General features: G+C 35.8%; 6 protein-coding genes across 6 annotated transcripts; 4 read left to right on the top strand and 2 right to left on the bottom strand.

The window, feature by feature from the left end:
* The first annotated feature begins 536 nt into the window (after positions 1 to 536).
* On the top strand, positions 537 to 1,829 carry LOC137811783 (polygalacturonase inhibitor 1). Its single transcript, XM_068613614.1, has one exon. The coding sequence runs from the start codon at positions 677 to 679 to the stop codon at positions 1,703 to 1,705; it is 1,029 nt and encodes a 342-aa protein (XP_068469715.1). The 5' UTR covers positions 537 to 676; the 3' UTR covers positions 1,706 to 1,829.
* Positions 1,830 to 18,416: 16,587 nt separating this feature from the next.
* On the top strand, positions 18,417 to 19,824 carry LOC137811782 (polygalacturonase inhibitor 2). Its single transcript, XM_068613613.1, has one exon. The coding sequence runs from the start codon at positions 18,701 to 18,703 to the stop codon at positions 19,700 to 19,702; it is 1,002 nt and encodes a 333-aa protein (XP_068469714.1). The 5' UTR covers positions 18,417 to 18,700; the 3' UTR covers positions 19,703 to 19,824.
* A 16,748-nt stretch (positions 19,825 to 36,572) lies between these two features.
* Positions 36,573 to 37,782, top strand: LOC137811781 (polygalacturonase inhibitor 1-like). Its single transcript, XM_068613612.1, has one exon. The coding sequence runs from the start codon at positions 36,620 to 36,622 to the stop codon at positions 37,631 to 37,633; it is 1,014 nt and encodes a 337-aa protein (XP_068469713.1). The 5' UTR covers positions 36,573 to 36,619; the 3' UTR covers positions 37,634 to 37,782.
* A 7,614-nt stretch (positions 37,783 to 45,396) lies between these two features.
* LOC137811780 (polygalacturonase inhibitor 1-like) lies at positions 45,397 to 46,799 on the top strand. The gene has a single exon (XM_068613611.1). It carries the CDS (start codon positions 45,643 to 45,645, stop codon positions 46,648 to 46,650), a length of 1,008 nt encoding a protein of 335 aa, XP_068469712.1. The 5' UTR covers positions 45,397 to 45,642; the 3' UTR covers positions 46,651 to 46,799.
* Positions 46,800 to 49,282: 2,483 nt separating this feature from the next.
* Positions 49,283 to 58,993, bottom strand: LOC137811779 (alpha N-terminal protein methyltransferase 1). The gene is made up of 8 exons (XM_068613610.1): positions 58,642 to 58,993; positions 58,359 to 58,503; positions 58,018 to 58,076; positions 53,308 to 53,424; positions 52,329 to 52,430; positions 51,454 to 51,508; positions 49,908 to 50,005; positions 49,283 to 49,647 (listed from the first exon to the last, which is right to left on the bottom strand). Exons 1-8 carry the CDS (start codon positions 58,894 to 58,896, stop codon positions 49,522 to 49,524), a joined length of 957 nt encoding a protein of 318 aa, XP_068469711.1. The 5' UTR covers positions 58,897 to 58,993; the 3' UTR covers positions 49,283 to 49,521.
* A 1,238-nt stretch (positions 58,994 to 60,231) lies between these two features.
* On the bottom strand, positions 60,232 to 61,137 carry LOC137809444 (zinc finger BED domain-containing protein RICESLEEPER 3-like). The gene is made up of 2 exons (XM_068610553.1): positions 60,490 to 61,137; positions 60,232 to 60,390 (listed from the first exon to the last, which is right to left on the bottom strand). Exons 1-2 carry the CDS (start codon positions 61,135 to 61,137, stop codon positions 60,232 to 60,234), a joined length of 807 nt encoding a protein of 268 aa, XP_068466654.1.
* Positions 61,138 to 72,089: the final 10,952 nt, after the last annotated feature.

Genomic DNA, 72,089 nt, shown 5'->3' with positions numbered 1-72,089 from the left:
TTTTTTTAAAAAAAAAATGAATACAGACCCGTGCACAGACCTGCGAACAGAAAATCTAACCCACGTTGATTATGCAAGCGGCAAGCCTCGCTCGCTTTGCCATCCTACTTAATTTCACCAGTTTTCCCAAGTTTCACCTTGTCTGATGCACGCTGCATTCATTTCAGCTTCTATCATTACGTAACATTGGAGATGCTATCATTGACGCATGCAATAAGTCAATCTGTTCATTGAATAGGCATAAATATGTTCATTTCTTAGTTTTCATCTATACTATCTTTTGAATTCATTATATTTTCAAACGCTTTTAATTTAATTTCTCTTTACTTCTTCCAATTAACTACAAAATATGTCAACTTAGAAACATAAGAGTCAAACTTAGTTAAGATTAACTTATTTTTAAAACTAATTGTTTGCTTTTATTAATTTATTAAAAAGGATTTTGAAAAATAAATAAGTACTTTCTATTTGATTAATTATGCCGACACTTTATATATCAAAATTGTTCCTTCCTTGTTTTGGGTGGCGAAAATTGGTATAAAGTGTTATATTAGGAAAAGAAAAACCTCAATCCAATGACCTTCCTGAACACTTGCACTGGCTGAATTGACTCCTATAAGTCAAATATAGCAGCTTGAAGGATGTAATATAACATCTCACATTATCATCCATTTTTATGACTCAATTCAATATCCCAGTAACCATGTCTTCAAGCTTAAGCATAATTTTGGTCATTCTTGTATCTTTGAGAACTGCACTCTCAGAGCTATGCAACCCACAAGATAAGCAAGCCCTTCTCCAAATCAAGAAAGACCTTGGCAACCCAACCACTCTCTCTTCATGGCTTCCAACCACCGACTGTTGTAACAGAACCTGGCTAGGTGTTTTATGCGACACCGACACCCAAACATATCGCGTCAACAACCTCGACCTCTCCGGCCATAACCTCCCAAAACCCTACCCTATCCCTTCCTCCCTCGCCAACCTCCCCTACCTCAATTTTCTATACATTGGCGGCATCAATAACCTCGTCGGTCCAATCCCCCCCGCCATCGCTAAACTCACCCAACTCCACTATCTCTATATCACTCACACCAATGTCTCCGGCGCAATACCCGATTTCTTGTCACAGATCAAAACCCTCGTCACCCTCGACTTCTCCTACAACGCCCTCTCCGGCACCCTCCCTCCCTCCATCTCTTCTCTCCCCAACCTCGGAGGAATCACATTCGACGGCAACCGAATCTCCGGCGCCATCCCCGACTCCTACGGCTCGTTTTCGAAGCTGTTTACGGCGATGACCATCTCCCGCAACCGCCTCACCGGGAAGATTCCACCGACGTTTGCGAATCTGAACCTGGCGTTCGTTGACTTGTCTCGGAACATGCTGGAGGGTGACGCGTCGGTGTTGTTCGGGTCAGATAAGAACACGAAGAAGATACATCTGGCGAAGAACTCTCTTGCTTTTGATTTGGGGAAAGTGGGGTTGTCAAAGAACTTGAACGGGTTGGATCTGAGGAACAACCGTATCTATGGGACGCTACCTCAGGGACTAACGCAGCTAAAGTTTCTGCAAAGTTTAAATGTGAGCTTCAACAATCTGTGCGGTGAGATTCCTCAAGGTGGGAACTTGAAAAGGTTTGACGTTTCTTCTTATGCCAACAACAAGTGCTTGTGTGGTTCTCCTCTTCCTTCCTGCACTTAACCATTTCCAGATTCGGTAATTATGGATGCATCATGTTTGCCTTTCTATGAACATCAATAATGATACAAGTGTAAAAATAAAAATAAATTTATGATATAATAAACGTCTTGTATCATTATTTTTATCCTAAAGTGAATTATAATATTTGCTGATAAAAAAAAGCTCTCTCTCATAGGTAAGTATATTTTTTAATACATTTGTACTGAAATAACATATTCTCTGTATGTACGTCGTACTTATTTTATGCATTCATTTAATTATACTAAAATAGTTTTAAAAACAATTATTTAGTGAAAACAACTTAAAAAATTAACCTTGCGTTATGAGATAAATTAAAAATATCAAAACTTCATATAATTTGTAACAGGATTTTTAGAAAGTTTTCTCTCGCTCCAATAAATGTATGAAAAATGTTTTTCTTAACTTCCTTTATGCCACAAACACATACTTATACCGTTTTCGTGATATTAATTGACGCAGCAAACATGACATTTGGTGAGGATGTAACACTGACTTTATATTATAATATATGATCTGTAAAATTGGTTATCCGTGTGTCTTTAAGTAGTTACTTATGTGAGACACGCAAAACTGGTTACCCCTGTGTGTAAGTGGTTACTTATGTGACGCTTATGACCACCGACTCTTCATGAAAAAAATTCAATTTTTTTAATAAGAAGCATATATTACATCGGCTAGATGGCTTAACCGGTGTAATAACCCCTACCAGAACTGGTTACCTAGTCACAGGTTCCTCCACATATACTGACACACGCAAAACTGGTTACTCGGGTGTCTGTAAGTGGTTACTTATGTGACGTTTATGGCCACCCAGTATTCATGAAAAAAAATCATTTTTTTTAATAAAAATCATATACTACATCGATTAGATGACTTAACCAATGTAAAAATCATATATTACATCGGTTAGATGACTTAACCAATGTAAAAATCATATATTACATCAGTTAGATGACTTAACCGATGTAATAACTTTACTAGAACTGGCTACCCAGCCACAAGTTCCTCCACATATACTGGCACACGCAAAACTGGTTACCCGTGTGCTTCTAAGTGGTTACCTATGTGACGTTTATGACTTACCCACTCTTTATGAAAAAAATCATTTTTTTAATATGAGCCATATATTACATCAGTTAGATGACTTAACCAATGTAATATGGGTCATTTTGAGTAAAATAAAATAAAATAAAATATATATATATATATATATATATATATATATATTACACCGGTTGTTACTAAGAACCGATGTAGTATATTCTTTTTTTACTCTATTTTGAAGCTCGCGTTGCTCATTCGCACACAATCTCACTCTGTCACGTCATTGCCACGTTTGCAGCGTCAAATGTGTGTTACTGTCATGTATTGCACCGAACATTTTATTTTTAATATATTTGTAGATAAGAAAATAAAAACTCATAAAATAAATATTTATTTTATAGACAATGAATATATTTATATTATATATAATATTTAAATAATCACAATATCAAAGTACATATTTCATAGCAGAGGCAAACATTCCACTGATATCACTACGAGAAAAACATAAAATAGAAACCAATTTTAGAAAGAAAAAAAAATAGTTGATACACTAACTAAATTAGAAACCATTTTAGAAACTAAAAACAAAAATTGGTTTCTATTATTGTTAAATGATTTCTAAATTGGTATCTAATTAGCAACTAATGTTTTAAATACCAATTATTTAGTTTCTAAATTTGGTAGCAAAAACCTTAGTTGTTAATTAGATACCAATTTAGAAACCATTTAACAATAATAGAAACTAATTTAGAAACCAAAATTTTTTTAGTCTCTAAAATGGTCTATAATTTAGTCATTATAGCAACTAATTATTTTTTGTCACTAAAAATTAGTTTTTATTTCATGATTTTCTTGTAATTTATATACTCTAAATCTTATCTAGTTCTCTCACTCTCTTCTCCATGCATTCATTATTTATCTTATCTAACTCAAACAAATCTCATTTGAATCATATAACAAATTAAGATTTGAATTATATTAAGATTTGATGACTATTCAGACCAAATAGAATTATAGATCAAAATCTATATCTACAAATAATACAATATCTATTTCTATAAATAATACAAGGTTTTTTTGTCAAAAAATTAAAATATTTAATACCCAAAATAATAAAATGTGCACCAATCAACACATTACCTGTGGACCAATGAAAACATGCCACGTAACACTTTTTAAAGTTCCTATTCACTAAAAGAAAATCATGAAATAGAAACTAATTTTAGAGACAAAAAATACTTAGTTGCTATAGTGACTAAATTAGAAACCATTTTAAAGACTAAAAAAAATTTTGGTTTCTAAATTAGTTTTTATTATTGTTAAATGGTTTCTAAAATTAGTTTATATTTCATGATTTTCTTGTAGTAATTAGTTTAAAATTAGTTTATATTTTATTATTGTTTTGTTTATATTGATTTTGCATTAACCACTAGACCAGCCAAATTCTTTGGTCATATTATCATTTTTATTATACTTATTATTAATATAATTTATACATATTAATATAATTATTATTAATAATAATAAAATAAATTATACTCATATTATTAAATTATTATTAACATTATTATTAAATTATTATTAACATTATTATTAAATTATTATTAACATTATTATTAATATTATTATTAACATTATTATTAATATTACTAGCGGGAACACAGGCACTCATGTGCCTGTGTATCCGCATTTTTTATTTTTATATAATTATGTTTAATAGTAAAATTGAATAAACAATATTATTATTTACACATCACACTTATATTATTAGTAAAAGTGAAAAAAAAAATACAAAACAATATTAGTGTATAGTACTTGCTCTTATACCTTGAGAGCAAACATCATTTACCTTTCTCACTCTCTTTCCTTTAACATTACTTTGTTAATTTTATTACTTCCATTCTCATTGCTAACATGAATCAAAGTTTTATAATGGAGTTCCCTTAAACCAAAAGTTTAGTCTTCTCACATTCCCCATGTTTTCCAATGGAAAGATGCACACTCATCACCAGGTGATTACAAAATAATAATCTCAAAATATGTAGGAACACACAATTCTCCAAAGGAGACCAAAGGCATAACCCCTTTAATGATAAAAGAAATGCCCAAAAGAATCATGTTGATGCTTTGTTGAGTTTCTTTACACCACAGACTCCTAAAAGTATCGATCTTTTTGACCGTGTAACTCTTGCACCATGTGAAGGCAAATTGTGACGGTCCATTTTCAATGGCATCAATGACCCCAATTACCTTAATTAGAAGTTTTTTTGTCCTGACACCCGACCACCATGAAAAAACATAGTAATTGCTCTTTTTTGCTCTTCTTTTCTGCAAAATGGGAGCACTTCAATTCTGAAAACACAAACGTCCTCTTGTGGAGTAAAGTGTAACCATTCATTGGTTTATGGTTTTTCCACATTCCCATGAGTCTTTGACCTTGGTCTTTGTAACATGGATAGGAAAAGTTGACTATGAATTTTCAATTTCAGTTGGATGAATGACTTACCTTCTTTTGCATTTAGATGCTTCAGTGTCGTGCAAATCTTGTGCTTGTTCGTTTACTTTGTTTGATAGTTTGAGTTCTTTGACATTTTTATGAGGGATATGTTGGGAACATGAAATGATGGGATGAGGGTTTTTATGAACACGGGGTAGAAAAGTTTGAAAATCTCTTTCAATTCATTAAGCACGTTTTGGAAATTTATGAAAATCACAAAGTAAGTCATCTTGTTTAGCACAAAAACCTTGAGAAAGAATGAGATTTGGGTTGTTCATAGTGGTGGCTGGTGCAATGGTGCATCCCACAATAGCTTGCAAATCTCAAGCCATAACGCGGGCAAGTTCTTCATGCAAGTTCTTCCAATTGCAAATCGCATATATATAATAAAATTAAAAGAGATTAAGGAAGAAGAAAGATACAAAGAATAGAGAGAAAAGATAATGAGACCAAAAGATCAATTTGAGAGAGTTTCGATGAAACAAAAAATGGAGAATCGTTGTTAATGGAATGGATTTAGCAATTATTATAAGAAACAAAAAACAATAATTATACACATACTTACGAATTTGCGAGCGCCAACACTGTAGAAGCCATTGAAAAACATGGTTAATTTGATTTCGTAGTTCTTGAAATGAAACGACTTATGATATTTTGAATATGAAAATAGAAAAAAAAAAGGTTTGATTGGTTTATAAACCCTTCAATTATTTAGTTTTAAATTTAAAAACATTTGAAAATTTTGAAATTTCAAAATTTGAAACTTTAAAGAAATTTTCAAATTTCAAAATTTTTGAAAATTTAAAATTTAAAATTTTGAAAATTTAAAATTTGAAGTGTTTCGGAAAAAGCTTTAGGTTCAAAAATTTTAAAATTTTTGAAAATTTAAAATTTAAAAGTTTTTAAAATTTAATTTTTTTTAAAATTTAAAAATTTAAGAATTTTAAACATTTAAAATTTTTGAAGTGTTTAAAAAAGATTTTAGGGTTTGAAAATTTTGAAAATTTAAAATTTAAAAATTTAAAAAGTTTAAAAAAAAAAGAAATGACGCAATGTAAATATTAATGAAATAAAATAAATATTAATATAAGAATAAAATAGAAAAAAAAATTGAAAGTTAAAGAGTCCCATTTATATATAGAAGATATAGATATATAAAGAAATTTTTCTCCTTAAATGTTTTTAAGTATATGTAATTTTTTTTCCTAATTTACTCTCATATCAATATTTTATTTTGTTTTTTTTTTAGTTAATAGAGTAGTTATTAGTTTCTTAAGATTTTAATAAAATATTTATAAAAAATAATTGATAGAGTAGTTACATAACAATTTTTTTGAATTCAAATAAACTAATTGATAGGGTAGTTACAAAATAACTTTTTCGAATTTAAACAAAATAATTAAAAAATACAGTTAATAAATAATTATGAAACATTTTTTAAAATTTAAATAAAATAATTAAGAGTAGTTGATGGAGGAGTTGAGAGATAAAACAATTTTTTGAATCAGGATTGATTTTATAACTTTTTTTTTTATTTTTTGATTTTATCTTTATATTAATAGTATTTCATTTTATTTAAATTTTAAAATTTAAATTTAAAATTTAAAATTCTGAATTTAAAATTTAAAATTTTATATTTCAAATTTCAAATATCAAATTTTAAATTTCAAAAATTCAATTTTCAAATTTCACAATTTTAAATTTTAGTATAGATGAAAAAAAAGCGTATATAAAAAATATCTTTTGAAAATATTTTGAAAATGTGAAAATAAATATATAAAATATCATAATATTTTTTTAAAAATTTTTTATCTAGAGGACAAAAAAATTAAAATATCTTTCTATCAAAGACTTGAATAAAATCAGAATTAAAAGCATAATTAGATAAAATAAAATAAACAGAAACAGAGAAAATGGAAAGAGAGAAACGAAAACTAACATTTTGTATTCAAATAAGAAGAATAACAATGGAGTTTTTCAGTGTTCAGTATATCCTGTTGGGAAAAAACGGGTAATTTTTCCACTAAAACAAAACCCTAACAGAGCTACCCGACAAATAATATTGAATAAATAAAGCGGAATAATAAAAGAGATAAAGAGGAAAAAAAATTGTTAACGGAGTTCGGCCTATTTAGCCTAATCTCCGAGCACAGCAAAAACAACTCACTTTTATTATTATGAGAGAAGATATTACAAATTGGGATATTTAACAGTGAAGGAGGAGAGTTTAATTTATAACCCTCAAACCTCCTCCCAAACAATGAACTCACCGATGTGGGACTTGGGATTAAGCCAAAATCAACAAATCTCCACCTTGGCTTAATTTCAAGTTCCACCTAATACAAATCTTCTCAAAACATAACAAAACAAACTTTGCAGTGCTTCAGATTTGCGCCTCCGGGCGCCAACTTCAAATGTGCAAAATATTAACCAAGTCTAAACAATGTTCAAACTTGGCTCTTGTAACCACCTTGCCTTGTAGCGAACATCTTTATTAGAAAATTCTTCTTTCTTTGCAAATACCCATTTGCACCCAATTGCCTTCTTACCTTTTGGTAATTGTGTCAACTTCCACGTCTTGTTCTTCTTCAAAGACTGCATCTCCTCTTCCATCGCACCTGCCCAATTACCACTCTCTGAACTCAGAATGACTTCTGGGTAAGTGGATGGAATGTCATCAACAACTGGAAGTGCATAGGCAACCATATCCATGAAACGAGCAGGCTTCTGAATATCTCGTCTCTGTCTTCTAACTGCAATTGGCGTTGATTGTTGTTGAGATTCTTGGGTAGGAACCTCTTCCTCATCTGACTCTTCTTCTGCCATAGGAGAGTCACTTGTGGTATTTCGTGTTGGGATCACCACTGTCGGCTCAAACTCCACCTGCTTCCGGACACACTCCACCTGTTGTGGAGTACTATCAGCTCCTTCTGGATTTACCTTCTTTAACATGGCAGATTCATGAAAGGTAACATCCCTCCTGATAATCGTCTTCTTTTTCTCTAGACACCACAAACGGTATCCCTTCACTCCAGGACTAAAGCCCATGAAAAGAGCCTTCTTTGCCCGTGGATCTAACTTTGATTCAATCACATGATAATATGCAATAGAACCAAAAACATGCAAAGAATCATAATCAGTTGCAGGTTTTCCAGACCATACCTCTAACAGGGTTTTGCCATCTATAGCAGATGATGACAAACGATTGACGAGATGTTGAGCGTATGTCACAGCCTCAGCCCAAAACTCTCTGCCTAACTCAGCATTAGACAACATACAACAAACTTTCTCCACAAGTGTCTTGTTCATACGCTCTGACACCCCATTCTGTTGTGGTGTTTTTCTAACAGTGAAGTGCCGAACTATGCCACAATCTTGGCATACATTCAGGAACAGATCACTCTTGTATTCTCCTCCATTGTCTATTTGGAGAACCTTAATCTTCCTTCCTGTCTGGTTTTCAACTTCAGCTTTCCACTTAAGGAAAATTTCAAACACATCATTTTTGTTCTTCATAGTAAACACCCAAACTCTCCTGGAAAAATCATCCACAAAAGTGACAAAATAATGTCTACCTCCGATTGACGGAGTCTTGGCAGGTCCCCACACATCTGAATGCACATAATCCAGAATACCCTTGGTATTGTGAATTGCAGTGCCAAACTTCACTCTTCGTTGTTTTCCCAGAACACAATGCTCACAAAATTCAAGTTTGCAAGCCTTCGTACCTTTCAACAATCCCTGCTTGGTAAGAATTTGCAAGGATTTTTCTCCAGCATGTCCCAACCTCATATGCCACAACTTCGCTGCCTCAGCATCCTTCTTAGAGCTAGAAGTTGCTGTCGCTACTGTCCCCACCACTGTACTACCTTGATAGTAATACAAATTGTTCTTCATCACGCCTTTCAACATCACTAGTGCTCCTAAAGTTGCTTTAAGAATTCCATCTCACATTGTCACGACTAGGCCTTTAGATTCTAAAGCCCCCAATGAGATGAGATTCTTCTTCAACTTTGGCACGTACCGTACATCCCGCAAAATTCTGGTGGATCCATCATGATTCCGCAGCTTGATTGAACCTATTCCGACTGTCTTACATGGATTATCATTACCCATGTAAACAACTCCGCCATCGAGTTCTTGAAATTCAAAGAACCAATCTCGAACGGGACACATATGATAAGTACAACCTGAATCCAATATCCACTCATCTGGATACGATGATGCTGAAAGCGAGACAATTAAAGAGATATCTGATTCCACATCACTTTTGCATTCTGCAACATTTACATCTTGCGGAACCTTCTCTTCCTTCTGCAGTTTTGGACAGTCTTTCTTCCAGTGTCCTTTCTCATGACAGAAAGCACACTCATCTTTGGCAACGACTCAACCTTTAGACTTAGACATCCCTCTTCTCTCCTTTGTTTGGCTTTGCTGACGACCTCTTATCACCAATGCTTCTTCTGATGTCGTTGATTTGGTTCTCATCTTATCCTGCTTTCTTAATTCATGACTATATAAAGCAGAACAAACAGCATCTAATGACACATTCTCCTTCCCGTGAAGGAGCGTAGTCTCCAAATGTTCAAATTCATCAGAAAGAGATGATAACAACATCAAAGCCAAATCCTCATCCTCAAACTTCACATCTAAATTCAACAGGTATGCTACTAATTGATTAAACATAGTGATGTGTGCATTCATAGTAGTACCTTGTTGGTAGTCAAATTGGAACAACCTTTTTTTCATCAAGAGCTTGTTCTGACCACTCTTCTTCAGAAACTTGTCCTCCAATGCCTTCCACAGTTTGTGTGCAGAAGTCTCGTTTTTTACAGCGTACTTCTGCTCTCTGGACAGGTAGGATCGAATAGTTCCGCATGCTAACCGGTTGATGATACTCCAGTCTTTCTCCTCTACCTCTTTTGGTTTCTCTCCTTCAATAGCAAAATCAAGACCCTGCTGAAAAAGAGAGTCCAAGACCTCTCCTTGCCACATGCTAAAATGTCCAGTGCCATCAAATATTTCCACCGCCAATTTCAAAGTGGACACTGGGAACCTCGACCATGATGACGAGGAGCCTGACACTCTGGATACATTCTTCGCTTCTTCTTCTTGATTTGCCATTACAAACTCAAAATATAATATTCAATATTACAAATAATTTCAAACAACCCAAGGCGAACCTTCGGCTCTTGATACCACTTGTTGGAAAAAACGGGTAATTTTCCCACTAAAACAAAACCCTAACAGAGCTACCCGACAAATAATATTGAATAAATAAAGCGGAATAATAAAAGAGATAAAGAGGAAAAAACACACCCGAAAATTGTTAACGGAGTTCGGCCTGTTTAGCCTAATCTCTGAGCACAGCAAAAACAACTCACTTTTATTATTATGAGAGAAGATATTACAAATTTGGATATTTAACAGTGAAGGAGAAGAGTTTAATTTATAACCCTCAAACCTCCTCCCAAACAATGAACTCACCGATGTGGGACTTGGGATTAAGCCAAAATCAACATATCCATCTCCCGAAACTTTCTAATGCGCATCCCCTTTTCTTCCTAATCCTTCCTTTCTCATATACTAACCCTTTTCACTTCCACATACGTAGTTTTATCGGGTACGTTTTTTTTTATCTTTCAATTTTTTATTCAATGAACAAAATCCTACGATTTTTATTTGTTTGTTTTTCTTTAATAGTTCTATTTGTTTGTGTTTTGTGTGAGCACAATAATTACAATATTGTCATCATACAATGCCAAAGACATGCATAAATGAATAAAAAATAAAAGTAAAATCAGACATTGCATTTTCATCTTCTACTTTATATTTGAAAACCATACTTACGGAATGGTTTCGTGGTTCTGGAACGGAAGTGCGACTTCTTCTAGTAATTTGAATATGAAAATAGAAAGTTTGATGGGATAAAAGTGAAAATGATATGGAGAAAGTTTGATGTGATAAAAGTGAAGATGAACAGAAGAAAAAGATGCAATTGGACAATGCTCCTGAACAAATCTCACTTTACAAATATTTAGTTTTAAATTTAAACTCTTTGAGATATAAAATTTAAACTCTTCACAAAATAACAAATAAGATAAGATATAAAGATAAAAATAAAATTTAAATAAAATAATATGGTAGTTAAGAGGGGAATCTCCTTTATATATAGGTATAGATTATTAATATTATTATTAACATTATTATTAATATTATTATTAACATTATAATTAATATTATAATTAAAATTATAATTAATATTATAATTAACATTATAATTAACATTATTATTAACATTATTATTAACATTATAAGTAACATTATTATTAATATTATTATTAATATTATTAATATTATTATACATATTATTAATATTATTAGTATTAATATAATATTTAATAAATTTAATATTATTATCATCAATTTAATAAATTTAATTTAACTAATTTATATCATAATTTCAAAAATAAAATAGTTATGACAATATATAAATAAAATAAATTTAAAATAAATAATATTTAAAATAAACAAATATTTTATATAACATTTAAATATATATTTTATTTTACTCAATTAATTTTAAATCAAACGCTTATTTAATTTAATAAATCTAATTTAATTAATTTATATTTAAAAGTGATAAATTAAATAATTTATTATAACAGTAAAGAAATAATTCTAAAATAAATATAATAAAGAATTAAATATTAAAATATTTATTATACATTAAAAATATTTAAATTTTAAAATTCTAAACATGCGTGGGCTATAGCGGACGCATATGCGTGGGTTCTGTGGGCAACGCAAAACGGGCGCATATGCGTGGGCCGCGGTCGACGCAAAACCGACGCCTATGCGTGGCCGCGGCCAACGCAAAAAAAAATTAAAAAAAAAAATTAAATCAATATATGCGTCCGTTTTGCGTCTAATGTAAATCTTGCGTGGACTTTTACTCATTTTGGCCGATGAGAGTAGCGTCCGCAAATGGCCCACGCAAAAATTTGGAAGCTAAATCAAACTTTTCTTGTAGTGATTTAATGTGTTTTTTATTCCTCATTATTTTGCTTATATTGATTATGCCTCGTGTTGTGCTCGGGTAAGGATTAGTACAGTACATATTAGAATTTTGGAAAAAACTTGAAGTCATTCTCGATGTTACTTCATTTCTATCTCAAACAATATTTGTTTTTTTTTTATCAGTAAAGAATGAATAAAATAAAATGAGACATTTTAGGGATGTTCAACCTTATAAAAAAATACCCAAAACAAGTTTCCTATCACCCGGATCCAACAAACATTAGATTACAAACCAACCATAATAAATTTGTTCTAGGTATAGGAACCCAACAAATACTATTAAATTGCGCCAACTATTATGTCATAAGTTTTGAATAAATGAATTGGCTAACTCTTCTTTCTTGTAGCACCTTTCATTGGTCATTTCATTGTTATTGGCTCCTTGAGTGTGAACTTGACTCCTTTACTTCCATATTAATTATTGTACCGTACTAATTAGAGCCATTGCATCATCATTTCGGAATTACAGATTGCTTCTTTCATCATCATTACATATGACTAATTTTAGTAGCATTAATAATGGAAATCTTAGAAGGTTGTAAAGTTCTTGAAAAATTTAAGGAATGTGAGACCATGCGAAAACAAGATAACAATGCCGGAAGTACTGGTTTCCATGGTTAAAGCTTGCAATATGTTATAAACATGAAAGGATAATAAGAATAAGTTGTAAAATGAAATAGAAAATGAATTGAGACTCACCAATGCATAAGAACATGTTTTCTTTGTCATGAATTTCAACGTATAAGTGCAAAAAGTTCATCAGTGTTTAGAAGTTCTTCAAGATAAAAATGAAGTTAAGAGTATAAAACTCTTATAAGACTCTTAAAGTTGAACATACAAGAAAAATTTCATATTCAATTTTCAAAAGTGATTTTAGAAAAGAGAGTGACTCTGTTATCATGTGTTTTAGAATCCTAAGTTTACTTATAAATCATATGGTTAACACTCTTAATCACGCCTTTAAGCACATGGGTTGTTTCTTGATTTAAGGAAGAGAGAAAACAAATTCGTTAGAGACATTCTTAAAACTATGAGTTATGTATGTGAAACTCTTTATGTGTGAGCATCTCAAATGTCTATTGTAAAATACTTTAAGAGAATCAAGAAATATTATATAATTATAAAACTAATTTCTCTATTACTTTTTCTAATCTTCCTAGCATTCTTTGGGAATCTCCCTTATAATATATTTCTTTATTCTTTTCTTTTGTACTTTGATCTATTATTGAAGTTTCTTTTTTCCTTCTATTATATTTTCTTCAATCATATTTACATTGCTTATTGATCTATTGAGTCATGGTCCTCCACATAACATCTTAAAATAAGTATGATTCTAGTTTTAAATAAAATATTAATTATACTTTTTTGTTCATAACCTATTTTAATAATATTAATGAAAGACTACAAAAAATTATGAATAAATTAATAATAAGGTTAATTTCATAAACTTGTTATATTTTTTTACTGGTATTTCTTAACTTAGAAAAAAAATATTATAAAAAGAGTAAAACTATGTTTTTTTAAATATTTTTACTTGACAGGTTGCATAATAATGTCTAAATGAAAGTTTTTATAATAAAAATATATTTAAAAAAATATTATAGACGAAATTGTTTTTTTATTATTATTATTGATTGAGAATTGTAAGTATGAATATAATATGATTAAAAAAAAGGAAAAGTATCGATCACTAAACTAATATGGTTAAAATAAATTTATCTGATTAGTACAGTAAAGATTATTTTTATTTTAAAAAATAACATAGAAATCTAATATATTATGTCAACGTCTTTACTTGGATTTTTGACAAATCCAAGATTTAAATGATAACTATTTATCCTTTTTTTTATCTTGTTTTACTAGGTTCTTGGAGTCTATTTTATACTATATAAGTTCCTTTTCAACTAGTAAACATCCTCCCCTCTCCTGTCATTTTGAAACTCTTTAAATATCTCTACATAAATTTCTTCCTCAAGTTTTTTTACATATAAATGATAAATTTTATATCCTTCATATGAGAGTAAGGTATTCAACATTGTAATTATATCAAAACGTTAAATTGGAGTAAAACTTTTTTTTTATATAAAAGTTTGTATGTTAGGCATCACTATGCAACTTGACATCTCAGCTAGGCTGACACCTTAAGTAACAACAATCATCTGCCATTACAGGGAAAAAAAATTATTAAAAAAAAGAAAAAAAAAAGAAAATACAAAAATATGGGGGGACTAGACCAAAACCCACATGTTAACAAAAACGATACATAGGTAGACTATACCTATTCATAAAGAATTTTGAGAACAGACTAGATGAAAGTCTATTATACCAATGAAATGATTCTCTATGAATGAACCCTAAATTAGTCAACTTATAAGCACATGCATTCCCCTCACGAAAAATATGAGTAACCCTAAACTTGATTGTCTCACAGAAATTAAGACAAGTATTTCATCGATTACGAAGCATCCACGGAACATTAGTCCTAATAGTAAACACAGCACAAACCAAGGCAGAATCACATTCAAGCCAAACATTAGTAAGTCTCATCTTTTGAGCTTCCTTCATAGCATGTATAATTCCATAAAACTCAACAACCAAAGTAGTCTGAACTTCAAGAAACGTTGAAAAAGCACCAATAAATTCTCCCATACTCCCACGAAAAATACCTCCACAAGTAAGAAGACCAGGATACCCCCTAGCAGCCTCATCAGTGTTAATTTTAACCCTGCCTGATGAAGAAAATTTACATCTAACAGGAAGAGGACGAAAAACTTTCCCACTATGAGTCTTAATACCAAAAAACTTAATCACGTTGAAATCCAACATATCATTCTTCATTGAAGCTTTAGACGAATTTCCCACTAGACAAGTTAAATCTTTAATTATCAAAATAGCCTTAGAAACCTCAATCTTATCCTGAAATCTAGCATAATTTCTCATATGCCATATCATCCATATAGAAAAGATTGTCAGAACAAGCTTAATCAATTTAACCAAAGGACTACCGTCACTCTTAATAAAAGAAAGAAGATCATCCTTACTAGAGAAATGAGAAATAAAAAAAATCTGTCGAACCTAATGGAGTAAATACTTTTTAAAAATACACAGGATATCTTTTTGCATCCTTGTATTTATTTATAGAATTGTGTAAATTAAGTTTGTTCTATGACTCATTTAACTCCTATAAGTTTCTTCTATTATAAGGTATCTGCACTAGTTTTCATGTGATATTTTTTTTTTCAATCATCTTTAGCTCTTCCTTTAGAGCATTTATCCACTTGTCATCTTTCTTACTTTATTCAAATTATGTGGGTTTTTTGAAAATTGCTTGCTTATGGGTTTCTCCCAACTTCATTGTTAATTTTTCATGAATTTTACATTTTTTTCACTAGAATTTTTCATTTTATGGTTGAAAATTTTTCTAAGCTTTGAAAGTGTTGTCGTGTCCAATTAAAACTTTAGGTTCAATCTTCTTGTCAAGTTTTTCCCTTTTAACCTTTGAAACATAACATAAATAAACATAACAAATTTTGTAAATTTAATCTATACCCAACTTCAAATGAAGTTTTTTTTCGAACCTGATTGACAACCAATTCAACAACAAAAGTACAATAATGCTCCATAACTTGTTTCACAAATCTTTCTCATATAGCATACACCTTTCATGATACTTCTATTTTTTTTTTCTCTCACCATTTTGTTGTAGACTGAAAATCATCGTAAGTTAATGTTTGGTTTCAACTTCTTTCCAAAATTTATCAAAAACATCATTTGTGTATTTCTTTTCACTCTTAGATCTTATTATTTACAACTTGTAACTACTTTGAGTCTCCACCAATGTTTTATCTTTCCAAAAATATACTAACAACCACAATATTTGATTTAAATAAATAAATCCGACAATATCTTGTATATTTGATTGTTGTCATTTTCATAATAAAAATAAAATGATTTTAATGTAGACTATCTTACATAGTGTTAGATGGTCTAACACTAAAGAGATGATAGTATGAATGAGGTCAGATGATCCCAAATCATCTCTCAACGAATCTAATAGTAAATCCAGTCAATCAATATTCAAAACTTATTTTGCAATCAATAAAGCTTAGAAATAATAGTAAAGATAGAAGAAGGTTGAGATCATTATATATGAAGTCAATCAATATATGATTTTAAAACAGTAAAGAAGGTAGGTTAACTCTCAAGATCATTCATTTGTGAATTCATTATTGATTATCTTAAGATTTTAGTTCTTTCAATTCTCAGACAAATGTCGAACTTAATCAAATAAGCGTTAATCAAATTTAATATAATCTTATCAATAGAACAAATGTTTACTAAGTTGTTCAGTATCTCACTCGTCTCCAAGTATTTACTCGTGAAATGTTTATCTTCTACCTCTTGAATTAAGCAAACAAGAGATTGATTATAATTTAGAAAACTAACCAAGAAATTCAATTAAAGAAAAAAATTTGAACTCTTAAGAAGCATTTAAAACAATTTCTTAACAAAACCAAAATTCAAAAATATCATATTTTTTAACACAAATCGCTACAGAGAATTTAAGAATAAAACTTTATTAAAAAAAACCTTAGATTTTTTTGCAAATCACAAAAGAATCAATCCAAAGGAGTTTAATCTTCCATGCGGAGGTGAAACGAAAAGATTACAAATAAGAAAATAAAAAACTAATAAAACACTAATGCTTTGTTTCTCAAACGGATGATATCTCATTGAAGCTTGCATCTTTTTATAGGTATCTCCAAGGATATTGAAATAATTTTTCGGTTCATATATTGTTAAAAGTTTCTCAATTTTCAACTCATCAGAATTCTTGGATTTTGTTTCCAATTTTATCTCAAACTCAGTTTCTTCATATTTTTGCAGAAGAGTTGCTTCCAAATTTGTTTTTAAAATATTATAGATTTTATTCTCTAATTCTTCTACTCAAATTTCATTTCTTGTTTTGATTTAGATAAACAACTTGAACTTTCGCTTGATTAGACCCACTCCTAGCGGCAAACATTTCCTTCAAATCGTCTACCAAAATGTTTACTCTAACTAAAACACATGAGTGGGATAAATAATAGTTAAAATCCAAATAAATCTAGTTACATGAATCCTATTTAAAACAATGAATTTATACATGATTTTAATCCAAGACAAATATGATTAAATGTTACAAGAGAGAGTAAAATTATGCTCATCAAATATTCTCACACTTATCATTTTGCACTCTTGGACAAAACACTTTATAAACTAACCATGGATAAAAAATACAATGCAAACGACAGAAAAATAAAATTACAGCTGATACTAAGAACGCTTAATAAAAATTATGATATAATTTCAAAAAATCAAAAGAATAAAAAAATTGTGAGTCGAAATTTCTATATTTTAACACAAGTAAGTAAAATCAAAGAGGAAATAAAAAATGACAAACTCTCTCCCCAACTCGTTTACGTTGGTATTTACACCTAAACGGCATTTCAACCAAATTTCACCTTGCCTGATGCACGCTGCATTCATTTCAGTTTCTATCATTACTTATTGTGTCATCTCAGACCTAACATTGGAGATGTTATCATTGACGCTCACAATGACGCATTCAATAAGTCAATCTGTTGACATTTAGAATTAAAATTAACAAGATGAAATGAATATTAATTAAATACATTGAATATACATAAATATTTCTATTTCTTAGTTTTCATCTATATTATGTTTTGAATTCATTATATTTTCAAACGCTATTAATTTCACTTTACTTCTTCGAATTAACTACAAAATATGTCTAAGTTAGAAACATAAGAGTTAAACTTAGTTAACATTAACTTAATTTTAAAAATAATTGTTTGCTTTTATTAATTTATTAAAAAGGATTTTGAAAAATAAATATGTACTTTCTATTTGGTTAATTATGCCGACACTTTATATATCAAGATTGGTCCTTCCTTGTTTAGGGTGACGAAAATTGTTATATTAGGAAAAAAAAGTAATTGGATAAATAAAAAAATTTATAAAATCATATAACCACCCCCAACTTCCAATTATTTTAATATTTTTTATATTATTTAATTAAAATTCACATTTTATTATATATATTTATTTTTAAATCCATCGGTATAAAAAGCTTTTGTATACAAATAGATTTTGTATACAAGGAGTTTTCAACCTATCAATTTAAAGAAAAAAACCTCAATCCAATGGTGCGTACATGCGTGAGCGTGACCTTCCTGAACACTTGCACTGGCTTTATTGACTCCTATAAGTCAAATATAGCAGCTTGAAGGATATAACATCTCACATTATCATCCATTTTTATCACTCAATTCAATATCCCAGCAACCATGTCCTCAAGCTTAAGCATAATTTTGGTCATTCTTGTATCTTTGAGCACTGCACACTCAGAGCTATGCAACCCACAAGACAAGCAAGCCCTTCTCCAAATCAAGAAAGACCTTGGCAACCCAACCACTCTCTCCTCATGGCTTCCAACCACCGACTGTTGCAACAGAACCTGGCTAGGTGTTTTATGCGACACCGACACCCAAACATATCGCGTCAACAACCTCGACCTCTCCGGCCTTAACCTCCCAAAACCCTACCCTATCCCTTCCTCCCTCGCCAACCTCCCCTACCTCAATTTTCTATACATTGGTGGCATCAATAACCTCGTCGGTCCAATCCCCCCCGCCATCGCTAAACTCACCCAACTCCACTATCTCTATATCACCCACACCAATGTCTCCGGCGCAATACCCGATTTCTTGTCACAGATCAAAACCCTCGTCACCCTCGACTTCTCCTACAACGCCCTCTCCGGCACCCTACCTCCCTCCATCTCTTCTCTCCCCAACCTCGTCGGAATCACATTCGACGGCAACCGAATCTCCGGCGCCATCCCCGACTCCTACGGCTCATTTTCGAAGCTGTTCACGTCGATGACCATCTCCCGCAACCGCCTCACCGGGAAGATTCCGCCGACGTTTGCGAATCTGAACCTGGCGTTCGTTGACTTGTCTCGAAACATGCTGGAGGGTGACGCGTCGGTGTTGTTCGGATCAGATAAGAACACGCAGAAGATACATCTGGCGAAGAACTCTCTTGCCTTTGATTTGGGGAAAGTGGGGTTGTCAAAGAACTTGAACGGGTTGGATCTGAGGAACAACCGTATCTATGGGACGCTACCGCAGGGACTGACGCAGCTAAAGTTTCTGCACAGTTTAAATGTGAGCTTCAACAATCTGTGCGGTGAGATTCCTCAAGGTGGGAACTTGCAAAGATTTGACGTTTCTGCTTATGCCAACAACAAGTGCTTGTGTGGTTCTCCTCTTCCTGCCTGCACTTAATCATTTCCAGATTCGGTAATTATGGATGCATCATGTTTGCCTTTCTATGAACATCAATAATGATACAAGTTTAAATAAAAATAAATTTATGAAATAATAAACGTCTTGTATCATTATTATTATCCTAAAGTGAATTATAATATTTGCTGATAAGAAAAAAAAAAGCTCTCTCTCATAGGTATGTATAATTTTTAATACATTTGTACTAAAATAACATATTCTCTGTAAGTACGTCGTACTTATTTTATGCATTCGTTTAATTATACTAAAATGGTTTTAAAAACAATTATTTAGTGAAAACAACTTAAAAAATTAACCTTGCGTTATGAGATAAATTAAAAATACCAAAACTTCATATAATTTGTAACAGGGTTTTTAGAAAGTTTTCTCTCGCTCCAATAAATGTATTGCACCGAACATTTTATTTTTAATATATTTGTAGATAAGAAAAAAACTCATAAAATAAATATTTATTTTTTAGACAATGAATATATTTATACTATATAATATTTAAATAAATACAAGATTAAAGTACAAATTTCATAGCAGAGTCAAACATTCCACCTATATATCACTCTCTTCTCCAAGCATTCATTATTTATCTTATGTACTCAAACAAATCTCATTTGAATCATATAAAAAATTAAGATTTGATGACTTTTCAGACCAAATAGAATTATAGATAAAAATCTATATCTATAAATAATACAAGTTTTTTTTTTCAAAAAAATTCAAATGTTTAATATCCAAATTAGCAAAATGTGCACCAATCAACACACAACACGTGGACCAATGAAAACATGTCACATAATAATGCTTTTTAAAGTTTTCATTTTTCTCTTTCACTCCGCTTTCCCCTCTCTTTGAAACTCACACTCTCAAACCCTAATACTCATGATTTTAATCAAAGAAAAATATGATTAAATGTTACAAGTGAGTAAAATTATGCTCATCAAATACCCTCACACTTGTCCTTTTGCACTCTTGGACAAAACACTCTATAGACTAACAATCGATCAAAGGAATACAGTGTTGTTGGAGATCCCACATCGACTAGAGATTAGAGTCTTTCATTGTATATAAGTAGGTGCAAACCTCAACCTCATGAGCCAGTTTTATTGGGTTGAATTAAGTTTAAAGTCCACTTCGTAATATGGTATCAAAACCATTTTGAGCCTATCCTAGCGAGTATTTGTTGGACTTATCCAGCCACCCGCTATCGAGCCGCTATCGGACCACCCATAATATATAGTCTCACGCACGAGTTGGCAGTCTCGACGTGAGGGGGGGGTGTTGGAGATCCCACATCGACTAGAGATTAGAGTCTTTCATTGTATATAAGTGGGTGCAAACCTCAACCTCATGAGACGATTTTATGGGGTTGAGTTAGACTTAAAGTCCACTTCGTAATAAGTGCAAACAAAAAAAAAGAAAATTACAACATATTCTAAGAACGCATAATAACAATTATGATATAATTTCAAGAATTCAAAGAATCAAGAAAAATATGAATGGAAATTCCTATATTTTAACACAAACAGGTAACTAAAATCAAAGAGTGAATAAAAAATGACAAAACTTTCACTAGACACTCTCCAACTCTCAAGTGTTTAGGTTGGTATTTACACTAAGCAAACACTACCATATTAGCATGACTCCACTATTTACAACAATTGAAAAACATGCAATGAGATATCAAAATGAGTTCATAAGGGATGTAATGGGATCAAGATAAAGGTAGGTAAAATGGGAAAAAGAGACTTAAAACCATAGAAAAACAAAGAAAATAAATCCAAAAAATAAGTGTAAGCAATTTTACAATTCAACTTCTCTTTTTTATTTCAAGACATATTCTTTTATTGTTTTTTCATGGAGAAGACAGTCTACGCTTTTGTTATTTTCTTTTATTTTTGTTATTTTATTTCTTTCTTTTTCTATTATTCTTTAGTAATGAGTTGATATATGAGGAGCTAAGGTAAGAAAAATGAAGTACACCCCGCACACATATTCAAGAACCTATTCCCAAAATAATTTCAAATCTATTTTATCTTCTAAGGTATGAACAAACATGAATTTTCTATTTTAGAAGCACGGTGGCTGGTGTGGTGGAAGAAGTTGGTTGGTGCGGCACGCGAAGGAGGCTGGTGGCGAATGTGGAAGTTGAACGAATCTGCTTCGTATTGGCCATGGTGGCTGGTGTGGCGGAGGAGACTAACGGAGCAAGGAAGGGTCGTTGCGGGAGCTGGAACGGAGCTCGTGGTCGCGGTGGGACCTGCGACAGAGCTCGTGATCGCAGCAGAAGCTGTGGTCTGGAGGAGCGGAGACTGCTCGTGGCAGCGCGGTGGGAGGAGGTGTCGCAGCTAAGGGTGACTGTGGGTGAGGAGTGTGAGTGCAAATGAGTGAGGAGAGAATGTTGTGCGAAAATGAGAGAGTGAAAATGAGTGAGGGAAAGAGAAAGGTGTGCACGCGGGCTTTATTTTTTTTTTTTCTTGAACAACTAATCAACGATGATTCTGTACAAAACCGTCTTTATTTCCACACTATTCCACAATTAACGACAGTTCTTGCCTGAACCGTTGTTAAAAACACTGAAATTTGAAAAAAATTATGAAAATTGTCATCGCCTCTCTTATTACGGCTATTCTTTAAGAACACTTTATAGGGAGTAGTAAATTGCGTATTTTCTACTAATGAGGATCAAAAGGGTAACAAGTGGATTATCATGAGGGTTAACAAAGAATGTCTCAATCATATCAATTTATGTACGTAAAACACAATTGCAAAACAAAGAATCAAACTAAGTTCTGAAGTATAAGCAAACATGAGTGAAAATACAATAAAGAAAGTGTTCTCGAACTAGGTTGGGGATTGGGAGAACTATTGTCTTTGGATGTCACTCGGTCGGTCGTGCTTCACTTCCTCCTTCGGTCCTTCACGCTGAATGACTCCTCAAGCGAGTGGGGTACCTGCAAATGGCACTCCAACGCTCAAGTAAGTGGGGTATCGTATTCGGCTGGTTAGAATACTGTAGATAATGACGTACCTTAATCCTTGGAATGCGTGATATTTATATTACCTTGATGGGCCCTCGCTGTTGGGCCGGATTAGGGGGTTGTTTAGCGATTAGGGTTGGATTAAGTCGTTCCCTAACCGTGGGTTGACCTTTGCTAATTGGGTCAACGGTTTGACTAGAGCACCTTATGTCGGTCGGCCACGTATGACACGTGGTCGACCTCGTACCTTAAAGTATGGTCTTGACGCATGGGTTGACCGGGTCAATAAACCGGTCGGTCATCCCGGTACAGTTGCCTCCCAGGCTCGAGAGGTGGTACAGCCGAAGAGTCTGAAGAGTCTGAAGAGTGGGTCTCGGGCGGACTGTGTAATGATGAATGAAGTGATGTTTGGGGGCGCCTGAGCGATTGACGTGACGCGCATTAATGAGGGGTTTTTCTGGGTGCGAAGCGATGCGAACCGTTGGATCAAACGAATCCAATGGTTGAGGTTCTTGCGACGTTTGGGATTCCGAGGTCCTCTCGGGCTATAAATAGGGGCTGGGAATAGTAGAGTTCCACGCGTTATCTTTGTTTGAGCTCCGACACCTCGAATCAATCCGACCGATCTCTGTTGCCTTCTTCGTCCGTCTCAAGGTTAGTTATGTCTGCTCTTTCCGAGTCCCCCCCTGCTTGCTCGTCGTTTTCTTCGTCTTCTTCGTCTTCTTCTTCTTCGTCTTCTTCTTCTTCTTCTTCTTCTTCGTCCGGTCAGGCTTCCCCGGTCGGGGACGTGGATTGTGTCCATTCCCCGACATTGGTGAGAGAAGACGTTGGTAACGCGTCGGACCAATCGGCCCCCTTCGAGGGGCCGGCCTGGGTTGATCCCCGGTTGTGTGAGGTGTCGTCTGCCTTTTACACCGATGTCTCCGTTGCTGAGTTTCTGGACGGGGTTTCTGTCTTGAAGGCTTCGGCTGAGGAATCCTTGTTGGCGTTCGGTCCTTGTTCTTTGGAGGATCGTGTGTACAGGGAGCGATCATCTACCGAGCCTCCCTTTTTCTTCATGTATGGTTGTCTTTTTGCGGACCTGCATGTGTCTCTCCCCTTTGATGCCTTTACGGCCGGGGTTTTGAAGGAGCTCAACGTGGCTCCGACTCAGCTTCATCCCAATTCGTGGGCGTCTATGCAAGCGTTCCACATTGTTTGCCGGACGTTTGGGTTGCGCCCTCTTCCCTCCTGTTTTCTTCACTTCTATTCGTCGTACCCGGCCAAGCTTGCCAGTTGGCAATCGCTGGTCAGCCGGGCGGGTAGCGTGTTGTTCAAGCCCTTCACAGCCTCTTATAAGAACTTCAAAGAGAAGTTCTTTAAAGTGTACGTGGAGCCGGCCGGAACACGTTATTTTTTTGAGGAAGTCGGCCAGTCTCGTTTCCCTCTTTTTTGGTCGAGGAGTCCGACGAAGATAACGGATTGGCCGAGGCCGGCACATCCGAGCGAGCATGAGCGGCTCGTTTTTGCTTTATTTGATAGTCTCCCCAGGAAGCTCCCCGCCCGACCGCTCATGTCGTTGTACAATGCGATCGATCGCGCGGAGGCTTTCGAGGGTATGCTCTTTTCATGCACTTAGTTTATTACATTTTGCGCTTTGCTCTGACCGACCATTTCTTGTTTGGTTTGTAGAAATCGCGAAGAGAGAAATCCCCCAAGCTGTTGGGATGTTGCACTCGTTCAAGAACAAGCTGAACGAGAAGAGGGGGGCCACCAGTGCCAAGCCCCGGGCGGAAGAGGGTGCTCGGGCGGGCCCTTCCAAGAAACGTGGCCGCGAGGGCGGCAATATCGCCCGAACCGTTCGGGCGGCGGGGCAGATGCCAACTCCTCCTCTAGCGCGGTCAGCTAGGCTAACTTCCCCCTACTGACGAGTTCAACCGTCCTATTCCTACGGGGGTGGCGGTGCCCTTGGCCTCTTCGGGCGGATCAACGCTTGCGTTGGTCGGAGACGACCCGTCATTCTCACGGGCTGTGAGCTTCAAGCTGCCCTCCAACATCGAGTGGGAGATCCGGTCGGTCCCCGATGACGACCTTCTTGACGGCAGCATCGAGATGATTTGTCGGGGTCTATTTTTGGCCCGTCGGGGGGCCGACGCTCGGAGAAGCCGGGTCGAGGACATATCGCGCCTCGAGCACGTTCTCCAGGAGGCCGGGCACAACCTAAAGTAGGCTGTGGAGGCCAACACGACTTATGAAAAGAAGTTGTGTGCGCAAGCGGCCGAGCTGGAGAAGGCCGACGCCAACAAAGTCGCGGAGGTTATTCTCCTTCGCAAGGCATTGGAGGCGGCCGACCGTCGGGCTACCTTGATGGAAGAGGAAGCTGCGGCCGAGCGCGAGGCCAAGAGGGCGGCGGAGGCTGAAGTTTTGAAGACCATGGAGGACACCATGGTGCTTATTGGTCAGAGCTTCGATCTTGCCGTTCGACAGGCCGAGGTGCTCTACGGCGGTCCACCTCCTTCTGGTCCATTTGACCAAGACATGGAAGTTGTGGATGGTCGTTTGGTCCCTGCAGCGGCCGGCCCTCCTGGTGAAGAAGTTGAAGCTGATCCCTCTAATGAGGTTTTGAATATTGTAGACTAGGCGGTCAGCTTTTAATTTTGGACCCCTGGGGCCGGGGTGGCCCCCACTTATTTTCAATTAATATAAGTTTTTTCTTTCAATTGTTTCTGCATTTTCTGGACGAACGAGCCTTTGCGAGTCGAGTGGGCTGGAATAATTAACCTTAAATTGCGGTAAAGTTAACTAAATAAAAAGGACTAAGTGACCGGTGGGTAGATGAAATCAAGTGAGTGACTTGTTCTAATTAAAATCAATCAAGTGAATGTAACGGACTTCGATCAGTCGGTCATTCTTTGGCGAATTCGATTTAGACGAGTTTTGCTGTTTAGGCGAGTTTTGGTTCTTGCCGAACGTTAGGTGTGTGCCCGGAGGGTATGCTGGTTAAGGCTGCATCCTGGCCGAAATGTGTACGGGTTCGGGAGGGTATGCCGGTTGAGGCTACATCCTGGCCAAACCGTGTGTGTTACGGGAGGGTATGCGGGTTAGGGCTACATCCTGGCCGAATCGTGTAGGTTTCGGAAGGGTATGCCGGTTAGGGCTACAGCCTGACTGAGATGGGTACGGGTTTCGGGAGGGTATGCCGGTTAAGACTACATCCTGGCCGAACCGTGTGGGTTTCGGGAGGGTATGCCGGTTAGGGCTACATCCTGGCCGAGCCGTTCATGTCATTTGTTATACACACTTATGTACGGAACGCCTCGTTAAAACCTCTCCGACCGATGGATCGGCCGGTCGAGGAAAGAGTGCGTATATTTTATTCATGTTTAGCTGAAATAAAATTTTAGGTGCGTGGCATTCCACGTCCTAGGTACAATTTTTCCCGATAGATGTTCCAAGTGATAAGCTCCCCCTTTTCCTACTTCTCGGATTCAGAATGGTCCTTCCCAATTTGATGAGAACTTGCCGTCCGACTTCCTAGCGTTGCTGCGCATTCTCCAGACGAGGTCGCCTTGTTGAAAGCTTCTAGGCTGGACCTTTGAGTTGTATCTCCTTGCCGCTCGGAGCTTGCATGCCGCTTCGCGTATCTTGCTTTTATCCCGGAGCTCGTTCAAGAGGTCGAGGCTGACCGCCAGACTTTCCTTGTTGAGGGATACGTCGAAGAGTTGGCGTCGGATGGATGGTTCCCCGACCTCTACTGGTATCATGGCCTCGGTGCCGTACGTGAGGCTATAGGGGGTTTCTTGTGTGGTGGATTGCGGAGTGCAGCGGTATGCCCACAAGACCTCGGGCAGCTCCTCCGTCCATCTTCCCTTGGCAGTGTCGAGCCTCTTCCTTAGTTCGTTCAATAAAACCTTGTTGGCCGCTTCGGCTTGTCCGTTCGTCTGTGGGTGCTCAACGGAGCTTGTGAGGGATTTGATACCGAAGTCGTTCTAGAAAGTCAGAAGGCCTTGGTCGATGAATTGTCGGCCGTTATCGGAGACTGTCGAGTGTGGTATGCCGAATCGGCACACTATGTTTTTTCACACGAAATTTTGGACGTTTCGGGCGGTGATTGTGGCTAGTGGTTCGGCCTCGATCCATTTGGTGAAGTAGTCTACCACGACAAGCAGGTGTTTCGTTTTGCCTTTGCCTGGTGAGAACGGGCCGATGATGTCCATCCCCCAAATGGCGAACGGCCAGGGTGATGTCATGCTGTGCAGTTCTTCTAGTTTTCGGTGGTGGAGGGGGCCAAACTCTTGGCATTTTTGGCATTTCTTAACGTAATCAGCGCTATCTCCATGGACGGTCGGCCAGTAGTATCCTGCGCGGACTATCTTGGCCGCCATCGTTCGTGCTCCGGAGTGGCTCCCGCACGCCCCTTCGTGGATTTCTTGTAGCACGTATTGGGATTGTTCCTTGGTGAGGCACTTTAGGAGTGGCGTTGAGTACCCCCTTCGATACAGGTCCTGGCCGATCATGGTGTACCGGGCGCACTACCGTCTGATGTTCTTCTCTTCCCCCAGTTGGCATGTTCCGTGCTCCAAGTACTGGGTGATCGGGGTCATCCATGTGTGGGTCTCGGTGATTGTCATGCATTCGGCGTCACCTACGCTCGGCTGTGCTAGTCGCACCTGGACGACCGATCTGTGGTGGCTTTGTTTTTTCGAAGATGCCAGGCGTGAGAGTGCATCGGCACACTCGTTTTCCTCCCGTGGTATGTGCTGGACCGCCACCGTGTCGAATTTGGCCATGACGTTACGGAAGGTGTGGTAATATCGTTGGAGGAGGGGCTCCTTGACCTCGAATTCTCCTTTGATTTGACCTTGACCAGTTGGGAATCGTTCTTGCATGCGACCTCCCACGCGCCCAGGTCATTTGCTAGGTTGAGGCCGGCCAGTATGGCCTCGTATTCCGCCTGGTTGTTCGTTACTTTGAAAGAGAACTGGAGGGCTTGTTCGATCAGTACGTCCCCAGGCCCCTCGAGGACGACCCCGGCTCCACAAACCGTTTTGTTGGACGAGCCGTCCACGTAGAGGACCCACCTGGCCGAGGTTTCTGTGTTTCTGGGGAGCTCGGCTGCGAAATCTGCCAAGCATTGGGATTTAATGGCACCCCTTGGTTCGTACTTGATGTCGAACTCTGAAAGTTCGACCGACCACCCTATCATCCGTCCTGCAAGGTCGGGTTTAGATAAAATTTTGTATATAGGATAATTGGTCCTTACCCTGATTTCGTGGTTCTGGAAGTACGGGTGCATTCTCCTCGCTGTCAGCACCAAGGCTAGTGCCACTTTCTCTATCATTTGGTACCTGGTCTCGGCTGCATGGAGCGTCCGGCTGACAAAGTACACCGGGTGCTCTTCGCGGTCCACTTCTTGGACGAGGGCGGCGCTGACCGCTTCCTCTAACACCGCTAGGTAGACCACTATAGGTAGGTCTAGACGGGGCTTTTTGATGACGACCGGGGAAGACAGGAATTCTTTGAGCTGGCCGAAGATTTGTTCGCACTCCTCGTTCCAACTGAACTTCGAGGTTTTGCGAAGCATGGTGGCTATCGGCCTGATCCGTTCAGCGAGGCGGGGTATGAATCTGGAAAGTGCTGTCAGCCGGCCGAGCAGCTGTTGAATTTCTTTCAAGTTTTTCGGGCTTCTCATTTTTGTTATGGCCTTGCACTTGTCGGGGTTCGCCTCGATCCCTCTGTGGGTCAGCATAAAGCCGAGGAACTTGCCACCTTCAACGCCGAACGCACACTTCTCGGGGTTAAGGCGCATGTTGACCCTTCTAAGGGCGTCGAAAACTTCTTGTAGGTCTTTGATGTGCTGGCCGCACGAGTCGGACTTCACCACAATGTCGTCCACGTACACCTCTACGCTTCTGCCGATCATCCCTTTGAAAATCTTGTCCATGAGCCTCTAGTAGGTAGCCCCGGCGTTCTTTAGGCCGAACGACATTACCTTGTAAAAGTAGTTTGCGACGTCCGTCGTGAAAGCCGTTTTACCTCTATCGCTATGATGCATGCTGATCTGGTTGTAACCGGAGTAGGCGTCTAAGAAACTCAATATTTTGTGACCGGTCGCTCCGTCTACGAGCCGATCAATGTTAGGAAGGGGATATGAGTCCTTGGGGCATGCCTTGTTGAGATCTTTATAATCTACGCACATCCGCCATTTGCCGCTTGACTTTTTGACCATCACGACGTTGGCCAGCCAAGTGGAGTATCGTGCCTCGGCTATAAAGCCGGCTTTTAGGAGCTTCTCGGCCTCACTTCGTGCGGCCAGTCGCTTTTCCTCCCCACGGTTTCTTTTCTTTTGTGCTACCGGGCGGACTTCTTTATACACCGAAAGGCGATGGGTGATGATGTCCGGATGGACGCCCGGTACGTCGGCAGTCGTCCAGGCAAAGAGGTCTATGTTCCTCTTGAGAGTTTGGTGAACGAAGTCCGCATCGGCGGTGGCCATTGTCGTGCCTATGCTCGTATACCGGTTCTCCCCGTCAAGTTCGGCTTGGCGTAGCTCGTCCTTGGCTTCGAGTCTTGGCTCGATTTCCCTGGGGTCCAGGTCTGCCATGGTGATGCCCTTCTTTGGTTGGGGTGAGTGCCGGCGGGGACTTCTCCCCCGGCCGGCGATCTTGCGCTTGGGTGAACGGCTGCCGCTGGGCCTCTGTTGTGTAGGCTCGACTCGTAGGCTTTCGGCGTAGCACTCTCGGTCGACCTTTTGATCTACGTGGATGGTCAGGATGTTGCCTGAGAGAGAAGGGAATTTCATTGCTAGGTGGGGCGTGGAGACGATCGCTCCCAGCTTGTTGAGGGACGACCTTCCAAGGAGGATGTTGTAGGACGTGTTGGCGTTTATAACCAGATATCTGATCTTGAGGGTTTTGCTGGCCCCTTCCATGTCGAACGTTGTGTACAACTCTATGTAGCCCCTCGTTCCTACGCGTTCCCCCGAGAAGCCGACCACGTGGTCGTTGTAGGGCATCATTTCCTCCTCCGGTATTCTCATAGCTTTGAAGGTCTTCCAGTATAATATGTCGATCGAGCTCCCTTGATCCACAAGGGTCTTTTTGATCGTAAATTTATCGATGTCGACCGATATCACCATGGGGTCGTCCTGGGTTGGGTCTATCCCCTTCAAATCTTCGTCTGTGAACGTGATTGGTGGCATCCTTGGCCGGGCGGAGACGAGGTTTACCTGGTACTGCCTCCGCCACCGAACCCTCCGGCTATGGTGTTAATCACCTCTCGGCCTCTGCGAGTGTCGGTTTGCGGGGGGTCGTCTCTTCGTCCCCGTCGGTCTCCCCGCCTGTCACCTTCTCGTGGGCTTGGGGGGGGGGGTTCGGTCTCTTCTTCTAGGCGTTTGCTCCTTGCATGGGGAGCGGCGCATTTCCCGGGTCCCACGCACAAAGCGTCTAAGGTGCCCGGCTTGAATGAGTTCTTCGATTTTGTCTTTCAGGGCTTGGCACTCTTCGGTAGAGTGGCCGGTATTCTTATGATACCGACATCTTTTGCTGCGGTCGGTATTTTCTGGGCTCAAGGCCCTTCGGGGCGGTGGTATCAGCTCGGCGCTCAGAGGTGTGTAGCGGGAGAAGCAGGGGCCACGATTGTCCCTTTTCTGGTCCCGACCGGTTCGGGACCTTCCTTGCCGCTCTCTATCCTCCTTCTTTTCCCCGCTTGCCTCGGCTCGGGCGTTGTTTCTGAATTCACGAAGTTCCTCCAGCTGCATGAATTTTGCCGCTCAACGTCTAAGATCGTCGAGGTTGGTAGCCGGCTGCATGCACAGACTATCGGCAAATGGGCCTGGTCTGAGGGCGGTCAGCATGTGATGCATTGCCACCTCAGGACTGAGGTTGCGAATGCTCATAGCGGTCTTGCTGAACCGGTCAATGAACGTTCTGAGGGACTCCCCCTTCTCTTGACGAATGCCGACCAGGGTTATGGATGTTAGATGGTGGTGGCGGCTTGTTGCGAACTGGACGTCAAACTTCGCTATCAGGGTTTCGAAACAATCTATAGAGTGTGCCGGGAGCTTGGTGAATCAGCTCAGAGCGCTGCCCTTTAAAGAGGTTGGGAAGACTCGGCAAAACACTACGTCGTCTGTGGTGTACAGACTCATGTGGGTCGTGTATGCGTCCACGTGCTCATCTGGGTCGGTCGTCCCATCGTATCGATCCCTGTTGAAGCCTTTCCATTTTTCCGGCAGGGGGGTTTCCATGACACGGTCGGTGAAGGGATGGCGCCGGTCCGGACCCGCCGGAGTGGTAGTGTTGATTGTCTTGCTGGGATGGGATTCTCCATCCATTTCTAGAGTGAAGTCGTTTTTAGTGTCTTTCTCGGCCTGGAGGCCGGCCCCGGTGGCGTGAGACCTGCTGGCCTGATTGGTCATGGCGAGGGACGGCACCCCTTCGACCAGTTTTTTCATCCGCTTGTTCTCTTCTTGGAGGCTTTTGATTTCCTCCTCGTTCTTCTTAGCGGCTTCCTCGTGCGCCTTCCTCATCTCTGCTAGTTCCCTCTGAAGGGCCATCATCATTGCTGTTTGATCTGCTTCGGTCATGCTGCGGGTTGATACCATCTACTGTTGTGGTCTCTGCTGGCTCTCCTCTGCCCCACGGTGGGCGCCAATTGTTCTCGAACTAGGTTGGGGACTGGGAGAACTATTGTCTTCGGATGTCACTCGGTCGGTCGTGCTTCACTTCCTCCTTCGGTCCTTCACGCTGAATGACTCCTCAAGCGGGTGGGGTACCTGCAGATGGCACTCCAACGCTCAAGTCAGTGGGGTATCGTATTCGGCTGGTTAGAATACTGTAGATAATGACGTACCTTCCTCCTTGGAATGCGTGATATTTATATTACCTTGATGGGCCCTCACTGTTGGGCCGGATTAGGGGGTTGTTTAGCGATTAGGGTTGGATTAGGTCGTTCCCTAACCGTGGGTTGACCTTTGCTAATTGGGTCAACGGTTTGACTAGAGCACCTTATGTCGGTCGACCACGTATAACACGTGGTCGACCTCGTACCTTAAAGTATGGTTTTGACGCATGGGTTGACCGGGTCAATAGACCGATCGGTCATCCCGGTATAGAAAGCATTAGACATTTATCTTATCAGACAAACTATCAGATGATCTATCAATAAAGCTCAAAATCTTACCGGGGGAAGTTTTATCACAAAAGATTCAACCCATAATTTACATAACCAACTTATTTATCAATTTTTTAAAAACTCCAAATAACACAAATCAAGAAGCTAAAATTTATAGGAATTATGAAACATATCAACCATTAGACGATCATAAAACTATTTTTTTAACGGAATCAAACCAAACAAATCAAAAAAAGATAAGTCATAAATTAGTGTTCTCCTCCCCCACACTTAAATCCTACAGTGTCCTTAATGCAAAGGCAATCAAATAAACATGTATGATAAAAATAGGATAAAAAGAACTCCCTCGTCATGCTTGAGAAAAGGGAAGAACTGCAATTAATCTCACCAACTATCTCTTCTACAATATAAGCCAAGGTTTTTTTGTATATTGTGGCTCGAAGAAGATGTCTGCTGGAAAATATGGCCAAAGCCTTGGTGTAGACGGTGAAGATGAAGAGCATTTGTTGTGAGGAGTCTTTGTGCAATAAGGTGGGATTGATAGGGGTCAGGGTGCAAATGTATTGAGGATAAAAAGGGTTCCATGAATGGGTGGTGGTGTAAGAGGAATAGTTGGAAGGGAGAATCTTATACAGGGTAGACAATGGTGGGCAAACGAGTTGGTGTTGATGAAATCTGAGCATTTAATGTTAAGCTTAGGTGGCAATGAAGATGGTTCAGTTTGCGTATGATGATGGTGGAACAGTTTTTTAGACTTTCTAGCTACGCTATACGGTCTATGTGTGGTAGGTGGTGGAATGATAGGTAAGGTATTACCTTAGGAGCTATTGCTAACTGCGTAAGAGGACGTCTACGAAACATGTTATAGCATTCTACATCATTAGACGATAAAAGCTTGTCTATCTATCTGTATAGTCAGTTAGATAAGAAAAATTATTATCCTCAATGTTAATATGATACACAAAATGATCTTGGACACAATGTTTCATAGTGTCTAGGACCTCTTGATCATCAAGACAACTGCTAGACTTGATAACTAGAAGCTGATGATTTATGTCTAAATAATTATTGAGATTCAACTCTAATGAAAGTGGTTGCTATGTAAATGACAAATGAAAGCATAAAAATATGGATAGGTGTGTCAATAGTTATATAGTCTCCTCTTGTGATAAATGATCTATACCTAAAGAGAGTCTATACCTAGGAGAGGGCCTATACCTATAATTTGTGATGAAAAAAAAAATTGAACTGTATCTTTAGTATCACTAATAATAATAATAAATTTTCTTATGACAGTTTCATATTTTATCACAATTTTTTATAATAAATTTTTATTATTTTGTGACGAATTCTTTTTCTTTTTATCATAAAGTATATATTTTTAATTGAGCTTGTTGTAGTAGAGAAACTCATGCTGAAAATGGGAAAAAAAAGTTATTTTTTTATATTACGGGGATTGATACAAAATAAACTAAAATATATTTGTATTAATTATTTGAATATAGAATTACCAATAAATATTCTTTATTACTTTTTAATTAAGAAAATAATTTCACACATTGCAATAAACAGCACTTTCAATGATAAAATTTACACTTGCAAAACTTATTTTCCACGTGTAACATACCCAAATAATTTTTTTCTCCTTCATTTCCATGATAAACAAAACCCTTAGAAGTTTTAATTTCCGGTCTCTCTTTTCCTTCATCCTAATAATACCATTTATTAAATAAATAAGAGGTTATAGAGGATTACTATTTTTCCAGTTAAATAATAATATGTAAATATTTATAATTTTAAATAATCTTTTAAACGGTTGAAATGTTAACTACTAGGATTCATCAATAAAGTAAAACAATATTAAAAAGTTTAACTTTCCATAAACCTGGAGAAACTAAGATAAGGATGAATTGCATTTCACACACAAATGGCTTAGAACTGAAGCATATCAATTCACCCAATAATAATATGAGGAATTCAACAATACAAGCCCATTTTGAAATTTGCATTTGAAAAGATAAAAGGTACTAGGATGGAAGTATACCCAATAATATGAGGTACAAAAAACATAGGCGGCTTCTTCCTGCACCTCCATTCCTTCCTCCATACCTTCTTGTGCGTTTTTTATATTTCAAAAATATTTTTTTTTTAATATCTTCTTGTGCGTTTTTTATATTTCAAAAATATTTTTTTTTAATATTTCGGATTACATAATCCATAAGCTTTTTTTTATTAAATTTCGAATTACATAAAGTATTTTCTATACATAACATTAGTTTCCAGATTAATCTGAAAGAATTTTTTTTCAAATGTGATTAGCTTCCGGATTACATAATCTAAATTTTTTTTCTAAATATAAGATTGATTTCTAAAATATATCCAGATTACATAATTCATAGACTTATTTTAAATGCAAAAAAGAGTTTCGGATTTTATAAATCTCAAAAACACTTCTGAATCCATAAACAACTTTCGGATTATGTATGGAATTAAAAAAAAAAAATGATATTTTTACATTTAGTATTATGTTGGTGATAGTAGAAGAATTGAAAAAAAAAAAGAAAAAAAATGATATTTTTACATTTAGGCCCCGTTTGGATTGGGGTGGGAATTTGTGGGGAGGGAAGAGAGTAGATTAGAGAGGATTAGAGGAGATGTGTGAGATTGCTTAGATTGAGGGATGGTAGAGTGGATTTGTGAAGATTGTTTATTAAAATTTGTGAGTGATGTGATAGTTAGAAGATAATTTAGAAATTATTTTAAAAATATAAAATATAATTTACAAATTTATCCTTGTCAATAAAAAATATTTTAATAATGAGTTCTGATATATTTTTTTAAGTTGAGTTAATTATTTTTTTCAATATATAATATTCATAATTACTCTTATTTTGTAAAAAATAATAATTTTGTGTTAAATTCAAATAAATTTATAAATATTAAAAGTATAAATATAAATATAATAAAAGTATAAATATATTTATAAAAATTAAAAACAATAAATACATAAAAAAATAAACAACAGAGTACAAGTATAACAAAACAAATGTAAATACAATTATTAAGATTAAAAAAGTAAACATATAAAAAAAAATTAAACAATATCTTCTAAATGAAAAAGATATAAAAACATAATATATATATATATAAAAATAAATTAAAAACAATAAAACATAGAATGAAAAACTAAACAACAAATACAGAATAATAAAAGTATAAAAACAGTAAAAAATATAATAAGAAAATATAAATAAATTTATAAAAATTAATAACAATAAACACATCAACAAATGTAAATGTATTTATAACAATTTAAAATAGTATTAATAAAATTAAAAAAAATAAATACATAAAACATATTAATAAAAAATGACATTAAACACATAATAATGTAAAAAATAAAAATATTAAAGTTATAAAATAAAAACTAAACGATTAACATAATAATAAAAACTGTAAAACCAACACATAATAATGAAATAATGAAGGAAAGTAAATACATTTAGAAAAATAAAAACTGTAAACAATAAACATATATAAAAGAATATAATTACATTTATTAGAAATAAAAAACAGTAAACATAATAAAAAAGTAGTAACCACATTTAATAAACAAAATTCTAAATAGAAAAAAAATATTAAAAATTTATGTGAAGGATGAAGGCACTGGAGAAGAGAAGAAGAATACGAACAGACTGGAGAACAAGAAAAAAAAAACTAGAGAAAAAAAGAAGAAAGTTTGTGATGAATAGAACCAACCAAAAGAACCACTCCTCAAAGATGCAATCTGGAAAAAAAAAAAAAACCAGAATTTTAAAAGTGAAGGAGAAAGTCATATATCTGCGTCCTGCTTGTCCAGGAAGGGGTCATGTAGATAATAAAACACATCAGAAAAACCTACCCAAAAATAGAAAAAGAGATGGAAAAAATATGTAAAAATTAAGAAAAGGACCTTTAGTTCAGATTTGTCTGTCCAATATTTAGCTCGGGAGGGAAAACGAATTTTAAATTTTCAAAAGGGCTGTGTTGTAAATAATATCTCCACGAAACCTTCATCAAGTTTTATTATATCCTACTTCTTTTAAATAAAAAAAATTAGAATGTCGTAGATATCTTGAGAGATCTCCAAAGATGAAAGTACCATAGCTGGCAAAATTCTTCTTAAGGTAGGCCAACTTACACTAATAATGTATATATGTTAATGACAGAGCATAACTATAAAAGTTTTTCAAGTTTGGCTAACAGTAAAAATAGTGAGCAAACCTATATGCTAATGTGAAGTAACCCCCGAAAAAGAGACAATTACACTAATCAATTGAGACAGGTAGTAATAGCTTGAATCATTGAGCAAATAAAAAATATGACAAATGTGACCAAAAAGAACAATTTCATTCATAGGTGAGAAGAAATCATCAATAATCAACATTACTCTATCCAGCATGCAAGTTTTTAATTCTACAATATTACGGAATGATTATGTTGAACCTTCCCTTATCCAAAATTACTTGTTTTAAATGAGCTAATGACTCTCATTCTGCAGTAAATAGTAACAAAATATTGATGAGTGAGATGACCAACGTACCATTGAAAAATCTGGTATCACATAAAATTATCCTGTGGTTATATGTAAAGAAAAAGAAAGACGTGTTCAATAACAAAACAACAGCACTGATGAATAAACCAAAAGGGGTGCTCAATAACTTTTTTCTTTTTCTCTTATCTTTCTTCCCTCCACACTTCTTCTATAAATGTCACAACTCATCCACACTTTTCACAGATCAAATCACATAGAATCGAAATCCCTAAGAGCATGGCACGCTTAAGCATCACCGTACTCGTCATCATGGTCCTGGTCTTGAGAACTGCACTCTCTGAACTATGCAACCCACAAGACAAGCAAGCCCTTCTCCAGATCAAGAAAGACCTCGGCAATCCAACCACCCTCTCCTCCTGGCTCCCAAACACCGACTGCTGCAAACCGGAATGGGAAGGTGTCTCATGCGACATCGACACCAAAACATACCGCGTCAACAGCCTCGACCTCAACGACCTTAGCCTCACCAAACCCTACCCTATCCCTTCCTCCGTCGCCAACCTCCCCTACCTCAGTTTTCTCTACATTTCTCGCATCAACAACCTCGTCGGTCCTATCCCCCCCTCCATCGCCAAACTCACCAAACTCCGTTTTCTCTACATCACCCACACCAACGTCTCTGGCCAGATACCCAATTTCTTGTCCCAAATGAAAACCCTTATAACCATTGACTTCTCCTACAACGCCCTCTCCGGCACACTACCTCCCTCCCTCTCTTCTCTCCCCAACCTCCTCGGAATCTCCCTCGACGGCAACCGAATCTCCGGCACCATCCCGGGGTCCTTCGGCTCCTTCCCGAAGCATTTCACGGTGCTGACACTCTCCCGCAACCGTCTCACCGGCAATATACCGGCGACGCTGGCTAAGCTGGAACTGGCGTTCGTGGACTTGTCTGAGAACATGCTGGAAGGAGATGCATCGGTGCTGTTTGGGGCAAATAAGGTAAATTTGCAGAAGATAAACCTGGCGAAGAACTTACTGGCTTTTGATTTGGGGAAAATAAGGTTGTCGAAGTCGAAGGACTTAGAGGGGTTGGATCTTAGGAACAACCGTATCTATGGGACGCTTCCCAAGGTTCTTACGTCTCTTAAGTATCTGAAGAGTTTGAATGTGAGCTACAATAATCTGTGTGGTCAGATTCCTCAAGGTGGAAAGTTGCAGAGATTTGATGAATCTTCCTATGCTCATAACAAGTGTCTGTGCGGTTCTCCACTTCCTTCTTGCACTTAATTACTCAGCATTCACAAAATAGGTAATACGCGTGTTTTCTCCTGCGTCTTACACGTGGTTTAATATCGTAATTAATCCACGTTTAACCTATGTTTTTAATGTTAATAAAAATACCTATTCTAATGTGATGCTATCAGTATTTTTATTCCTATCTTGCTTCCGCTTTTACTCACTTTCAGTATATTCTATGCTGCTGTTTTATTTTAATATTCATATTTAAAATTATATAATCAAGATCATAATCCAAGAAAATTTCTAATCCAATGTGTTAATATTTTAATGCTGTATGAGAGTTGTTAGAAATTGAAGAGTCATAAAATTTTAAGTAAACTCATATTGAAATATTATTTTCGTTCCTAAATAACTTATATATATATATAATTGTCATAATAGATTCTTAGTTATTATGTTTATATTATCGTTTATTCCAATTAATATTAGTAATTGTATCTAATTTAGTGGATTAGTTTCATTTGCAAAAAATATCTAATTAAAAAGAAGAAAAAATCAAAGTAATTATGTTTTAAGAAAAAATAAAATATTTAAAATAATAGAATAATATTGAAAAATATTAAAATGAAAATAGGTTATTTGCGCTTCATGAGGTAAGTTGTAAATCACTAACAAAAGAAACCATGAACTAAAATTACAACTTAAATTTTTAAATGGAATCATTCCATCATTGTCAATCCAAGTCTTAAGTTTCTTGATATTTTTTCAAATTTAGAAAATTGTTTATCAATCTTTTTTCACTAGAAAGAATCAGTTGGATGACAAAATAGTCCATCACATTTTCTATTATATGCATACCACTTAAGGTTTTTAGCGTCATCTGTATTTGCAAACAAACGTTTAAGTTTTGGAATTATTGTAAAATAACAAACAAACTTAAGAGAAGGACCTTCCTTTATGAATTCATCAATTTCATCATTCTAAACAACTTTAACCTTATAACGTGACAAATCACACCTGGGACATCTTAAATCTTCGTACTCATTTCTGTATAAAATACAATCATTAGGACATGAATGTATTTTTTATATTTCATACCCATCAGACAAATAATTTTTTTTTGGTCTCATAATTTCGATTGGGTAATGTATTTCCTTCTCGAAGCATGTTCTTCAACAATTAGAGCAATTCTGTAAAGCTTTTGTTGGTCCATCCATTCAATGCCTTCAAATTCATCAACCTTAACACTGTTGATAATCGTGTGAAGTTAATTGAATCAGGATACAAAGTAGTTTATGCATTATTAGACATATTTTCGAAAACTGCATTAGCAAAAGATTATGTTCCCACATCACGAATCATGTCTTTTAATCTATTGTCCACTGAGAAATCAACTTCTTCTGAAGCTTTGCGCACACTTGGCAAGTCTAACAATTCACCATGTCACGTTCATGTTGTATATTTTTTCAAAATTCCATCACACAAAAAATGTTCTCTAATTTTGAAAACACTCAATATCCTTCCATTCAAACAATTGACACAAGGACACTTTATTCTTACTCCATTATGATTATTAATGGCTTTATGTTGCACAAACTATAAGAATTTTTCAACCCCTTTTTCGTAAGCATCACTTATCCTTGGTGTATTAATCCAACTCTGATCCATAGAACTAGTAAACTAACAAAATCTAAATCAAAATTGTCAAGGGTCTGACACCCTCAAACTTAGAATCAACGTGTTCGATATATACAAATTTTGTAATTAAATCAAAATTGTTGAGGGTCGGATACCCCTGGATTCAAAATCAACGTCTTAAATAAATAACATATTATAATTAAATCAAATGTGCCGAGGGTCATACATCCCCGGACTCAAAATCAACATGTTCAACAAATATAAATCCTATAACTAAATTAAATGTATCGAGGGTCGGACACCCTCGAACTCAGAATCAACGTGTTGAATACATATATATGCTAATCATTACTAATAAGCACATACATGCAAATATTTATTATAAAATTAATTAAATAAATTAGAATACTAACTACTATAAATATAAATGCAAATATTTATTATAAATAAATTAAAATACTAACAAATATAAATATACATGCAAAATATTTATTATAAAAATAATTAAATAAATAATAAACTAACCTTTTTGCGTTTTGGCGTGCACGATACAGTGAAGTTAAGCAAAACGGAAGTCCGATGGTGACGGGAGGGGGATGCGGTGACGACTAGGAAAAGACGGTGGTTTGTGCGGTGGAGGAAGTTGGTTGGTGCGGCACGCGGAGAGGGCTAGCGGTGGATGCGAAAGTTGAATGGATCTGCTTCGTAGCGGTTGTGGTGGGTGGTGTGGCGGAGGAGGCTGATGGAACGGAGCTCGTGGTCGCGGCAAGAGCTGTGGTTTGGAGGAGTGGCGGTTGCTTGTGGCGGCGCGATCGGAGGAGGTGGCGCAGCTGGCGCTGATTGTGGGTGAGGAGAGAATGTTGTGCAAAAATGAGAGAGTGAAAATGAGTGAGGGAAAGAGAAAGGTGCGTGTACAGGCTTTGTTTTTTTTTCTTGAACAGCTAATCAACGACGAATATGTACAAAACCGTATTTATTTCCACACTATTACACAATTAACGATGATTCCTGCCTAAATCGTTATTAAAAACACTAAAAATTGAAAAAATTTACAAAAATTGTCACTGCCTTTCTTATTACGACTATTCTTTAATAATCGTCTTTATAGAGAGTCGTAAATTGTGTATTTTCTACCAGTAAGGAACAAAGGGGTAGCAAGTGGATTATCATGAGGGTTAACAAAGAATATCTCAATCATATCAATTTATGTACGTAAAACACAATTGCAAAACAAAGAATCAAACTAAGTTCTGAAGTATAAGCAAACATGTGAAAACACAATAAAGAGAGCATTAGACATTTAACAGACAGACATTTATCAAACAAAACATCAAATGATCTATCAATAAAGCTCAAAATCTCACTACAAGCAGTTTTATCACAAAAAATTCAACCCATAATTTACAAAACCAACTTATTTATCAATATTTTTAAAACTTCAAATAACACAAATAAAGAAACTAAAATTTATAAGAATAATGAAAGATATCAACCATTAGACGATCATAAAACTATTTTTTTAATGGAATCAAACCAAACAAATCAACAAAAGATAAGTCATAAACTAGTGTTCTCCTCCCACACCATTAAATCCTGCAGTGTCCTTAATGCAAAGGCAGTCAAATTAACATGTATGATAAAAGTAGGATAAAAAGAACTCCCTCTTCAAGCTAGAGAAAAGGGAAAAACTGCAATTAATCTCCCCCACTATCTCTTCTACAATATAAGCCAAGGTTCTTTGTATATTATGACTCAAAGAAAATGTCTGTTCGAAAATATGGCCAAAGCCTTGGTCTAGACGGTGAAGATGAAGAACATTTATAATGAAGAGTCTTTGTGCAGTAAGGTAGGATTGATAGGGGTTAGGGTGCAAATGTAGTCAGGATGAAAAGGGTTCCATGAATGGGTGGTGGTGTAAGAGGAATAGTTAGAAGGGAGAATCTTATATAGGGTAGACAGTGGTGGGCAAACAAGTTGGTGTTGATGAAATTTAAGCATTTAATGTTAAGCTTAGGTGGTAGTGAAGATGGTTCAGTTTGTGTATTTTTTAGACAATCTATATATGGTATATGGTTTGTGTGGTAGGTAGGGGTGACAAAGCGGGTCGGGTTGGCCCGCCCCGCATATAAAATGCGGGTTGATTTTCATGGATTGTCCCGCTTGCGGGCTGGCTCGCATAACTTCGCAGTGGTGATGTGGTGGATGAGATGGTGGTCTTCTCGGTGGAGGACAGTTGCAAAGATAGTGGTGTTCGTGGTGGAGGACGCTCGCAGAGATAATGGTGTTGGCAGTGGAGGGCGGTCTCAGTCTCGCGTGGTGGAGGGCGATCGCAAATCTCGTGCGGTGGAGAGGAATCACAGATCTCGCGTGCGGTGGAGGGCAATCTCAGATCTCGCGCGATGGATGACAATTGCAGATCTCTCGCGGTGGAGGGTAGTCGTAGTTCTCGTGCGTGGTGGAGGGCGGTCGCAAATCTTGCACGTGGTGGAGGAATCAACAACACATAGTTGTTTCTTGGCTAGTAGAGGGCGCGAGAACTGCGCGGTGGGGGGGGGGCGGTTGCATCTGGGGTTTACTGCGGGTTGACAGGCCAACCCGTCCAGCCCCGTCGTAAGCCCACACAGGCCGCGGGTTATGCGGGGTGGGCTTTAATGGGTTAGCGTGTCAAATAAGAGAACCTGCCCTGCGTTATTTCTTGCAGGTTGCAGGCCTGCCTGCGTGACCCGCCCCATTTTGCCAGCCCTAGTGGTAGGTGGTGGAATGATAGGTAAGGTATTACCTTAGGAGAGATAATGCTAACTGCATAAGAGGACGTCTACGAAACCTGTTATAGCATTCTACATCATTAGACGATAAAAGCTTGTCTATCTATTTGTATAGTCAGGTAGATTAGAAAAATTATTATCCTCAATGTTAATATGATACACAAAATGATCTGGACAGGATGTTTCATAGTGTTTAGGGCCTCTTGATCCTTAAGTCGATTTCTAAACTTTATAACTAGAAGCTGATGATTTATGTCTAAATAATAATTAAGATTCAACTCTAATGAAAGTGGTTGCTATGTAAATGACAAATGAAAACATAAAAATATAGATAGGTGTGTCAATAGTTATGTAATCTCCTTTTTGAGAAATGATCTATAGCTAGAAGATATCTAGGTGAGGGTCTATACCTATAAGTGAAATGAAAATTAGAGATATGGCAGAATTAATCTTAACACATCACAATCACAATTCTTAGGCTTTGTTTGGATTAGAGAGTGTGAGAGAGTGGAAAGTTAAGGGTGTGGGGGAGTGGAAGTGTGAAGAAAGTGTGAAGAAAATTGAGGTTGTTTGGATTAAAGTATGTTAGAGTGAATGTGTGAGGAAAACTTATTGAAATGAGTGAATGATGTGATAGTTGTAGGAATATTATAAATTATTTTGAATAATAAAAGTTGTAAGATTACAAATTTACCCTTATATATAAAAGAAGAATAACTAATGATTAATTATTATTATTTGTATATTTTAGTTAATTAAAATAATTTAAAGTATCATTTATAAATAAAAAAATATATAAAAATCAAAGAAATAATGAATTATAATTTAAAATTGAAGTATAATTTTATTATTTAACATTTTATTGATTTATTTTTTTTTTACTTAATTTATTTACATACTTTTAATATTTTTTATGCTTCTTTAAATTATGTTATGCTATACAAATATAAATATATAAAATTATTTTTAATAATGATTTCCCTTATTATCAATAAAAAATGAATATATTTAAAAAAAATAGATATTTAGAACATAACATAAATATTAACTAGTTGTCAAAATATATAATATAAAGTTATTACATTTGATTCGAAAAGAGATAAAAGACATGTTAATTTGTTTGTAATTTTGAAATTATATAAAAATGAAGAACATAATAATGTTAATTAGAAAAATAAAAAATATCTCCACTAATAAAATTTTAATCCTTGTTAGAATTTAAATATTTAAATAAATTTTGTATTCTCATTAATAAATTAAAATCTAGATTATTATTATAAATATATAAATATATTTTTAGGTATATAAGTATTTTTATGTTATTAAAAATATATTTAATATTTTTTATTATTATGAATATATTAAATATTTCTTGAATATTTACAATTTATTTAGAATAAAATTAAGTGATTTTAATTTATATTTATTATCGTGATGTAAATATATTTGAAATAAAATATATTTAATATTTTATTATATGTGCAGTTATATTTTAAAAAAAATAGAATAAGGGTATATAAGTATTTTACATATTTATGAAGCACTTTCTCTCTTATCCTCTTGATTTCTCCGCTACTTTGTGAAGATGCATTTCAGCTCCTCTCCCACTCTTCCGCGCCCACTCACATTCTCTCATATGCAGATCCAAACAACGGAACCTATCCACTTTCTGTCTTCGCCAACAGTAGATTCCCCAACAGTACATCTGTTGAAACAAACACACCCGATGATTTTTTTACTGTATCTTTACTATCACTAATAATAATAATACATTTTCTTATCACAATTTCATATTTTATCACAATTTTTTATTATTGTGACGAATTCTTTTTTTTTTATCATAAAATATATATTTTTAATTGAGCTTGTTGTAGTAGAGAAACTCATGCTGAAAGTGGAAAAAAAAAGTTTTTTTTATATTACGGGGATTGATACAAAATAAACTAAAATATATTTGTATTAATTATTTGAATATAGAATTACCAATAAATATTCTTTATTACTTTTAATTAAGAAAATAATTTCACACATTGCGATAAACAGCACTTTTGCAATAAACAGCACTTTCGATAATAAAATTTATATTTGCAAAAATTATTTTCCACGTGTAACATACCCAAATAATTTTTGTCTCCTTCATTTCCATGATAACCAAAACCCTTAGAAGTTTTAACTTCCGGTCTCTCTTTCCCTTCATCCTAATAATACCATTTATTAAATAAATAAGATGTTATAGAGGATTACTATTTTTCCAGATAAATAATAATGTGTAAGTATTTATAATTTTAAATAATCTTTTAAACGGTTGAAATGTTAACTACTGGGATTCATGAATAAAGTAAAACAGCATTAAAAAGTTCAACTTTCCATAAACCCGGGAATCTAAGATAAGGATGAATTGCATTTCACACACAAATGGCTTAGAACTCAAGCATATCAATTCACCCAATAATAATATGAGGACTTCAACAATACAAGCCCATTTTGAAATTTGCACTTCAAAAGATAAAAAGTACTAGGATGGAAGTATACCCAGTAATATGAGGTACAAAAAACATATTGTTCTGACAAGCAAAATAAGTGTCTGAACGTACAGGGCATAAAAGGAATCCTATGGTAAAATGACAAAGGTAAGTACATAAATTAAGGACAAGAGCCTGTGAAAACATGTTTTAAAGGCAGAGCAATAACGTGGAGAAAGTCATATATCTGCATCCTCCTCGTCCAGGGCAAGAAGGGGGTCATGTAGATAATAAAAACCTGCCCAAAAATAGAAAAAGAGTTGAAAAAAATGTGAAAATTAAGAAAAGGACCTTTGATCCAATATTTAGCTCGGGGAGGGAAAACGAATTTTAAATTTTCAAAAGGCTGTGTTGTAAATAATATCTCCACGAAACCTTCATCAAGTTTTATTATATCCTACTTTTTTTAAATAAATAAAAAATAGAATGTTGTAAATATCTTGAAAGATCTCCAAAGATGAAAGTACCATAGCTGGCAAAATTCTTCTTAAGGTAGGCCAACTTACACTAATAATGTATATATGTTAATGACAGAGCATAACTATGAAAGCTATTCAAGTTTGGATAACAGTAAAAATAGTTGGCAAACCTGTATGCTAATGTGAAGTAACCCCAAAAAAGAGACAATTGCACTAATCAATTGAGACAGGTAGTAATAGCTTGAATCATCGAGCAAATAAAAAATATGACAAATGTGACAAAAAAGAACAATTTCATTCATAGGTGAGAAGAAATCATCAATAATCAACATTACTCTATCCAGCATGCAAGTTTTGAATTCTACAGTATTACTGAATAATTATGTGGAATCTTCCCTTATCCAAAATTACTTGTTTTAAATGAGCTAATGACTCCCATTCTGCAGTAAATAGTAACAAAATTTTGATGAGTAAGATGACCAACGTACCATTGAAAAATCTGGTATCACATAAAATTATCCTGTGGTGTAAAACCATGTGTAAAGAAAAGAAAGACGTGTTCAATAACATAGCAACAGCACTGCTGAATAAACCAAAAGTGGTGCTCAATAACTTTTTTCTTTTTCTCTGTATCTCTCTTCCCTCCACACTTCTTCTATATATGTCACAACCCATCACAGATCAAATAACATAGAATCGAAATCCCTAAGAGCATGGCACGCTTAAGCATCATCGTACTCGTCATCATGGTCCTGGTCTTGAGAACTGCACTCTCTGAACTATGCAACCCACAAGACAAGCAAGCCCTTCTCCAGATCAAGAAAGACCTCGGCAACCCAACCACCCTCTCCTCCTGGCTCCCAAACACCGACTGCTGCAAACCGGAATGGGAAGGTGTCTCATGCGACATCGACACCAAATCATACCGCGTCAACATCCTCGACCTCAACGGCCTTAGCCTCACCAAACCCTACCCTATCCCTTCCTCCGTCGGCAACCTCCCCTACCTCGGTTCACTCTACATCTCTCGCATGAACAACCTCGTCGGTCCTATCCCCCCCTCCATCGCCAAACTCACCAAACTCGGTTTTATCCGAATCTCCCACACCAACGTCTCTGGCCAGATACCCAATTTCTTGTCCCAAATGAAAAGCCTTATAACCATTGATTTCTCCTACAACGCCCTCTCCGGCACACTCCCTCCCTCCCTCTCTTCTCTCCCCAACCTCCTCGGAATCTCCCTCGACGGAAACCGCATCTCCGGCACCATCCCGGGGTCCTTCGGCTCCTTCCCTAAGCATTTCACGGTGCTGACACTCTCCCGCAACCGCCTCACCGGCAATATTCCGGCGACGCTGGCTAAGTTGGGACTGTCGTTCGTGGACTTGTCTGAGAACATGCTGGAAGGAGATGCATCGGTGCTTTTTGGGGCAAATAAAAATTTACGGAAGATAGACCTGGCGAAGAACTTACTTGCTTTTGATTTGGGAAAAATAAGTTTGAGGTCGAAGGACTTAGAGGGGTTGGATCTTAGGAAGAACCGTATCTATGGGACGCTTCCCAAGGTTCTTACGTCTCTTAAGTATCTGAGGACTTTGAATGTGAGCTACAATAATCTGTGTGGTCAGATTCCGCAAGGAGGGAAGTTGCAGAGATTTAGTGAATATTGTTATGCTCATAACAAGTGTCTGTGCGGTTCTCCACTTCCTCCTTGCACTTAATTACTCAGCATTCACCAAATAGGTATTACGTGTGTTTTCTCCTGCATCTTACACGTGGTTTTATATCGTAATTAATCCACGTTTAACCTATGTTTTTAATGTTAATAAAAATACCTATTCTAATGTGATGCTATCAGTATTTTTATTCATATCTTGCTTCCGCTTTTACTCACTTTCAGAATATTCTATGCTGCTGTTTTCTTTTAATATTCATATTTAAATTATATAATCAATATTATAATCCAAGAAAATTTCTAATACAATGTGTTAATATTTTAATGAGTTGTTAGAAATTGAAAAGAGTCATAAAATTTTAAGTAAACTCATATTGAAATAATATTTTCGTTCCTAAACAACTTATATATATATATAATTGTCATAATGGATTCTTATTTATTATGTATATATTATCATTTATTCCAATTAATATTAGTAATTGTATCTGATTTAGTGGATTAGTTTCATTTGCAAAAAATATCTATTTTAAAAGAAGAAAAATCAAAGTAATTATTTTTTAAGAAAAAATAAAATATTTAAAATAATAGAATAATATTGAAAAATATTAAAATGTAAATAGGTTATTCCCGAGGAAGTATTAAATTGAAATCCCGTGAAGCAAAAAGACAAAAATGCAATCTCTGTAGAGAAGGCGAATAAAGCAACCAATAGGAAAGAGACGGAAGGCAATTGAGTCAGATGGCTTGTTTTCCAAGTAAATGACGCAACATAACAATGTATTTTTCTTTTAAATATGATATATATATATATATGCAAAAGTTTTAACTTATTAAAATGGTCCTTGTATAGGACTTTCACTTTTTTGAAAATTACTGTAGAGTAAAAATATGAGTGAATGTTTTTTTTTCTTTTGTTTATATTAAAGATAATAAGATTTAAACTTATGTAAACATTAAATTTAAATTTATTAAAGTTTTTTTAATTATGTTATTCTGTATTTTTAAATTCGGTATTAGTTTGATCACATTTACTTGATTGATTAAGATTTGATTAACATTGAAAAATATTTTTAAACTTGTAAGAAACATTTAATTAGAATTAATTTTAGGAATAAATGGATTCTAATTATAATCTTTGAAACTCTTGATTTATAATACTCATTTATTAGTTGTAATTTACAACCGATTGAAAACATCGTTAATAAATTTATATTCGCCTGTTTAATAATTAAAATTGAATAATTTTTATCTCTTTATATTTTAATATTTATTTTTATTTTATTCAAGAGTAAATTAAATTTTATATAAATTTACCATCAAACATTGTATTACGTATTTTATTAGTTCCTTACAATTTGGTGTTTGAACTTAAAAATCTATTTTACTACATTAGACTTGGTATACTTGCTAAAATTCTTAACATTCACTCTAGGTCCTTGAATTGTATATTGACTTCAAGTTAGTCTTATTTTAGTCTAAATTTAAAATTAATATCTCAAAGCATTTTCACGTTAGTATTAGATCGAATTTTTATCATTGAATAAAAAATTATAACTAATGATGGAACTTTCTTTGCTTAAGACCATCATTAACAGTAGAGTATATTTTTTAACTAATAAATAAGGTGTTCTCTTTAGATTGATTGTTCTTCCTGATCTTCCTTCTTGGTGTCCTTCTACTATTTTTCTTCTTTATGACCTGATATTAGTGTTCATAATCCTTCTTAAACCAAACATTGGCAGGGGACATTGAAGCCATTGCTAAAGTCATTTAAGGGCGTCAAGGCTAAGTATTTGATTGGTCAGTTTTGTTATAATGGACTAAGATCCAGCTCACTCACATCAAAGACACAAAGGAATAATGGAAGATACTTTTACATTTGCCCATTACCCAAGGTGTTCATCTTACTCACATAAAGTTAGTATTTTTATTCTGGTTTCAGGATGTTGAAAGAAACTATAAATATTTTGCTTGGGAATTATAATTGAAGTGCACTCGAGTGGAGTTCATGAAGGGATGAAATGTGGAAAATAATGTGGTTGTGAAGCTTCAGAAGTTGATAGAGGAGCTGATTTTTTTCTTAAATTAGGATGTTTTTTGTTGTTTATGATGAGTCTGATTCTTATTTATTTTGCAAGTTTGATGAGTTCTTTCCCTTTAATTGTGGACTGTTTATTGCAACAACTGGCCAACATAATCATTTATAAGTCCATATTGTTCTTCAAACTTTCCTCAACTTGTAGTCTTATCTCCTTTAGTGCCTTGAAGATCATGATGTCATCAACATGAATAACAAAAACTCATTTCATGAAATCAAAAGCTTGTGCATCTGTAAGTGATGGTTGTACAAGTAGTAGTTATGCCAAACCCATGTCCTCCCAGTCTGTTTATTTCTAAAATGAGGTTAGTACCAGAAGTTTTGATTTGAAAGGATTTCTTCTACTCATTTTATGAACATAATCTATCATCCACACTCTTTTTTATGTACAAATGGTGCCCTTGTCATTTTTTGTCCATTTAATCTCTTTAATGTTTTGGATATAATCTTTCAATATCTTATTGAAAATGGCCAGTGTATCAAACTCCATTCTCAACTCCAAGTACGAACTGAGTCAGAAACATGTAGGCATGCAATAAGAAACTCATGCTAAACCCCCAAACAAAATGCCATGAAGTGATAGCAAAGTCGTCTCTAATTGGTTAATAGTAGCATAATGTTAGGCGGATAAATATGGTAAAAACTCAAAAATTCACCTAGCCATAAAATTCGGATAACTGAGATAACAAAAAAATTGCATTCAGCATAAGAGCCTGTTACAGTGCCTTGACTCAACAAATGAATGCCTACTATACATACAACATGGACCACCTCTCAGTTGAAAGAAAAATGCTTCAGGGAGAATAAGGCGAATATTCACATAATGATTTTAGGTCTATTGGTTGATGTTTTGGATTTTGAACGGAGAGCCCTTTTAGGAGCGTCTGTAGTTAATGCATACATCTTCACAGCAAATAATTCTTCAGGGAATCCTTTCTGTTCCTGATAGAACAAAATAGCTCACTTAGAAAACATGGTAAAACTAAAAAACATGTAGAAAGAGACTCACAAGAAAAGTGACTGAACCTGATGGGACATAAAAGGAATCCTATGGTAAAACTTAAAAAGTAAATAAACAAGGACATCACGTGGAAAGCTCTTTCTACATGCTTTTAGCAGCAGAACAACAGTGTGAAACACAAATGATAAAATCTAACTTTTCAGGAAATAACACATTCTTTTTATTGGAAAATAACACTTACCTTTAATCTGTAAACATGTAATCCACATTGAGAAAATAGCTCTTTGAAGTACTTATCGGATCTTGTAACGCTTCGATCTTCATTGTCAAGCACAAATCCTGCACGGAACAAAGCATGAAAAAATCATATAGGAAACTTCCACTACAACGCAGGTATAAATTAATTGATGACAGTTACAAAACTGAAATTGTAACATTACATCATTCAAGATGATAAATAATGGAGTGGAGTGAAATAAATTTATTCCCAGTACCACCCTTCTAATTTTAGTTGCTTACCAAAAATGGCTAATGAATATTTCATCCCATTCTTTTAGACTTACCAATAGAATACAAAAAGTTTAATTGTAGAAATTATAGGGAATAGGTATGAAGGGAGGACAGGGAATACTCAATGATAAATTCATATTCATATTGGTATTAATGATGTGACATAGGAGATTAAATAACAAAAACAGAACATGAAAAATAAAGAAATGTGGAGACTATTCTTGGGAGATCATGTAAGATAGTGACAGAGAGTTGCTTCAGTGTGAATGGCATTCGAAGACAATTGATTACCCACCACCACTCCAAACACACTAAACAACATAAACTATCCACTATTGTGTTAAGACTAAACTCATTTTATGCTTAAAACAGCTAATGATCAAAAGCTTACTAAGAGCTTTAAAAACGTGTCCCCACATTTCAATTAAAACTTAACACGCTAAAACAATTTGTTCTCAATTTAAGAAGTTTATTTGTGGTACTGTTCTAACATCTTAACATTGACTTATAAACTTAAAATTGTTGCTCCATTATTTTAAATATCAGTCCTTTGTATCTATGCTCGGGACTCTCCCTGTTAGGGAAACCATAGGAAGCGAGGAGAAGGTGAATGTATGATCAAATACTAAAGGTTTGTTTTGGATAATCTATTCGATCAAAGCATTTCTAGGAAAGAAAATAAAATAAAACTTCTTCATAAACTAATATTAGCTTATAGACAAGTTAAAAAATAATCTTTTGGAGAAGTTAATATGATAAAATTTCTACAAATTAGCTCATAACATTGACTTATAAACTTAAAATTGTTGCTCCATTATTTTAAATATCAGTCCTTTGTATCTATGCTCGGGACTCTCCCTGTTAGGGAAACCATAGGAAGCGAGGAGAAGGTGAATGTATGATCAAATACTAAAGGTTTGTTTTGGATAATCTATTCGATCAAAGCATTTCTAGGAAAGAAAATAAAATAAAACTTCTTCATAAACTAATATTAGCTTATAGACAAGTTAAAAAATAATCTTTTGGAGAAGTTAATATGATAAAATTTCTACAAATTAGCTCATAATTAGCTTGTGGAGAAACTCAGTCAATTTTTCTTATCTTCTTTTTTCAAAATGCTTATGGAGAAGTTTATCCAAGACCCTAAATACAGTCAAGTTTGACATATAGGGGTCCTAGAAAAGGTTCCTGAGCCAGTTTTATTAGTTTAATAAAACCTAAGAAATAAATCATTCAGTATCATTAGAAAGACAAAAATGCAGCAAAGATGAAAGTACCAGATCTGGCAATATTCTCCTTCAGGACAAAAAATCCACCTGGTTTGAGGCCAACCTATAGCAATGTATAAGCAAATGCCATCAGACAGAGTACAAGTATGAAAGTGATAAAAGTTATGACTTCAATTCAAGTGAGGGACAACAGTAATGGCAGGCAAACACTGCATGTTTAGGCAAAAAATAGAAAGACAAATTAGTGACCCCACAAATTAGCAAATCACCAACAGTATAATAGCTTCAATCCAACAAAACCATCATATTACAAATAAAATGAAACTGTGTATATGATTATGTATAACCCACAAACCAACGAAAGCACAAACCATCAATCTTTAATAGTGATAAATAAATTATATACAAGCTTTCTGGTTATAAAATATTTCTGCATAACCAAATTGCAAATAGCAAGTATAGTTTCTTCCTATAACCAGATCCATTTAAATTTTGTGTAAGAGAAGATTATTTTTTAATACTATAGAAGCAGAAAAAAATATTCTTTTAGAATGATTATCTGTATACATTATACATTATTTTAGAAATGATGACTATTATTTTTACAATCTAATCTCATTCACTACAATTACACAAGACTTGTGCATTACTAGCAAAGCAAGCACCCAGGCAAATAACGTTGGTAAATCTATGACAAATGTGAACCAAAATGAACAATATCAATCATTGCTAAGTAGAAATAATTAATAAACTACATTACATTACTTTATCATCTTTTGCATTCTAAAGAATTGGTAGATAAAGATGAAGCCTCATGTAAATAGTTCCCTAATACAAAATTACTTGTTTTATTGTTTTCCCTTAACTCTCAATTACAAATGCCCAATCTACAGAGAATATTAAACAAAGAATAGACGGCTTACCTTTGCTCTCTTAAAAAATGAAACAAAATCTTCATCCGTAAGATGACCAATACACCATTGAATCCATATTACATCATATCTTCCAGCATCTGGTGTAAAATCCTAAAGCAAGGAAAGCAAGAGGTGCTCAATAACATTACTGAAGAATAGACAAAAAGGTAGTACTAAAATTATTAATGCCCAGCAAAAAATATCAAAAGTGTTAAGAGATATCAAATTAACTTGAATGCTTCGACTAAAGACTATCATGAGTATGGTCACAAAATACGTAGTTCCTAATTTATTTTAAGAATTAGTAAGCAGAGGAAGAGTAGGTAGAGAGAGCAACCATTGAATTTGTAGTATTATAAATACCATAGAAGGTCTCTTGGAGCATTTACAATAATATGTAGCTGCTTCAAGGCCTGCATCTTAACAAAGATAAATGCTAATTTCCATATATTTATTTACTGGTTAAATGTTTATGAAAAAAAAAATCTCACCAAATACTGCCTGTAAAACTTATATTTTCCGTGACAGACAGAAAATATGAAAAGAAATAACTAGTGTTTAAAAGACAAAAACATAAGAAGACCATTTAAAAGTTTGAACTATCGAAGTAACTTCCTAAAATTATAAGAAATACTAGTCTTCCGATTATTCAATAAAATATTTATGATAAATGCCAGTTTCCAGGTAGCTATTTACTTGTTAGATGTGAGAGCTCATAAAAGAAAAATATACAATATTGCTTGTGAAAACTTACAATGTCCCATAACAGCCAAATAATACGGAAAGCCATAATATAGATGTTCAATCATAGAAATTTAGTTCATATTAGCTATTTTTTCTATTTTACTCATGTGACCTGTTCAATCCACCGCTAGTTCCCACCACAAAGGCAGCTTTATCACACCAGGTTGCACATCACTGTAATATGGCTAGTATCTAATCTAATGAAATAAATATGCTGTCATTTTCATGGAGGTGAAGTACACACCTGAAGAGGAACACAGTAAAAATTAACAGCTTTGTGCACTGTATTTGTCTGACATTCCAGAGCCAAAGTTTCACGAGCAGTCTCTAAGAAATGTGATACTGGCTCCAGGAGATCAACCTGAAATTTATAACAAACAAGAAATATAAGATGTTAATTAACATAAAGTATCCCTAAAATATCAAAGCATGGTAGAATTCCAGATTGAATTAAAAGAATAAAGAAAATTATAGACAAATAGAAGAGATGCTAGGTCAAATCAATAATATACATACATATATACATACACACACACACACACACACACACATATATATATATATGAGAGGATAAAGGGCTTACAGCAAAAGCTTAAGGAAAGAGAGAAAAATCTCCCCTAGGACTCTAGGTTACAAATAGACACAACACAAAACAGCTTTTGCTCAAGATAATAAATTGAATCCAAGCTCCTCTCCAGGATTTTTGTCAAAAATTTTGCATGTTGATCATTGAAGCCAACAAACTCGGTGCAAATTTCCTTGAACAACAACTTTTCCCTAACAAAATAACAGTAAATTTCTCTGTGTTTTGTTCTCTCATGAAATAAAAGGTTGGAAGCAATGTGAAGAGTTGCATGATTATCATAATACATCCTAATTTGTTGAATTTAAAAAAACCTCAGTTCTTGGAGAAATTGCTTTATCCACACAAGGTCAGAAGTGATTGATGGAATTGCCCTATAAGCAAATACATTATGTTTCTTGCTTTTCCAAGAAATAGTATTCCCTCCAATGAAAAACAATATTTAGTAGTGGAACATCTATCTATAGAAGACCTTGCCCAATCAGCATCATAATATCTAGATATTTGGGTACTTCTTTTATCGTCATATAGTAGACCATATCTTGGAGACTTTTTGAGGTATTCTAGTTAACAATGCAAGGAGCCTGCATAAACTGATTGACCACACAGCCAACAAAAGATAGGTCAAGCTTAGTAATAGTGGGATAAATAAGTTTTCCCACAAGTCTTACATATCTCTCTAGATTTGAAATTAGTTTGTTCTACCATTAGTTTTTTATTTGAACCCATGGGACTATGCACAAGTCTACAATCAATTATTCCTGTTTCTTTCAACATATCTAACGCACATTTCCTTTGAGAAATCACAATACCTTCCCTTTTTTATGGAGCCAATTCAATGCGTAGGAAGTATTTAAGACACCTAAGATCTTTGGTAAGTATTTGCACAAATATTGCTTTAGCAGAGCAATTTTGGTAGCATCATTTGTTACGAACCAAGAAAAACACACCCAAAGATAAACCAAGAACACAAATTCTACTGAATAATCTTTGTATTATTGCTTCTGCACTTTACATTCAGAACATTCACAAAGAAAACGATTATTCCTTTTACATAGGACTTTTCCTGTCTACCAAACTGAATTCAAAAAATGTAACCCCCTTCACTAAACCGGTTGTTCTTTATTTAAAGACCACTAACTGCACTAACCGCACTATCCGCTACCTTACCCTTTATTCCTTACATTTTTCCTATAATATACCTTCCAAGTCCTATCCTGATTTTGTGTCCTAACATAACTCCCCTCAGACAAAACAACCTTGTCCTGAAGGTTAAATTCTGGAAACTGTTCCTGAATGGTCTTCACATCCTCCCATGTCGCTGTGTCCATATCCCCCTCATTTCACTTTATTAAGATTTGTGGGATGGATGCTCCTTCTCCTCTTCTTCCTCGTCTACATTGTCCTCCATCTGCCCACAACAACCCCTGATTCTCCTTCGTTGGGCCTCACTCATCCTCTGCACAAGTAATTACCCTCAAATTCTTCTTTGGACAACGATGCCTTGAACTGTACGCCCCTCCACAGTGGAAGCATCTTCCTTCTTCCCTTCGTCTCACATACTCCGGATAAGGGAGTGTCCTAGAACCCTTGTTCCTTGATCCTTCTCCTGGCCGAAACTCTCTGTTGGAGGAAGCAGTCTCCTTTATCGCATTGCTAGCCACGCTAGACGTCATCATCCCACTGTTTCCCCTATACACTTCAGTACGGCCTGTAATTCCCGAACATCGAAATGAAGCCATACTCTTGAACCCATTGTTGCCCCCCTTTTCTTCATTGAAAGCCTCTTCTACATCAAGGCAATCTCCCTTGCTCTCATCACCTCTTTTGGATCATGAGGTCTGATTTGATTCCGAATCTTGGTTTGTAATTCCGCAAAGAGTTACCCCAACAATTGCTCCTCCCCTGTCGGCGACGCCTGTGACACTAACCCCTTGAATTCTTGAAAGTATTCCTCCACTCTTCCATTCTGTTTGAGTTTGGCCAGCTTCTCAAACACAAAACACCTCTCTTTTCCACCAAACCTCCGGTTCAATGCCATGGAGAATTCTTCCCAAGAATGGTTCTTGGCGTCTTTCTCCAAAAAGTGAACCACGAATTGGCATTGCCCTCCATGCTGATGAAAGCCAATTGCAACCTTTCTCAGGATGAGACACTCTGTACCTCGAAGAACTTCTCGACTCGGGCTAACTCCACCCTCCTGGTCCAGGGTTTCAATTCCCCTTCCTCTTCCATATCCAATTTGTTCCTGTGTCTGGACTGGTCTTCCCTTCTTTCTTCCCCGTTCACTGAGCTTTCCCCTCTGTCGGACATTTTATCTCCCTTCTTAAATTCCTGCAGCAATTCCTTTATGTCAAGAATGCTCCCCTTTAGCCCGCTAATGTCTGTCTTTAGGCCGTTAATATCTGTCTTCATCTTCGCCATTAATCTCCCCTGTTCGTTGGTTACTTTCTCTAAAGCCATGGTCCTTTGTTCCATCCTCACTTCCTTTTTTTTTTATCCGGCAGGTCGGACCAATTTGTTCTGAACCAAGAAAAACACACCCAAAGATAAACCAAGAACACAAATTCTACTGAATAATCTTTGTATTATTGCTTATGCACTTTACATTCAAAACATTCACAAAGAAAACGATTATTCCTTTTACACAAGACTTTTCCTGTCTACCAAACTAAATTCAAAAAACGTAACCCCCTTCACTAAACCAGTTGGTCTTTATGTAAAGACCACTAACCACAATAACTGCACTAACCACACTAACCGCTACCTTACAAACCACTAACTGCTACTTTATAAATCACTAACCGCTACTTTATAAATCACTAACCGCTACTTTATAAATCGCTAACCGCTACCTTACCATTTATTCCTTACATTTTTCCTATAATATACCTCTCCAAGTCCTATCTTGATTTTGTGTCCTAACATCATTCCCTATAATAATTTTATCATCAACGTACATAATTAAATAAATACAATTTGAGAACATGAATGACAATTAAAAAACTGATTAATTTGCTTCATTGCTTTTTAGTCCAAAGATTTAAACAATACATAGAGATTGTTTGTGATCATCTCAATTTACACACCAACCTAGACTCTCTCTGCACAACAAAACTAGGAGATTGCTCCATGTAGATGTTTTCCTCCTAATTACCATGGAGGAAAACATTCTTAATATCCAATTAATGAATAGGCCAATGGCGAAAAGCTGCCATAGCAAAGAAGAGAGGAGAATAGTCATTTTTTTTTCTACAAGAGAAAAAGTATAACTATGATCCAAACCATATATTTGAGTATATTATTTCGCCACCAATACAGATTTAAGGAGATCAACCTCGCCATTTGGCCCAACTTTAATGGTGTACACAAATCTACAACTAATTATCTTTTGCTCAAGTGGCAGGGGAACTAAGTCCCATGTGTGATTATGTTCAAGAGGTTGTATTTCAACAATCATGGTTTGTTGCCATTCATTTATTGAAATGGTAATAGAGGACACAGAGTAAATAAATGAGAAGTACGAAGGGGATAACCATTGATAGCTTATAAACTTGTAAACAAGATGAGGATTACAAGTAGAATGGATACCTTTTCTAAGAGCAATGTGTCAATTAGAATCTTCATTATTAGTAGGCATGGTATTGAGTGACAATGGTGAAGGACTTGATGAAGAGGACTCAATATAATATTGGACCAATAACTCTAGTGGGTTTGAAGTAGAAAAGGAACCTATAGGCTTGGGTTGACTTAAGGTATCATGAGCAAGGAAGACAAGGGTTCAACCACCGAAATGGATAAGACCTATTAGACAGTACAGGAGTGACTTTGTGAAGAGAAGAAAGGAAGAAAGATGTTTCTTCAAAAAAGGTGAAACTTGCAAACAAATAGTACCTTTTTGTTTAGGAGAATAACAACGATATCCCTTTTGGAGGCGAGAAGATCCTAGGAAGACACATTTGATGGCTCTTGTTGAGTGTTTGTCCAAACCCGACACATGTCATGTAGAGAACGCACACAACCAAAGACAGAGGGAACAACATGAATCAGAGGTTCATTAGGAAACATAATGGACTAAGAAATTTTCTTATCAAGGGAAAAGAAGACATTCTATTGATAAGAAAAGAAGTCGTAAGAATAGCATCACCCAGGTGATGAACTAGTATATTAGCACCAAATAATGTGTGTGCAATTTCAACCAAGTGTATAACAACATATGCAGATTTATTTGTTAGTTATGAACTACAGAAGACTGACTCGAAAGAACATAACAACATATGCAGCAACAATTACTCAATATAAGCGTCGTTAGTTATGAACTATAGAAGACTGACTCGAAAGAAATAGACAAGGAAAGTAAATCTGACAAACCTCATTGAAGTATCTTATTAAAAGATTTTTGGTGACTCTGCCAATGCCAGAACCACAATCTGAAATTCAAAGTTTGCTGATTAGATCATCCATGCCCAAAAATAAATATTAAAAGCGATTATTGTATTACATTCAACAAAGGAAGATACCAAATAATGTCATAAATCCCAAAAGCACTCAGGAAATCAAACTAAAACACACTAGCCACCTATCCCAAGGAAAAAATCAAGTAAAACCTAAGCAACAGTCTCATTCGATTTAAAAATCTATGAAACAACATCACCAAGAATCCATTGGTTTTCACAAGTGGAGTTCAAGAACAAAGGGGCAAGAAAGAGTACCAAGAACAACAAGCGGTTGACGTGTGCCATCAGCAGGAAAACGTTCGGATAGGAGAATCTTCAAGAAATCCTCACTGCAACTTATGTCAGGCTCATTCACATTTGCAAACCCTCCCAATACCCCATCCATAGTTGGATTAACACCCTGCTCTCACAAACAATCAAAAAGAAAACTTTACAACAACATATTAATTGCAACAAACCCCAGAAGAAAATATCCAAAAAATATTTAATTTGTCCTGGAAAAAACAGAAATCCATATAAGAAACACAGACAAATATACCTCCCAGTAGGAGACGCCATCGCGATACCACTCGGTCTTCTTGCTAGGGTCACCCGCGTGTTCCCTCCACATTTCGTCGGCGGTCTTGAATTCACGGCCATGGGAATCTAAGCCAGTGGCGTCCATACAGTTGATTTTCCGGTTTGGGAAGAAAGAGAGAGAAGGAAAGTGCGAATGAGGAGCAGAAGCAGTGAATTCCTGAGTGCGTGTGCAACTGCTAAACAGAGAATAAGAAGGAACCCAATTACACAGCATAATCAAGACTCAAAAACAGGCCCAAATTTTCTTCTGTGTCGCACTGTTCTTCAGCATGGAAAATTAAATTAAATTAAAAATTAAAACAAAATTTAAGTATATGAAAGTGAATGATTTATCCTCTAATATAAAGACAAGTAGGGATGGTAAAGCGGGCCAGCCCGCCCCGCATTGGCCCGCCCCACGCTTGGCCCACAAAAATGCGGGACGGGTTGGCCGCCCCGCAAAGTTATTGCGGGCTAGAATTTTCTACCCGCCCCGCATAAGAGTTGGCCCGCGGGTTTGTGGGCCAGCCCGAGTTCTTTTTTTAAAAAAAAATTAAATATATTTTTTTTTTACATTTTGTTCTTAAAAAATTGTCAAATTAAACTTATATATTTGTTATTATCAAACCTAATTTTTTTTCCTTTCTTTTCAAATATAGTCAAACGTCAAAACATTAAACATTAAGATAAATATCAAATATCACTATTCTTCCACTTTCAAAACATTAAAAATACCTAATTCAAAACATTAAACATAAACATTAATTCAAAAACATTAAACTTATTGACATTCTTCCATTTCAATAACATTGGATGCCACCTTAGAAGAACTTTCATCCATTTTTTCATAATTATAATCTTCCCCGTCATCTGCATATATTAAAACAATGACAATTAATTAATTAATTTTTCATAAAAATAATACAATAAAAATAAGATAACTTTTGGCTCAATTGAAGGCTTGGTCATGGGTAACTTCTAAAATACCCTTTGCTTGCTTCTCCTTTTTTGATTGGTGTCTTGCTCCTTTATTGTGTTTGAAATCGATTTAATTGGCATGACCCAGTTTAGGGTGATAGGTATCTCTATTTCGATGGTTGTTGGTTTTTGTGGGCTGTTGGGTTGGTGGATAAGGGTTGTTGTTCTTTTTACCCCTTGTTATGGTTAGTGAGTTTGTATTGGGTTTGTTTTGAGTTTGTACGGGATTGTACGGGTTTGTACGGGTTTGAACGGGTTTTTAGTGGTAGATTTTTTTCTCTCTCATTTTGTTGGTTTGGGAGACCTGAGATTTGATTCATATTATATAGGTATGTATAAGGTTGAATCACCCCTTAAGTGGTTCCTGTTATTCAATCCTTATTGCTGATAAAAAAAACAATAAAAGTAAGATAAAATAAAATAATCGAATTACCTTCAGAAAATCCATGCTTCCAACTAGAAGTACAAATGATTGCTTCCACGTTTTCAGGCAAAAGTCGATTCCTATACTTGTTAAGAATTCGAGAACCAATGCTAAATGCAGATTCTGATGCAACTGTGGTTATAGGGATGCTCAACAAATCTCTAGCCATTAAAGCAAGATCAGAAAACGTTGACTATTATTTTTCCACCAATCTAACACATCCATCTGCTCTGAATAGTCAAAATCCAAAGTTGGTTCATCCAAATAAGTGTCAAGTTGTGACCTTCCAGCTTTATTAGCTACTTGAAGCTTGCGCATTTTTAATTCCTATAATGATGTAATAAGTCAGTATAATGGATTGCTGTAAAAAAAAATTAGAAATGAATTAAAGTGCATTAATAAGTATTATTAAAGTAAATAACTTACATCAAAAAGACTTGGTTTAGACATAGATGATGAGAATGAAGATTGTCCTTGCCTTTGCTTTTGAACACTTGATGATGTTGTGAAACCTTTGGTAGAATATTCAGCAAAGAGTTTGTATAATTTTTCCTTGATCTTTTTCAATTTTAGTTCCCAAGTAAGTGAATCAATTTTTTCAAAGCAAAATTCCAATGTTTCTAACTTCATCCTTGGGTCTAAAATTGCACCAAATGCAAGTACAACGCTATATTCATCCCAATATTTCTCAAACTTTACTATCATCAATTTAGCCATGTTCTTAATTAGTACATCTTCATCCTTCACATTTTCCATCAATAAACGCTGAATTTTCCAAACTTGTAAAAAATACAAGTTGGAAGTAGGATAACTTGTAGCAGAAATCAAGTTAGTGATTTCATAAAAGGGTAACAAGAACTCACAAATTTTTCTAGCTCTCTCCCACTCTTCCTCTGTAAGGCAATATTTATAAGATTCATCAACCAAATGCAAGCTTCCAAAAACACGTTGATATTTAAGAGCACTATTAATCATCAAATAAGTGGAGTTCCATCTTGTAGGGACATCAAGACACAACCCAGATGATGCATCAATATCACTAAACCTTTCAAGGCATTGTTTAAATTTCACCATTCTACTTTCCGAACCCCTCACATACTTATGCTATTTCTAATTTGGTCCAAAGCATCACCAAGCACCTTTAATCCTTCTTGAACAATTAAATTCAATATGTGTGCACAACAACGAACATGAAAGAATTCACCACCACATATCAAACCATTTTGAAAAATAAGTTTCCTTTTTAAAGTATTTTGGAGAACATCATTAGCAGAAGCATTATCCAAAGTCAGAGAAAAAATCTTTTTCTCTAGTCCCCAATCTTGTAAAAATTCATTAATTTTCTTAGACAACTCAAAACCTGTGTGAGGGGGAGGCATATGACAAAAGTTTAGTAGCTTGGTATTTAACTTCCAATTCAGGTCAACAAAATGTGCAGTCAATGATATGAAACCCTCAGTATTAATAGATGTCCATAAATCAGAAGTTAAGCATATCCTACTAGGAATGGAAACAATCAATTCCTTAAGCATTATTTTTTCTTTCATATACATTCTCCCAATATCTGCCTTAACAGTGTTTCTAGAAATCATAATTGCATCAGGACACAAGTAGTTTATCCAAGTCCTAAGTTCGGGATACTCAACAAATTTGTAAGGCAAATTGTGGCTAATAACTAGATTAGACAACAATTCCCGATGTACAACTTGATCTATTTTTTTTGCCTTCAACTTTCCCTGCATATCCAAAATCATTTGACCCACATCTTCAGATTTTCTTTTAACACATTTCATAATATGACGATTTAAATGAGAAGTCCCATATTTTCTTCCGCAAGTTATATATATTTTGTTGCAACTATTGCACTTTGCCCTTTCTTTTCCATCCTTTCCCTCCTTAATCCTAGTAAAATACCTCCAACAATCAGATGTGCTAGTCTTATCCCTTTTCTTTTTTTCAGGTTCAACAGTTTCAGATTGTTTCTCAGTATTATCATCTTCAAAGTCACAAAGAGGCATGTTACATTCTTCATCCATTACAATCAATTTGCAAATTAAGATCCTGTTGGAAAATATAGAATCCCTAATTTATATGCAGATAAACCCAAATACCCAATTTATATCAAAATTTCAAACAAAATAAACACAAATCCCCAATTTACATAAAAAATTCAAAACAAATAAACACAAATCCCCAATTTATATCAAAATTTCAAACAAAATAAACACAAATCCCCAATTTACATAAAAAAATTCAAAACAAATAAACACAAATCCCCAATTTATATCAAAACTTCAAATCAAATAAACATAAATCTCCAATTTATATCAAAATTTCAAATCAAATAAACATAAATCCCCAATTTATATCAAAATTTCAAACAACATAGACATAAATCTCCAATTAATTTGTAGAAAAAAAAGTTGCCTTGTGTGGTGGAGAAGGAGTGGCGACAGTAGCTGCAACAATGGTGCAGTGCGGAAGTGATCGGAGGCGGCACGAGCGAGGAGAGGCGGTGCGATGGAGCAGCAGTGGCGTGAGCAAGCGGAGTCGCAGCGGTGTTGCCGAAAGCGTTTGTGTGTGGACCGTTTGGGAGCAACAACTGAGTCCCTGTGAGATGTGAGTGCGATTGTGTTGTGTTTCTTTCTTTGAAATTTTGTGAAAATCTAATTACGTTGCCCTGCAGCTACTAAGTGCCAATTTTTTTTTCTTGCGGGTTTACGGGCCAGCCTGCCCCGCCCCGCTACTGGCCCGCGCGGGTTGCGGGCTAATGCGGGGCGGGCTAATGCGGGTTAGCGGGTTGAAAAGGTCAGCCCGCCCCGCTTTGCCATCCCTAAAGACAAGTGAGTAAGAGATTTGTGCCTCTAAAAAAATGGTTGCTTCTTTTTAATATTTCGAATAAAAAAATAATTTTAAAATATAATTAAGAGTTTTAAATATTTATTTCGCATATCTATACCTCTATATATAAGTCCCTCTTAACTGTTTTTTTTTTGTTACAAATTATTTTTCAATTTTACCCTTTTATCAATATTTATTTTATTATTTTATTTTAGATATTTCAATCATTTCATGCTCTTTTTTCCAGCAGTTACTAAATGTTACTAAATATACAACCAAGATTTGGCTTTGAAAATTGTTTTTTCTTTTTCTTTTTAAAACTAATATTTTCTTTATTTTTGAAAATTAATATTTAGTAGTGAGTGTTCTGTCTGCACATAACATGTTCTTGGTTGATTCTCTTTTATTGTTTTATTATTTTATTTAATCATTTTGTAACTACTTTAACAATTGGAAAATGTTACTTAAATAAAAAAATAAGTCTTAATATTAAATTTGAAAAAAAAATGATTGGAAGACGTGTAGAGGTTTGTGTTTTTTTTTTTTGAAAAAGAAGTTATTAAAAAAACATTGTTGGTGAAAGATGGTTTCTTTGGCACGTGTGAGATGTTACCGGTGTAAACAAAGAAGGGTTAGTTGAATCTATATAAAGGGTTGGAAGAGAAAGAAAAAAAAAACAAAAGATTGAAAATATAAGGAACGAAGAAAGTCGTGGAGACCGTCAAGGAAACTTCAACAAACATTGGTTCATCTGTCTGGGTTGGAGAAGATCAAAGTCACTCTCCATGAGAAGTTTAGTCTCTTATGCATTTCTGTTCATTCTCAATGTTACATCTTCAATTAACAACCACAATTTTTCTTGATAGTGAGCATATGAGTGCACATGATGAAAGGAAAGAACATGATCTTCAATCATTGTTGTTGGTGCATTCGAGGATCCTGATTATAGTGGCTTTGGTCACATGCTCTGCTCACGTTACAGGTTTTGTGAGTGGAGGATGGATGTAGGTGTTTTGTAAGTGCAAACTTGTGTTTTTGGGTCTGTGTTTTTGTAGGTTAAGTTTTTTTGGTTGTTCAAGTTGTATAACCAGTTTGTGGTTTGTAAACGGGTTGAGATACCCTGAAGTATCCCTCTTAATTTAATTTATTCATTGCTGATAAAAAAAATGACAACCAGAAGAAATAAGAGAAGATAAATGAGACTAAGATGGAGAAGCGTCGGGCACATCAACATCAACACAATGTTGTCACCAAGCAATCTGTCGTTGTTGGACAAGCCCACACCCCATGTACCCCGTGAACATAACCAAACAATAACAATGACGGAGTCTGATAATGTGCATAATTATTTATCATGGTCTGAGTCTGGACATGGGAAACTTCCACCAATGGAAACTATCACTGTCGTGGATATAACTACCCAAACTAACATTGTGGGAGGAAGTGCTTTACGAGTGTTGTACTATTTGTCTATTAGGGTAGTTTACCTTACATTGTATACTTTTTTGTGTATCTCCTAATTCATAACATTTTAGTTATAAGACCAGTTGAAAGTGTAGTTGTCAATACTATTTTTCCCTTTTTTTTTCTTTTTTAATTTCATGAAAAGAAATCAGTAAATTATCTATTTCATAACATTTAATTTATTATTGAGTTATTTTATCATTATAAATTTATAGTTAATTTTAATAAATACAAATACATATATAATAATTATAAAAATAAAAAGAATTAGATGCTCAGACGCGGTTTCCGCTAGTTTTATTAAAAAAAATATAATTAAGGGAAAATAGAAAAATGATATTTGTATACCAAAACAGAAAATTTATTTATCAATACCTATATATAAATGGATTCTTCTTTTTAACTGCTCTCAATTCTTTTCCAATTTTATCCTTATATTAATATTTTGTTTTATTTCAGTATTATGGGCATTACGTTATTTTCTATTTTTTCTAAAACATTTAGTATACGTGTGATAAGTGCCTAATTTCAGTAATATTTCATATTAAAATATAGGCACTTATGAGGATTTATTGCTAATTTACATATAAAATAATCCTTAATTTATGAATTTATACATTTTTACGAGCTTTATTTGAATAAGAGCATTTTATTCCAAAATTTGGTGTTAATTGCAGATTTTTAGGGAAGATTGAAGATTTAGAATAAATGAGAATAATTTGAGCTAAAAAGTTAAAGCCGGAAGGTCCAAAATGAAAAAAGATGCAAAGAAAGATTGGGTTTTTTTTTTTATGTTTTATCATTTAGCCCATTAGCGCGACACAGGAAGCAACCTAACAACCCTAGAAAACTAGGATAAATAGAGGGTTAGAGGCTCAACCCTAGTGTGTCAGATTGATAGGAAAACACCATAGAGTGAATTCTAACCCAATTGGGAGAATGGAAGGTGCTAGAAGCATGCGTGGCTAATTCTACCCTTTGGGATTTTGAGTAATATGCTCAAACTCTTATGTATTGAGGTGATATCTTATATATTAATATTCAGTTCTTGATTGATTATTGGTATTGTTGTTTTACTTTTAATTTTCCGTGACAAATTGATAATCTTAAATCTGACCGGGAGGTATTTTTAGGGTTTGGACCTAAACAACAATACTTAACATATTTGAGTGCTAGGAATAGACTTGAAATGTTAATTGTTATTAACGTCTGAGCTTCGTTCTAAGTTGTTCTTATAATAATGCGAGGGATCGATAGTTAGGGAACATTCTTAAGGATTTTATATGCGAGGAATCAATATAAATGATTTTTATACGGGCATCAATTTCAATTAAAGAACTTAATATTGACATGTTAATCAAAATACATGAGAGTGAGAGAGATGAAACCTAATCCCTATTTTTCCAATTGAAACAACTAATTCTTTGTCTGTTTTCTTAATGATCAGTGCCAACACAATCACTTCTAAACTCTTTTTATTGTTATGTTGTTATATTTAGCGATTATTGTACTTGATAATTCACTATTCCTTGTGGGATCGATATCCGTCCTTAGGGACAATTATTACTTCTGACAAACGCGGTGCACTTGCCGTAAAAAGTCATCAACGTGGAGGGACGATTTTGAACTGAAATTGAAGTTTTGAATTTTAAATTTTGAAGATTCATTCTTTCTCTTTATCATATGTAACATTTTCTTTTAACTATTGCTTCCCACTTCTTCATTAACCTCCACATATTCTTTAACTTCTCATTTTAACATTCTTGAGAGAAATTGTTTTTGAAGAATAAAAAGAAGACCAAAAGAAAGAGAAGCATCATTCTTTCTCTTTGTAGGAATGTTTTCTTTTAAACACAAAAACGATTCTTCTGTCAATGCTCAACCAATACTTGGAGAGGGACAAAAAATCAAGCCATGATGAAGATTAACGCCTTCTTCCACGTCTCACAGTTTCACCACCCCATTCGTGCTGCTACTAGCGATAATCGACCCGTTCGTAGGAAACGCCACCGCATTCACGTAGCCATCGTCTCCGGGTTGCAAAACTACTTCAACAACGCACTGCCCTCACCAACCTCGGAGATGATAGAGTCGTTGGAAAGTGTGACATGATAGATGTGCCCGGCAAAACGATGTGCCCGGAGAGGACATGATAGATGTGCCCGGCAAAACGATGCATGTTGAGGCCGTTGGCCATGGAGAGGGAAGGGGGTTTTGTTGATTGAGGTTAACGCGATAAATATAGTGTGTTCTACTTTTGGTGGTTTCTTATACTTTTGAAATTTATTGTTGTTTCTCTCTCCCTCTCTCTTTGGGCACTGTCCCAAGACTCTTGCTCTTGAATTAAGGATTTTTTATTATTTATTAGCTATTACTATAAAAGCCTCTGCTTTGCCATATGACCCTCAAACATTATTTCATAATTCAGATTTATGGAGTATTTGCTTTGTCTCCATGTAACTATATATAATTTTGATAACTTAAAATAGAGAATTACCCAAGGTTGGCCACGCTGAATTGAAAATTTTCTTGAGACTCTGTTTACTTCTTTTTTATAAAAAGCTTTCATGTTAGGTGTCACTATGCAACTTGACATCTTAGCTAGGTTGACACCTCACGTAAAAACTAAGGGTGGTCATGGATTGGATTTTTCAAAATCCAATCTAGATCTAATCCAAATCCAAATAAATGGATTGGATTTAAAATCCATATCCACATTAGCTAGATCAAATATATTTGGATTTTTTTAAAATCCATTTAAAGTGGATTAAATCTAGATTAAATCCACTTTTTTAATTAGATTAAATCCACTTTGTCAATTACATTAAATCCATTTTGATATGGACACATACTAACTTGGCTCGAACTGGGCCTAAGCCTACTCAACCTGGATGCGAACCAACTCGACTCTACATCGGCCAGACCTAGACGGCTCGACATCAGCCAGGGCCCGGACAACTAGACATCGACTCGGGCTTGGATGAATTGACATTGGTTCGGGCCCGAAAGAGTCGACATCAACTCGGGCACAAATGACTCGACATCGATCCGGGCCTGGATGACTAAACATCGGCCCGAGCTCGGACGACTCAACATAGGTCCGTGCCCGGACGACTTGAAATTGGATCGGGCCCAAACGACTCGACATCGGCTCGGGCCCGCTCTGCTAGACATCGGTCCGGGCCCGCTCGACTCGACATCGGCCCAAGCCTAGACGACTCGATCTGGGCCCGGATGACCCGAAATCGGTCGGGGTCTGGATGAGTAAACATCGGCTCGGGCTCGGACAACTCGACATCGGTTCGTGCCCGAACGACTCGACATCGGCCCGGGCCCACTCGACTCGACATCCGTCCGGGCCTGGACGACTCGACATCGATTTGAACCTGGACTACTCGAAATTGGCCCGGGCCCTAACAACTCAATATCAGCCCGGGCCTGCTCAACTCAACATAATCTCGGCCCGCTCTGAAAGACATCGGCCCGGGCCCGCTCGGCTCGACAACGGTCCCGACCTGCTTAGCTTGACATCGGCCTAAGCTTAAACAACTCGACATCGGCCCGGGCTCGCTTGACTCGACATCGGCCCAGGCCCGCTTGACTCGACATCGATTCGGGCCCGTTTTGCTCGAAATTGATCTGGGCCCGCTCGGCTCGACATCGGCCTGGGCGACTTGATATTGGCCTGGGCCCGGATGACTCGACATCATCTCGGCCTTGCTCGGCTGGACTTTGGCCCGGGCTTGCTCGGCTCAACCTGGGCCTGGCCCGCTCATCTCAACATGGGCTTGGGCCCGCTCGGCTTGACATCAGCCTGAGTCCGCTTGACTTAATATCAGCCTTGATCCGCTCGACATCGACCTGGACCTAGACCTGCTCGGCTCGACATTGACCTAGACCTGGACCTGCTCAACTCTAGATCAGCCTGGGCCCGCTTGGATCGACATTAGCCCTGGTCCGGTCTTCTGGATATCGGCTCGAGCTCGCTCGACTCAATATCGGACCTGAAAGACTCAGCTCGACATGGGCCTGGATCGGCTCGACTAGACATTGGCATGAGCCAACTCGGCTCAATATCAGCCCCGGCTGACTCGGGTCAACTCACTATCGACCACTCAGCTCGACTTGGCCCGGGGTTGACTTGGCTCGACTTTGGCCCAAAATGACTTGGCTCGACTTTGGCCCAAAATGACTTGGCTCAACTTTGGCCCATACCGACTCGATTCAACTTGGGCCCGGACGACTTAGCTTGACATGGACTTGGAATGACTTTGCTCAATTTGGATCGGACCAAGTCAAAATGCAATTTGGATAATCCAAAAATGTATCCAATCTATATCTAATCCATATCCAATTAAATGGATTGGATTTAACATCCAAAAATATGGACTTGGATTTGAGATAAATCCATTTAAATGAATTAAAACTAATATGAATTTGGATAATTATGGATTGGATTTTGTAATTTGGATTTTTTGTCCACCCTTAGTAAAAACAATCATTTGTCATCACATGAAAAAAGTATTATTAAAAAAAAAACAAAATACAAAAAATTATGGGGAGACTAAACCAAAAGCCATATGTTAACAAAAATGATACATAGGTAGACTATACCTATTCATAAAGAATTCTAAGAACAGACTAGATGGAAGTTTGTTATACCAATGAAATGATTCTCTATAAATCCTAAATTAGCCAACTTAACAGCACACGCATTCCCTTCACGAAAAATATGAGTAACCCTAAACCTAATTTTTCCCACAATAATTAAGACAAGTATTCCATTGATTAAGAAGCATATGGAACATTAGTCCTAGTAGTAAACGTAGCACAAACCAAGGGAGAATCACATTCAACCCATACATTAGTAAGCCTTGTCTTTTGAGCTTCCTCCATAACATGTATAACTCCATAAAACTCAACAACCATAACAGTCTGAACTTCAAGAAATGCAGAGAAAACACCAATAAACTCCCTCATACTCCCACGAAAAATATTTCCACAAGTAGCAAGACCAGGATATCCCTTAGCAACCCCATCAGTGTTAATTTTAACCAGCTTGGTGAAGGAACTCTCATCTAACAGGAAAAGGACGAAAAACTTTACTAGTACGAGTATTAATACCAAAAGACTTAATCACGTTGAAATCCAACATATCATTCTTCATTGAAACTTTAGACGAATTTTCCATTAGACAAGTTAAATCTTTAATTACCCAAATAGCCCTAGAAACATCAATCTTATCCTAAAATCTAGCATAATTCCTCATATGTCATACCATTCAAATAGAAAAAGTTATCACAGCAAGCTTAATCAGTTTAACAGTTTTAATAAAAAAAAAAGATCATCCTTATTAGAGAAATGAGAAGTAAGAAAAATCTGTCGAACCCAACTCCAAATATGAAAAGTATCAGAACATTCAAAAAATAAATGTTAAATAGATTCCTTGTGCTTTTAACAAAGTGTACACATAGAACATATATGCAACCTTTATTCTGAATATGTTGATCTGTAGGAAGCCGTCCATGAAAAACTTTCCAGAGTACTAGAGTTTTGGAAGGAGGAATAGATGATGACGAAATGAATTTACCCTAACTATAGGGAACTCTTGGTTCCAAGAAAAAAATCCTAGTTGATTTAAGAGTAAAACGACCAGACTCATCTAAAATCCAATTAGGAATATCTTGTTCCTCCATAACCATGATATGATTAAAAAATGAGGCATCTACTGTAAATACAATGGAATATTCCAGTCACAATCTGTTCAAAACTGAGAGACTATATCCAGAATGCTAATCCCATCAGATAACCCTGCAATATTTGCTAAAGAAGTAGTAGAACACCATTTATCATTCCAAAAATTAATAAAAGTACTTGTACCAATAATCCAAGAAATATAATCAAGTATAGTGGAATAAAATTGTTTAATTCTAGGCCAAAGAGATGAGGATCTATAAACCATTCTAAAGTTGTATTTTGATTTAAGAACCCTGACTTTCAGGAGAAAAGACCAATGTTTGTTGCTATAAGCAAACTTCCAAGCAAGCTTAAGAAGATATGCATTATTTTCATGACGAAAATTAATAATCTTTAAACCTTTATTCTCAATAGGAGAACAAATCGTTTTCCAATTCACAGTAACTATGTCTTTTTTAGAATATCACCAGTCAAAATAAAATTTCGACACCATTCCTCAACTTTCTTAAGAAGTGAAACAGGTCATTTATACATATTAAAGCTATAAGTTAAAAATCTAGTAATCACCGTATTAACCAACTCACATGCTCCTCCATCTCATTAGGATCAACCCAAAATTTGGAGACGATCCGATTTCCAACAGTGAGATGGTCATAATTAAATTCAACAATGACAGCCGGAATAATTGACGCGCCAATAGGAGGATCGCCTCCCACATTTGTAGTTTCCAAACCATCAAGAGGGGAAAAGTGATTTTTCAGGACCAACGTATCATTATCGAGGAGTAATGCTTTAACATCCCTAATAGATTTAGCCTTCCTAGGGAAGGTATGACACGACGGATATGGTACAATCACAATAGCAGAGACCTCCACATGATGACCATCAATAGGAGTCTTAATTGGTGCCTTAGTATCCCTAGATGATTTAGCCCTCCGAGAAAAGGTAGGACACGACGGAGATGGTACAGCCACAGGAGCAAAGACCTCCACATGATGATCATCAATAAGAATCGTAACTGAATGTACTATAAGTTGTGACTATGAGCCCTTGGCTTGCATAACAACAGGTGAATTCCTTGCAACAATGTTGAAATCCACCTTTTCCAAATGAAGTACACCTTGGAACTTCTACATGAAATGGGAATGTTGGAATCTGCACTGGTTGCTACCCCTATGGTTCACTCTTCTCGCCTTTCAAATAATCAAGGATTCTTGCTCAATGAAGATGAGTTCTCTTCTTATCGCAGACTTAGTGGAAGGTTAATTTATCTCACCAACACAAAGCCCAATATTGTTTTTAGTGTCAATAACTTGAGTCAGTTTGTTTCAACACCAACAAAAGCACATCAATAAGCAGCTTTTCGCATTCAAAGGTACATTAAGAGTGTTTCTTATCTGGAATATTTAAGTTGTTAGTTTAACTAACCACCTAAAATTATAGCACAATAGTGTAGGAACTAATTGAAGTAAATAAGAGAAGGCAAAAGGTTGTAGCAACTGATAGAACGTAATTGCACAAAATGTTGCAAAACTGATCTTATTAATTTTGATTCACTCTATAAACTAGGAATACTAACAGACCTGTAAATTGACCATTAATGCAATATAACGGTAAAATAGTTTAAGGGTAATAAAATATGAATTAATAATAATAAAATCTGAATTAATAACCAACATCCTCCCTTAATTCTGATTTGAAACAACCTTCCCAATTTGAGTCATGATATTGTTTTTCTCAATCGCCATCAATTCTTCATTCATAGCCGCCTTTTGCCATTTGGAGTGTTGAATGGCATCGACAAGTCTCACAGGTTCTGATTCTGCAAGAAAAGCAAAGTGAATCAAATCTCCATTGTCATAAACTTCATCATCATCAAGATTTACTTCGCAATCTTGAAGATGTACAGGTTGTCGTTGTTGCCTTCTTGGTCGCTCCATCATAGCTGCAATTGGAGTTGCAACTTCAGGTTGAATTACAACTTCAGGTTGAACTGCAGGTGCTTCAAGAGTGACTTTATCTTC

Source organism: Phaseolus vulgaris, chromosome 2, assembly GCF_000499845.2.
Source record: "Phaseolus vulgaris cultivar G19833 chromosome 2, P. vulgaris v2.0, whole genome shotgun sequence".
NCBI classification, from domain to species: domain Eukaryota; kingdom Viridiplantae; phylum Streptophyta; class Magnoliopsida; order Fabales; family Fabaceae; genus Phaseolus; species Phaseolus vulgaris.
The sequence above is the reverse complement of the archived record's forward strand: the minus strand, read 5'-3'. Positions and strand labels throughout refer to the sequence as shown.

What these genes read in the sequence shown, in the direction of transcription:
- LOC137811782 (XM_068613613.1), top strand. Translation starts at nt 18,701, where the DNA reads ATGTCCTCAAGCTTAAGCATAATTTTGGTCATTCTTGTATCTTTGAGC.
- LOC137811781 (XM_068613612.1), top strand. Translation starts at nt 36,620, where the DNA reads ATGGCACGCTTAAGCATCACCGTACTCGTCATCATGGTCCTGGTCTTG.
- LOC137811780 (XM_068613611.1), top strand. Translation starts at nt 45,643, where the DNA reads ATGGCACGCTTAAGCATCATCGTACTCGTCATCATGGTCCTGGTCTTG.
- LOC137809444 (XM_068610553.1), bottom strand. Translation starts at nt 61,137, where the DNA reads ATGGTGAAATTTAAACAATGCCTTGAAAGGTTTAGTGATATTGATGCA. An exon ending in CTAAACCAAGTCTTTTTGAT is followed by an intron (nt 60,391 to 60,489) that starts GTAAGTTATTTA and finishes ACATCATTATAG; the next exon opens with GAATTAAAAATGCGCAAGCT.
- LOC137811779 (XM_068613610.1), bottom strand. Translation starts at nt 58,896, where the DNA reads ATGCTGTGTAATTGGGTTCCTTCTTATTCTCTGTTTAGCAGTTGCACA. An exon ending in ATGGCGTCTCCTACTGGGAG is followed by an intron (nt 58,504 to 58,641) that starts GTATATTTGTCT and finishes TTGTGAGAGCAG; the next exon opens with GGTGTTAATCCAACTATGGA. An exon ending in TTTACTGTGTTCCTCTTCAG is followed by an intron (nt 52,431 to 53,307) that starts GTGTGTACTTCA and finishes TCCTTGCTTTAG; the next exon opens with GATTTTACACCAGATGCTGG.
- LOC137811783 (XM_068613614.1), top strand. Translation starts at nt 677, where the DNA reads ATGACTCAATTCAATATCCCAGTAACCATGTCTTCAAGCTTAAGCATA.